This window comes from Amblyomma americanum, unplaced genomic scaffold (genome assembly GCF_052857255.1).
Source record: "Amblyomma americanum isolate KBUSLIRL-KWMA unplaced genomic scaffold, ASM5285725v1 scaffold_428, whole genome shotgun sequence".
NCBI classification, from domain to species: domain Eukaryota; kingdom Metazoa; phylum Arthropoda; class Arachnida; order Ixodida; family Ixodidae; genus Amblyomma; species Amblyomma americanum.
Genome location: NW_027526899.1, coordinates 203607 through 275695, shown reverse-complemented (window position 1 = coordinate 275695; position 72089 = coordinate 203607). Strand labels below are relative to the sequence as shown.

Here is a 72089-nt window from a genome sequence, read left to right as displayed (position 1 = left end):
TGTGTCCACGCTTACGCTATTACCCTGTCTAGTAGGCTGACTTTCATCTGTGAGTAACTCGCAGCCTATGTTTTCCGCTGCTGTGCAGATGCCGCGCCCCTTTTTATCTTCGATCCTGCTGCCCCATTGTGGGCTTTTCGCATTTAAGTCCCCTGCTATTATTAGGGTATTCTGCCCTGCAAGCTTCTTTGCTTCCGCAAAAAGCCTAATGAAGTCTCCTTTATTTTTAGGTGGGCTGTACAAATTTACTATAAAAGTGCTTTTGGCTTTTATTTTTCTCTTGGGAATCACTTCAGTTATTATGTGTTCTAGCTGTGTATCTTCAAACTCCTTATGAGCTATGCTTGTGATTTTGTTCCTAATGAGAGTTGCTGTTCTTCCGTTCTCCTGACATGAGTGTCCTTTTAGGGTTGGGGTGCAATTTGTCTCTTGTAGATGTATTAGACCTGGTGGGTTTCCTCTAGTGTTAATGAATTGCTGTAAGAGCCCTTGCTTACGCCTGTAGCTCCGGCAATTCCACTGGCATATCTTTAGTTGTTGTTGTCCTGCCATGTTATCGTATTGGTACTGTTGTTTGTTCCCTGGGATTCTGATCCAAACCTGCGCTCATTATAGAGGCGGTCCCTAGCGTCATTTACTGTCTTCCGTGTGTTTTGACTCTTTACATAGTTGCGGAAGCTCTGATCTTGCAGGGCTATCTTTTGATTTAGTTGCTGTATCTGCTGCTGCATCTGCTGCATTTGCTGCTGCATGAATGTCTTTAGATCGTCTATTGTTGAGTTTCCTCCTTCATTAGTTTGTAAACTTTCTACACTCTGTTGTGGGGGTGAGGGTGCCCTGACAGGCGAGCAGCCTGCCTTTCGCATCTCTTGTATTTCCGCTATTAATTCGCTTATTTGTTTCTTAAGCTGTCTGTTTTCCTCTCGGGTCTGCTCTTGTTCCTTCCTGATGTTATTAATTTCGGCAGTAAGCCTTTTTTCATTTTCTGTTCGTGTGTTTGTGTTGTTGTGCAGAGCAAAAAGCGCCTGGGGAGGGCCGGCTCCCCAGCTCACATTGACTCCTTGACTATGTGCACTTCGAATAAGCAACCAATTATGGCTTTTGCTCAAGAGCAGGTAAAACAGAACAGGTTAAAGTTCAACACTGAAAATCTGCTTGAACAGTAATAAAAGCTGTTGCTGTAGCTTTGGTAGAGATACTTCGTAATAAGGTCTCAGAAATGACTAAAGCAAAAACAAGAAACGGCAGAGAAAATAAACAAAATTATCAGAAATGTGTATGGTTCACCACACATACATCCATTCAATGGCTACTCACTGCACAGAATGTATTACTTTAACTGCACCTTATTAATTCAGCAAAAATCTTGAAATATTACGGAAAAAAATATTCTGCTTGCTCTATCAAATGACAACAAGGTGACCTGCATACTTATATCCTTATTTATGCTTAGGCCATCTTGCTCATGGTATCTTAAAACAATAACCGTTATTGATGTCTCAGCATCTGTGCTCTCAATAAACGTGTTATTATCTACCCCACTTTGTCCGTATAGACCACAGACTAAGGTCTGTAAACAAGCTATTTTACAGGCTATGAACATCAGGCAATTGAGTCTATGAGGGTTGGGAAGATTTGTAATTGCAGGTTTCTTCATCTGGTAGCATATATTCCTTGGCTCGTTGATATTACCCTGCAAAATTACTAGAGAAAAGCTGTGGAAGTAAAATAAAAACTGTAATGCCCAAAGCAGCTATGTTAATATGCTTCCTTTATAAATGACTGCACTTTGGAGAACACATAAAAAGAACTCGGGACCATTCATTACTTAAAGAAGCCAAAGAAATGAAAGAATCTGGACAAGAAAAATATGCAAACAGGCACTGTGCTTAACATACAACTACCTAGCTTATAGTATGGTTGGAAATCAGTGCCTAGAGCCGCCCTAGGCCGCAACTCACTTTTAAAGGTCAGTGGCTGCAAATTGGGATCTTGGAGCTGGGAAACAGTGAGGCTTCATTTCTGCCAAAACATGGTACCTATTAGTTTTGAATAATTTGTCACGTGCGGTTCTTTGATGTGCATTGACACCACACAAATAACTTCTTTGCATTCAACTTCTGTCGAAAAGCTGCCGTAGTAGCCAGGATTTTATTCCACAACATTGCACTCGGTAGCCAAACGCCACAGCCACTTAGCCATCGCGACAGTTTGCATGAATATGTACGTTTTATCGCATACCACACCATCTCTAATAAGGTACATACTAGCAGGAAGACAGGACACTATGAACAAACATGTACGGCATGAACAGAGCGAAACAAGTCAAATGTGTTTCTTTGTTGCATCCAGTCCTCTTCGCGCAAGTACGTACCTTATTAGAAATGAACCCGCTCACCCAAACAGAAGTATTAAAGGGGCTGTGAAGGGTGCTCTAATAAAGTTGTGGCATGCATGTGATATTGAAGCACGTCACTGCACGAATAGTGTTTAGCAAGGCATATTTAAATGCGCTTTGTAGAGGCTGAGTTATCTGTAGTTAAAATTCAAATTTCAGCACCTTAGCGCCTTTCCCTCTCCTCTCGTCACTTTTTGCACGCTGGAAGGTAGGCGCTCCTTCCCGACCCCCCTCTGGGAGCGAAGCTTCCCGAACCACAGAAGCAAAGCGGCTTATTGGCCGCCGCCACTGCCTGACGTCTGCAAGAATCTAGCCAATGGCCACCTCTCACCTTGTCTACGCAGATGCGGGGGACGCAGGAGGGTGCTAGGATGAAAAAGTCGCCGGGAAGGGCTCGCCAACTTTTAAGCGTGATTGTGGGTCGTCTGCTGCGTGTAGAAGAGTATTATTTGGCTCTTGTTTTCATGGCAACACAGTGGAGTGATTAAGCGAGTTAATGTGCTCTCCTCGGAAGACGTTTCAGAGCCCCTTTAATGCCACAGCAAAACCCGAAAAAAAGGACCAGATCTTCTATTTAGCTTAAAGAATAGTGTGAATAGCATATCTCGCCTCAAAAGATAACACAGTGTTAAGGTGATGACTAGAAGGATGTGAAGTGAATCATTTGAAAAATTGTAGGAAACTGGTCACAATGTACTCAGCATGTCAGGCAAGCATTGTCAGATTTTTTTTGTCCAGGGAATAAATTTTTCCACAGTAATTATTTGAAACTGAATGGGAAGCAATGCACAAAGTATTGAGGAATATTCGAAATATAGTTCAAATTTTGTCAAGCAGAAATGGGAGATGCTTAAACATAGAAAAATGGTGAAGCATAAAGTGCCACAATAATGATCTGGTATCTCTCCGTTTACTATTTTTTATCCCTGTCTGCTACAATGTGGAATAGCAACTCGCTCTAAAATACACTTTAACCTTCCGACACGTTAAGGGCACGATGTCGTATAAAGCAAACTCGTAGCTTTTGCAGAGAGTGGGCAGCATCTAACAGTGACTTCTTTGTTTCAGGTGAATTTCGAATCCTTCAAGTTACAAATAAGCTAGATTGTTAACGCCACATAGTGAATGCAGTAAATATTATTTCACAAAACAGTGAGTGTGGTAGGAAGCCATTTGCCATTTTTCTGAGTACATATTTTGCGGGCAGTTGTAAAACGATTTGTTTACTCTCAATGTTAAGCGTAATGCGCACTTTTGAAAAAGAAATTACTTCCTTGACAATTCGGATGTTTACTTTACAAATCGCAGCTTATCTACGTTGCTGTTTTCAATTACGACACTTTGTATACAATTTCTCACATTTCCGCAATAAACACCCAGTGCTTTGCGCACAAAAACTAACAAATTGTCTTCCTTAAGGCATAAAAATAATATTGAGGCTGAAAAATATTTGATTTTGATGAAAACAAGAAATAGTACACCAAAAGGAAACACAAGAGAATTTGAAGCCGACCCAAATAGATACATCACCACACTCTACCGACATGAACTATAGGTGTCACTGCTAGCAGCCGTCTTTGCAAGCAAACATGCAGTGCATCAAGAAAATTTTTTTCATGTGGATCGCTGAGGATACACTGCCATTCACTTATGAGCAGAAACGGCGGATCTGTTTTGATCCTGATATCTTGAGTTTGGATCAGGTGGAGGGAACATTTTTCATCCAATTTTCTTGGCAATAAATGCATTTCTTTCCTCGTGGAGAAACATCAGTACAGCAAGAAAGAGCCACATAACCATTTTTATTGCAAACAATACAGCGCAACTGTGAGCTAACCTTGCCCGATAAAAGAAAGACAATTATGCCAGATGAACCTTTATGACCAGCATACATGTCAAACAAGATTAGAGCTGCACTCTAGAAATGCCGCACTGCGTTTCTCCACAAGTGTTTCAGACAACAGTAATGCAACCACTTTGGGGAATAGTTTTTAAGTAGGCAGTTCTAATTGCTGCCCATCCAATTTTTACCAATCCTAACTCATGTAAACGACTCCTGATGCGACGAATGAAAGCATCTTTCTCCAAGCCAACCAACGAAACAATTGTTCACTGTTGTGTCAGTAGTGAGGGAATGCAACCACACAGAGTAGTAATCGTGCAGGCACAGAGCTGAATAATGCAGCTAGTGATGCCACAAATCATGGGGAGGGCTAAAACCTACACAGATGGGAAACCAAAGAGTACCAATGGTTTTCAGTTTTAAAGTACAGAGCATAAATAAAGGAAAAAAGCACTGCAAACAGCCAAAATGTTGAGACCACTTTTTGACACCAGGTGCAACAAAATATTCATACGAAGGAACAAAGAACACACAAGAAGAAATAAAACGCAATCTGAAGACACACCGATAGACTTCTCGCTGCCACGAAGTGATTGTTTCTACAAGCACATCGGCTGAACAGCCTAAGATGAATCAAAGAAATTACAGCAACACTGGCATCAGTGGTGACAAACCCAATAGCCTTCTTGTCATAAACACCTTGAGAAAATGCAACAAGGCTAGCTTCCGTAATATGTACGCCTTACGAAGAAGCTAACTCAAAGCACAATTCCAGCACTACTGCTACTCCGACAAAAAGGCTGAAAATCGGCCACGATATTCCACAAAATATGCCATTTGCATGCAGCACAGAAAGAGCAATCTGACAAGTGATACCAGTGCAGTGAACCTCTTTCAATGTTTTTGGTTAAAAAAAAGTAGTTCTTAAAGCCAAAAAACAAAGCTAGCCATGCAATCTTTTGTTCTCTTCCCTCATACATTCTGATAGAACTAGAATGCCGCACTGAAAAAATTACACAGCAGCATGTTTTCTTTTGACGTTATGCAAATAGAGCTGCTGCAATGGGAATCTGTAAAGTGATAAAACATTTATTTAACACAGGTGTCCTTAGGGCAATAAATCCCAATAAACAATAAGGCCAGATTTTCTTCTTCTGATCTGCATCAGAAAGCTGAGAACACGAGGTATAAATCCTGGACACATTATCACTGAAAACCTCTCTTTAATGGGAAGTGAAGTCATCCCTATGTGTCACAATTTCCTCTAGTCCACATAAGTCTGGAAGCATAGTAGGCTAGTGGTTCCAAAAGAAGATACGGAATAGCCCAGTGCCAGTGTAGTGTCAGCATTAAAAATTAATGCTTGAAATTTAACTACGGACATAGGGTATCATTTGGTTTATGGAGTTTAACATCCCAAAGCGCCTCACGCAATGAGCGACGCTGTAGTTAAGGGCTCTGGTAATTTCGACCACCTGGGGTCCTTTAAACATGCACCGACATCGCACAGTACACATGCCTTCAACATTTCGCCTCCACTGATATGTGGCTGTCGCAGCCGGGATCAAACCTGCATGTTTCGGGACAGTAGTCGAGTACCATGTTAGGATAAAACACTTCTCATAGGTCACTTAGCTAGCATGCTGTTATCTGCTTGCCAACAGGATAGCTACCAAAACGTGTTCCAAAGGGCACCATGAAACAATGCTATTCCTTTAGTGTCTTGTCTCTTTGTGGTGTTTTAAACTACACTTAGCTGAGAACGCCTTTGAGCACAAGTCACACTGGAATGGTTTTTCACCCTTGTGGAACCGCACGTGCGCCACAAGGGTTTCCTTTCGTGCAAATGCCATGGGGCACAGCTGGCACTGGAATGGCTTCTCACCAGTGTGGATGCGGACGTGCTTTACCAGGTGGCTCCTTTCTACAAATGCACTGCCACAGTGGTCACAACGGTACGGACGATCACCCGTATGCGTGCGCAGGTGTCTGACCAGGCTGTCCTTATAAGCGAATGTGCTATCACAGTCACTGCAATGATACGGGCGGTCGCCTGTGTGGGTGCGAATGTGCTTCACTAGGTATGATCTCTTCTTGAAAACGTTGCCGCAGTGGGTGCACTGGTAAATCTGCTTGCCTGTGGGCTTGTCCCGGTGAGTATTCACGCTTGTACTAGTGGATGGCACACTGTGGTTGAGAAGGCACTTTTCATCAGGTGGACTTTGTCCAGGAAACACGCCAAAGTTGTGGTCTGCCATGACTGATCCTGCATTTCAAAACCAGAGCATTTTCATTAAAACCTAGGGCCCAAGATGCCAGAGCTTGTTTATAACTAAGGAACAAATGCCAAGTTTAGTATTAACCAAATAAAATAATATTTATTTTTCAGAAAACATCTGGATGCCATGTTTATGTCCTTCGGTCGAGAAGAACTGTCCAGTGGAAGTAAATCTTGAAACTTTTTGGATTTATGCTAGAAACATGGCACCATGGCAAAGAAATAATTCCCACCAACCCAAATGCACAATTAGGAGTCTGCAAATATTGAATATGAATAAAAATTTTTTATGAAATATTAATAAACAAACATTAGACAGAGTTCTTTTTAAAAAAAAGTGTAAAGCCTTTGCAAACAAAATATAGAACACTATACTGACTCAGCATGATACAAAATAAAATGGTGTGCACAGAAATGTAGTGTTTGATTAGACAGCATTAACCTAGTTTTTTAACAATATCTGTGTGATTTACAGCTCTGAACTTTTTATATGTAAAAGAGGAGATGAAAGTTATGGACACAGTGAAAAAAAAATAAATTGAATTTTTTAAAATGAAAATTGCCGCTTTTTGACTCACATCTCCCCTTAGCAATCTGCAACAGGTGATTTGATCATGAAAAATATCAACAGAAAATCACATCAAAAATACCAACACACATCTATGTCCAACTACAATAAAACAGATTATAACGTGTACTTTGAATTAGCAACCAATTACGGCTTTCACTCAAGATCAGGTAAAACAGAACAGGTAAAAATTCAACACCGAATATCTGGCTGAGCACTAATAAAAGTTGTTACTGCAGCTTTGGTACAGATTCTATGCTCATAGAGCCTCAAACATGATTGAAGCAAAAAAATAAAACAAGAAACAACAGATTAAATAAACAAAATAATGAGAAATGCACTCACATGACATTGCAACAAGAAAGTCAAGACATTTCCAAAAACTGAAGGCCCTTTAGCACCAGAAGCGAGATCTCAAGGATGGTTGACCAAAGGCACATGCATTCAATGGCTACTCATTGCACAGAATTTATTAATTTTGCTGCACCTTATTCTTTCAGCAAATATCTTGAAAGATTATGGGAAAAAAAATGTTCTGCATGCACTGTACTCCATCAAATGATAACAAGGTGACCTGCATACGTATAGCCTTCATTATGCTTAGACCATGCTGCCCATGGTATCATAAACAATAACCATCATTGATGTCCCAGTATCTGTGCTCTCGATAGATGGGGCTTTATGCACCCCATTTTGTCCATATACACCATGCACAGGGGTCTGCAAACAAGCTATTTTACAGACTATGAACATTAGGCCATTGAGTCTATGAGGAAAGGTATTGAAGGTTTCTTTCTGTGGTAGCATATATCCCTTGGCTTATTGACATTAGCCTGCAAAATTAAGCAGAGAAAAGCAGTGTAAGTAAAATACAAACTGCAGTACTGCAAAAATGCTTGCTTTAGAAATGACTGCACAACAAACAACACGCAAAAACTACTCTGGATTCACCATTAGTTCTCGATGGAAAAAGATAGGAAAGATAACGGACAATAAAAAAAGTACTACAGGCGTCTTGCTTATGATATGCCTACGTAGCTTTGACCATGACAATTGCTGTATGCTTAAGTGCAATGCCACATATTGCATCTTCTACAATGCTCGTAATTTAGGCCTTAGTGATTGGGGACGTTGGATATGAAGACCGATTTGGTTTGCCTGCAGAGTTTCACCCCTTTGAATCACTGAATATACTATTCTACAGAATGTGAGCAATAAGCTATATGCATTTGCGTATAGGTTGACTGCAGTTGATTTGAAACATTCTTCCAGCATCTTGTCTTCTCAGCATTGGTTATAATGCCTGCAAAATAAAGAAGAGCAAATTAGCTCATGCAGAAGCAAAGCTTCAAAGCCATAGCAGCATTCTTTGTGTATTCCAATACTCAAGTTCATAGTGAACTTGGAAAAAGAAGGGATCTTTCTTTACTCAAGGTTCAAAAAAGACAAGGCCTGATGTACTGTGCTTTGCATGCCAACACAAGACAATGATTACCCAGGATGTATTTGAATGGCCAAGAACACTGAAACACTTAGAAATGTTAATGTTCACAAAAGTTGTTCGGAAAGGTGCTTTGCCGACAGCAGGTGCTTCTTGGCTTGTCTGCGCTGTCTTGTAAAATAGGCAGAGCAAAGCAGCATAAGCCTCACACATTGCCGCAAGCAGAGGTGCTTCCAGCATAAACAATCAATTTTTTAGTCATGTCCAAGAGATTCGGTACAAGCATATTCATTTGGTACAGAGGAAGTCTTCACTTTCAAAACCGCTCAGTGACAGACTGAAACCTGTGCCCGGTCTTAATGTTTTTCAGTGTCAACACCTGATTGGCGCTGTATTCTTCCAAGTAGAGACTGCTGACAATAAAGCATTACCAAAACAACACTTATGGTACTCATTGTATCAGACAGTTCTTCCTCGAAGTCAGACCACTCTATCGAATTCTGCCCTGCAGTCCCTATGCTTCCTGATCTAGTTTCAGTGCACGCACAGTAATCTAACTCAAGCAGGTATTTACAGGAAAAACGAAGTGTGGGTGGGATGCATGCATTTAGAAAAAAAAAATCTCCAGCTTTCCCACCAGCAGGGGAGAAGATAACAGTGATATTATAACCAGAGCCCAATTGCAGTCACTTAAATCACTGGACAGCTGCAGTTCATACATTCAACACGAGTGCTTATAGACTGCAGTGTTCGAATAGTGCCACTTCATGGTGCATAACTTGCTTGGTTTACCTAGAAAGAAGTCAAGTGCAATGCCAACTGCAACAATGCCAGTGAAGAGACTCATACTCTCATTCTGCTCATAAATAAGGAGCACTGGCAGCTACAAAGAAGGCCCTTAATTGAATCCCCTGCACGGTGGTTGTTCTGCCTTTCCAGTCATAACTGGTTCACCTTTATTTCTCCGTACATTAATCAGTGGTGAGGCCAATACGGTACTTTAGTTGAATGCAGTAAAACTGCTAAGGCCCCAGAATGAAAACAACATTACAGTAGCCCTCGCACTCTTACTCGAAACATGAAACAGCTCCACTGTCTTTAAGAAAAGAGTGGATACACCAGTGGAAAGGTACACATGTAGACAGGACACACTCACTGTCAGGCCAATGAGGCCACTTTGTTGCCTCCTCAACACTTTTCTTGGAAGAAACACCTTTGAGAGGCACCCATAGATTTAAAGCAAGGGGTTTCTTTGCTAGAGTGTTGGTACTTATTTCATGCCAGCAGCTAAGCTTGAAAAGAAGTCAGAACTAATTAGAGAAGTGGATGCACATTGTGACCAAATTAAAAGGTACAAAACACCGGTAGCAGACCAACAGAGCACCAGTGTGTGTGAGGTAAGGCCAAAAAAAAAGAGGAAATTTTTATGCAAGCCGTCTGCCACCTATACACTACCGTAGCGCATATGTTCATTCCTGAATTCACTCTGCAATGTCAACAGGACTGGTATTAAATCAATTCATGTAAGCAAAGCATCTGCTTCTGTGCACCACAGGGCGTCCCCCAAAACAATACCTTAAGCCAAAATTTTGGACTGCCTAGAGCAACAAGTTCTACCCGCAAAGCAAACAAGCAGGTCCGCAGGAGCACCAGAGAAAGCTTGAAAAGGGCACTTTCTTTAGGTGTCATCACATTAATACAAAAACACAGCCTGGCTTGAACTAGAATGACACATCGTGAGTGACAATTACATCACCTTTCAGTGTTTGACAAAACCAGTAAAAAAAAAGGGTAACACACTATTTGCATGGCAACTTAAATGTGTAATACAAAACACAAGGAAAAGAATTCCAACTACAGAGCATGGAACGACAGGCACTCTTAATAAGACCGACAACTAAATTTTAGGCATCAAATTTTTTTTCACCACAACAAAAAGCTTACTGTCTAAGCTGTTCGACTACGCAATGGTTTTGCAACAAATGCGATAAAAACTTTTTACCAAGAATTTTTCAAACAGTCGATGAGCGTGTTTCATGTGCCTCTATGCTAAAAACCATGATCAGCAAGCGTGAGAACTGCGCACCTGAAAAAAATTATGAACTAAAACTGACATAGTTACAGCCGTCAAACATTAATTAGGCAGTTTCAGTATAGCATAGCGACCATTTCAGTCTCCACACCCAGAGCGGTTATGGTACAGTGATGTGTACCTCGTTGTTGGAAATTTCAGTGGAACATGGTTACCATGTCAACCAAGAAATATAGAGCACTGTGGCACCATCTAGGAATAAAAGTTGAAAGCACAACATTAGTGATGCAAAAATTGAGAACTGAAAAATGGTTTCTGAGGAAACGAAATGCACAGTTATTGTCTCACTTATGTCATGGGCACCCAGACCACACCACAAGGGAAGGGAAAAATGTGAGAGTGAAAGAAGAAAGAGCTGCCATAGTCCTCTCCAGAATAATTTTGACCACTCGGCGATCTTTAATGTGCACTGACATCGCACAGTACACGGGCACTTCTGCCTTTCACTTCCATGGAAACGTGGCTGCTACAGCGAGGTTCGATCCCGGGAACGGCGGCTTAACCAGTTTTTTGACATCTTCAATACGCCAACACATTATTGAGGAGAGTTTGCTCACAACTGAAATGCCAAGCCTTCTTGAGTCAAGTGGTCTATTGTACAATGGTTCTGCTTCACAGAACTTCCTGACAACTATGCACGACTCTCAATCAGACACTCTATGGGCAAAATTTTCTATGAGCATGACATCTTCACTGATTCGGCAGCAGCCGTCATTAGGTCTCAAGCTCAAAGTGAAGGATTGAAACCTGATTCCTTTGTACTGTGGGAGTCTACAGCTTGAAGGGAGAGTTCCCACATCATCATTTTCGAGCAAGAATTCCCTTGGCCGCCTTTCAAAGTAACTTTGCTGTGCATTTGAGGCACGTTTTTCCTCTAAGCGATTATATATCTGATTCAATGCACGACCAGGTTTACGAAGAAGTTTTTTGATTGCCTGTATGTTCTTCTCAAAAGAAAATGCAGGAAAAGAGTCAAGCGTTCCATACAAACGAACGTCTGCTGCTAGATGCAACAAACAGTGAACGTTGTACGATACCTCCTCCTGTTCATTAAGTCTACCAAAGCATTTCACAAAATGCTGAAGAAGTGTTTCTGCAGAGTCTGCATACTGTTGGCAAAGTGATGGAGTGCTGAGAATTGTTGCATGCAAAGTCAGAAAATTCAAAAGCATGGGACTTGGCAGTGACTCCCTTAGCACTAGTGGGCCAGTGTAATGCAGAAAAAGCCTAAACTCTGTAGCCTTCCAGCGGTCTTTCTCATCCAGAATCCTAGGTTTCCTAGCGAACTCAAGTGGAACACAACCCTCAAGGGCGACACCTTTGGCTATTTCTTTACAATCTGTGGGACCAAGGTGGACTGTCAGTGGCCTCGCAAACCACAAGTTTATCAGCTTACGAACTACACCAAGGTACAGCAAATGCATGGGATCAAGTGGCATGTTGCTCACACAGTCAATAGGAAGTTCCGTCAACAATGACACACCGTGGTGGTGCTCAAAATCTTCCTGTTTCCGGAATGACTTATCAGTTCTTAGCGTCGATTCTGAGGTAGGAAAAAACATCTCATTGAAACTGCCTTCTGCAGTACATTTAGGGCACACTGCGTAGCCAGCATGTAATTTTGTCAAGAATATAAATGCGCGTGCCAGTGCTCTCGCAGATAAAGCTTCTCATTTCAACCTTAACCAGTTTGCCAGAGATCATTAGACCTACCCGAACTAAATTTTTTAGCTCGACAACAAAAGGATGAAGGAATTCATGGGCAGAGTTTGGCTTTGCAGGGCCCAGAAAAGCACCAACGATCACTGGCTATGATAATTTATGGGTGGCATTAAGTTGAATCTGGCATTGAATTGGCCAGAGCTGCAGACGGGAGCTCTTTGACAAAGGCATGCCATCTATGTTGAAAGAAAGGCCAAACAACTGTGGCGGGTGCTTAGCGGGACACAGAACATATCCTCCAAGCCTTTCTTAAGCCCGAAATGGCAGTAGTGTCCAGGAGGCAATTCAGTAACGCCAGCTATAACTGCAGTTCTACGAGGAGTTTTAAGCAATGTTCGTGCGTCTGTTGGCAAATCAGAAAAGCAGCTGTGACCTTTCAAAAGACGCAGCAAGTCCGTTAGAGAGCGATGGGATATGTTGTGTTCCAGTGGCGCCCAACCAACCAGCCGAGAACGAAACTCGTCAACCGTTCCAACGCTTTCAATTGTCGGGACGTCGTGTCCCAATACTTGGGAAGCAGCGACCAGTGCGCACTGAGAACTGCCACTCGCCACACTGCTCATTATGTCGGCATCGCTAGAGTCACTTGAGCCTGCAGTGTGCTCCGAAGGCAAGTCGAGGCGACCGTACGAAGAATCAGCAGCTTGCTCAAAACGCTGGCGCAAGGGTCGTCTGTCGAACCGCTGGCACCGCTTGCATTGTCGCAAGGGAGTGCAAATTAAGTAGTCGGCATCACTCGCTTCGCGCCAAGTTTAATTCGCCATCCGGTTCACCTGAATGACTCGGAATTGAGCTCGTAAAGCGAGTCCGCAAAGAGCTCGGCACTTCCGATGCTTGGAAAAGCGCCTGAACTTCTAACCGGGCTTTGTTCCGAACAGACCGCGTTTTGCTTAGTTTTGGCATCGCAACAAAACCGTGCTACTCAGCAGACACACCAATTATCCTTCGTGGGCATCTAAAATCAACCTACACCGCTACATAAAGACAAGGATAGTCTTAAATAGTGCAGCACAAATCGTCCGATGCTGCAACAAAGAAGCAAGGTCTAAGCCTTTTCAATCAAACGTTAGTCAACTGACAGCAAACGGCGGCACGGCATGCCGAACACATGGAAAGAAACCGCTATGCAAACGGGGCCATCACACATACTTTTGATGGATGTCGAGCCATATGTGGAGTGCAGAAACGGTAGAACACGCAAAAAATATTGTGTGGTAGGCCGCCAGAACCCAACAAACCGACAACTTCAGCGCTGCCGCTGGCAAAGCTAAAGCAGCTAAAGCTGAGCTACCACGCCGAGTCGAAGACCGCGCTACCACGCAACATGCGGAGCAGCGAGTACTACTGGTACTACTATGTACCGATAGGTGCCGTTATGTGAGGCTGGCATTTGGCTTTTTTTCGGAGCTCCAGCGACTACGTCTGAAGCTAAGTGCCTTTTGGTTTTTGCGCTGGTACATGCTCTCGGGGAGTAGTTTTAAACCGAGTTAAGGGTAGAAAGGCTAGCGGAAGTGTGTGTGCCGAAGGTTTTTGCGTAGAAATTTTGGAAGGCTTTTACCTTGCGTATTGCTGAAAGTTTTTGGTGTAGGATTTTTGGCGGGCGTTTACGTTGCGTAGTGCCGAAGGTTTTTGTGTAGGAATTTTGGTGGGCTTTTACGTTGTGTAGTGCCGAAGGTTTTTTTGTGTAGGAATTTTGCCGGGCTTTTACGTTGCGCAGTGCCGAAGGTTTTTGTGCAGGATTTTTAGCGGGCTCTTACGTTGACAAGTGCCGAAGGTTTCTTCTGTAGGAATTTTGGCGGGCTTTTACGTTGCGTAGTGCCGAAGTTTTGTGCAGGAGTTTTAGCGGGCTCTTACGTTGACTAGTGCCGAAGGTTTCTTCTCTAGGAATTTTGGCGGGCTTTTACGTTGCGTAGTGCCGAAGTTTTGTGTAATAATCTTGGCGGGTTTTTACGCATAGGAATTTTGGCGGGCTTTCACAAGGCGTAGTCGGCCGGACGATGGGTCGGCAAGCTAGGAAAGTTAAGGAGGACAAGGACGGGGAGTTAGTACAGTGCCAGGAGTGCGACCGTTGGTGTTACTTAGATGAGACAGGGTTCGGGAGCTTAGCCGAGGCGGGTGAGGCTAGCTTCGTGTGTAAGATGTGCAAGCGGTTTGGGGACGCCGTTCATGCGTTAAAAGGGGAATGGGAATCTGGGTTTAATGCACTTAATGCGGACCGGCAGGTCGAACGAGAGGATCGGATTAAGCTGGAAGCTCAGGTCGCCGATTTGATTAAAAAGGAGGAGAATAATGCCGCCCTGTTGAAGCGAATGGTGGGCGAGATTAAAGAAGAGCGGGAAAAGCGGACCCAGCTAGAAAAACAGGTTGAAGCGCTCAGGTCGCGGCCGGCTGGGCACCCCAGTTCGGAGAAGTGTCAGGTGGAGGACGAGGCTCGTCGATCGTACAGTGCTGTAGTGCAGCGAGCATTGAGTGAGAAAAATGCGAACGAAATGAAAAAGGTTAAAGCGGGCATGGAAACTCGCGACAATAGCGTACAGCGGCAGGAGAGTCAGCTAGAGCGATCCGGAGGCCAACAGATGGAATTAGGAAGCGAACGTTTGGGGCACAGGAGAGTTCTGGTGGTCGGGGACTCGAATGTAGCGAGGGTTGAGGGAGGCGTTCTGACGGCAGTGAAGGCAGACAGGCGGGTGCAGGTGGAGGCTCAGTCGGGAAAGTGCATGGTGGATGCAATGGCCAGAGCCCGGGAGGTGGTGGTGGGTAGCATGGATGGCGAACACCTTGTGGTCATCCATGCTGGTCTCAATGATGTACTGCAGGGGAGGAGCCAGAATCTTGAGACGCAGTTGGAGGTGGGGATGCGAAGGCTTAGAGAGGCCTCTGAGAGTGTGCATGTGACCATATGCACAATCCCAGAGGTCCAGAGACAGGCTCGCGAAACGGAAAGGAGGGTCGTGGAGACTAATCGGGTAATTAGGCTATTGAGTCGACGACTAAGATACGAGGTGATGGAGGTCAACAGGGAAGTGTACGAGGTTAGGCCCCACCCTTTTGCACAGGATGGCATCCACTACGGTGGTGCCACTGGCAAGAAGGTGGGTAGTAGGATAGGTCGCCAGGCAACAGCTTTTTTGGGGGGACCCAGAGCTCTGAAGGAACCAGTGTAGAGAAGGAAGAATTAAGATCAAACGGACAATGGAACCATAGGGGAAGAAAGAGACGCAAGCGCCAGGGCCAAGTTAATTCAGATATAGGTTTCATTAACATGCAAGGTGGCAGGAATAGACTGAAATGGGAGGAAATAGAAGAACAGTTAAGACAGGAGGAATTAATGGTATATGGTTTAGCGGAAACACATCTTAGAGACATGGAGCAACCACCCTGTAACCCAGACTACGCATGGGAATATTGCAATAGAACAGAGGGCAGCAGAAAGGGAGGTGGAATTGGGGCATTCATTCATAAAAGTATGAATTTTCAAAGGGTTAGACTGGGATGCAGGGAACATTTATGGCTAAAAGGAACAGTGGCAGGCAAGCAAACACTCCTTGGCTTTGTATACCTGTGGACAGGGGTTAATGCCAAAGAGGAAAACAGGAAAATGTTAGAATGTATTGCAAGCGACATTGATGAGCTAGGAGGACAGGGCGAGATAATTATATTAGGCGACATGAATGCACACATAGAAGACCTGGATGGGTACACGGATTCGACAGGAAGCATGCTGCAGGACATGTGTGACAGGCATGATTTAGTTGTATGCAACAGCACCGAGAAGTGTGAAGGGCTCATAACATGGGAGGCGGGGAGTCTGCACTCGACGATAGATTATGCACTAATGTCACAGAGGATGTATAACAGATTAGGGGTAATGAGAATAGATGAAGATGGTTCCAGAAGTCTAGGTAGTGACCACAAGCGTATCAAGTTGAGCTTCAGAAGAAAAAGCAATGTAGGACTGAATCAAGATAAACAATCAGGGGAAAATTTTTACTCAGAAAAGCAATTGGAAGTAGCAGCCAAACAAATCGAGAAAGTAATTTTTGAGGATAGTGAAACAGAATGGACTTATACCAAATTAACTCGATTACTGGAGCTAGAGCTAGCTAAGGTGGGAGTAAAGCTAAAAGGGAAAAGATGCAAACCCAAGAGTTGGTGGGATGAGGAGGTCAAGACGGCAATAGAAAAGCGCAAGGAAGCATCCAGGGAACACAGATATTCCAAGAAGAGGGGGGAACCAAAACCCGAAGTAGACAGAAAATGGGATACCTTCATAAAGTGTAGAAGGGACGCATCCTATTTGATTAATGAGAAAATTAGAAGAAAGGGTGCCCAATGGATGTCAAAAGTAAATAAAAAGGATAGAAAAGCAGCCCAAAAATTCTGGAAACATCTAAATGCAATGAGTAATAAAACTAGGCTAGAACAAAGGTTTATTGTTACAGATGAGGGTATTCGACTAGAAGGGGATGAAGCAATAAAACACATAGGAACAAGGATGACGGCAAAATTTTCAGCAAAGCACGTGGTACATAATTTATCGAAGGAGGATAGACCGGTTACAGCAATAGCTTCACTTGAGCAAGGAGAGTGGGAAAGGGCAGAGAAGAAGGTTCCTAGTGGCACATCAACAGGACCAGATGGTATCCCGATTATGTTGATAAAGAAGTTAGGACCAAAATCCAAGCAAACATTAATACAGGTAGTGAACAAAATGATAGTGGATGAGAAAGTCCCCGATGAATGGCGATTAAGTAGAATGAACATGATATATAAGGGAAAGGGGGACAAAGCAGACGTAAGTAACTATCGCCCCATAACAGTGACGTCTGTGGTTTACAGGGTGGTGATGCAAATTATAAAGGATAGACTGCAGGCTTGGGTGGAGAACGAGGGGGTGCTAGGGGAACTACAGAATGGGTTCCGGAAACAAAGGAGGTTGGAGGACAATCTATTTTCATTGACACAGTGTATAGAAATTGCGGAAAAGGAACATAGGCCCTTGTTGCTAGCATTTCTGGATATTAGGGGAGCCTATGACAACGTTACTCAGGAGCATTTGTGGGACATATTGGGCACATTGGATGTGGAAAATGGAGTAATTAATCTTTTAAAAGATATATATAGAGGTAACAGAGTGCTCATAAAATGGGAAAAAAATGTATCAGGGCCTGTAGAGATACAGCGGGGGCTTAGACAAGGATGTCCTCTGTCCCCTTTGTTGTTCATGTTGTACCTGCAAGGTTTGGAGGCCAAACTAGAGGGGAGCGGACTAGGTTTCAACCTATCTTTTTTCAAGCAAGGGGAATTGATTAAACAGACATTACCGGGACTAATATATGCGGACGATATAGTGATAATGGCTGACAACAAGGAAGACCTGCAGAAGTTGTTAGACATATGCAGTACAGAGGGAGATAGATTAGGCTTCAAGTATAGTAAGGAAAAATCTGCAGTCATGACATTTAATGAAGAGGGCGGCGAGCATAGAATACAGGAGTTCGTGCTAAAGGTAGTGAATGAGTACAAGTATCTTGGGGTGTGGATAAATAACAGTGTTGAGTATCTGACAGAGCATGAAAAATATGTAATGAATAAAGCTAGTAGGAATGCAGCTGTCATGAAAAATAGGGCACTGTGGAATTACAATAGGTATGAGGTGGTAAGAGGGATCTGGAAAGGGGTGATGGTCCCTAGCCTGACCTTCGGGAATGCGGTCCTGTGTATGAGGCCAGATGTTCAAGCAAGGCTGGAAATTAGGCAACGGGGAGTAGGGAGGTTAGCTTTGGGAGCACATGGCAATACACCAAATCAGGGGGTACAGGGTGATATGGGATGGGCGTCTTTCGAGAGCAGAGAGGCTAGCAGTAAGATAGCATTTGAGGAACGATTGAGAAGGATGGAGGAAAAGCGGTGGGCTAGGAAAGTTTTCAGATACCTGTATATAAAGAATGTTGACACGAAATGGAGAAAGCGAACTAGAAAATTGACAAGCAAATATCTGGACAGCAGTAAGGGGGCAAATCAGCAATTATCGGTTAAGAAAAAAGTTAAAGGAACAGAGAGAGCTTTGTGGAAAACAGGGATGCTGACGAAATCGGCACTAGAAACATACCGGACCTTTAAACAGGAAATTGTCAAAGAAAATTTCTATGATAATTGTAGGGGAAGTTCTTTGTTGTTTGAGGCCAGGACTGGAGTTTTGCGGACTAAGAAGTATAGAGTCAGGTACCAGGAGATAGACACTTTGTGCATTGCGTGCGGAGAGGAGGAGGAAACGGCTGAACACTTGATACTTTTCTGTAAAGGGCTTCACCCTACAGTGGAAGGCAGCGGGGCTGACTTACCCAAGGCATTGGGGTTTAGGGATAGTGAAGGGAAAGTGGATTTTAAGAGGTTAGAAGTAACCAAGCGAAGGTTATCTGATTGGTGGCTAAAAGCAAGACAGGAGTAAAATTTCACAAGACATGGCTAGGTGGCTTGAGCCACCGCCCGATGTAAAGGGTTCAGCCGTATCCATCCATCCATCCATCCATCCATGAGTTTTTCCTGTTGTGGCTTTTTGTGCTCATACATAACCTTTCAGGCCAGAAAATATGTTTGTGTTGTCTTTCTCATGCACCATTTATGCAAAAAAAGAGTGATTGAAGTTTTTTTTTTTCGTGTCTGTGTGGACAAGTGACAAACTCGCGCGCTCAAGGGTGCCGAATGGCCTGCGCATGTCGCGGCCAGGCCCGTCGTCTGCTACGGTATGCACTTCGCTCAACACGCCTTTCGATAACTGCCTTCACTGTAAAGCTGTTTCTCTAGATTGCCTATTTCGAACAACTCAGGTTGCAAGCAAATGCACCGCACGTATGCTTAAGAATTTTGGAATACGCAGGAATTAAGCTTCCGATTCGCAAGAAATGCACTGGTAACAGTATGCTTTACAACTTAATAGCAAAGCGGCGGAAGACCCGTTAATAACGCAGTAGCACTACTAGCCGCATTCCTGCATATTCAGCCTCATGACCGAGTGTATGTTTTGCCGAAAGCAATAATTAAGGAGGAAGTTTAGGAAAGGAAAAGTGTGCACGAGCGCCGCTCTAGAACACGTGCGGAGTAGCACGTGACTGTTTCTGTGTGCCTCTTGCACTTTCCTCAAGGTCACCAGGTGACAAAACCGCCACTGCCTCTTGGTTACATCACAAACGATGACAATGTTTCGCATTATCAATGTTCCATATTATCGCCAAAAAGCTCTTTAATTGCCAATGGAAAACTTTAATAAATTAATTCCATATGACATGCGTCTTAGGATTCAGGCTTTTCTTATCTTCGAATGCGGCACTAAAGCTGCCAGAGATATATGGGATATATTAATTGACAGTTTGCGCGTCCAATATCTGTGTTTGTTAGACATACATCAGAACATAACATGCGAATCGAGTGTTCCCGCTTGGTGGACATGTACTAGATTATATATTAGGCATCTAGTGTCCACGCTTTGCGGACATGCTCTAGATATAAAAACATTCATATTATTGACGTCCTATCAACGTGCAGCACGTCCAAATGATGATCCTTATGATGTACATCTAATAGACGCTCCTTTCATCACATGACGTTTAGATCTTTCCGGCACGTCGAATGGATGTTTGTGGTTTACTGGGTGGTGAGAACACACAGCTTTAATCGTAGCAAGCGCCAACAAGCCCAGCAACAAAGCACTGCATTATACATAACTTATATGAGAAACATACACTCACGTTAGTATACAAACTGTTACTATGAGCTCATGCTTATATATACTCCCTCATTAAGGGCATCCCACAATTGTTAGTGGGGAACAGTTAATAAACATAGTTTTCTCATTAAATTTCACCACTATTTTTGCAATTTACAGCAGAAAAACACAAACAAATTTAAGTGAAAAATTTTCTTAATTGAGAAATACCATTGGAACATAAACAACAGCAAAAAGTTGTCAATCGAACAACAAAAAGCTCTCTGTAGGAGCCTGTAGGTCCCACTTCAGAACCAGAAGCCCAGCAGGTACCAGATGAGGCTCCTTACAGGGACCATTTCAACCAGCAGCGCAAACCAGAAGGCTTCCTTCTGGGACCAGTAGACAGCACAAAGCCCGGAGGCTTCCTTCTGAAACCAGTAGACCCCAGCACAAAACCGAAAGGCATTCCTTCTGGAACCAGTAGATCAAAGCAAAAAACCAGTTGGTGCCCTACAGAGACCGTTTCAGCCAGCGGCAAACCGTAGAAAAAAAAAGCAGGTGCTCATAAAGCTTGCGTTCTGCACAGCTGCATACAGGACGGAGTCCTCGGGACAAAAGCGCTGGCATACGGTCTTTGCAGAAAAGGTGGCTCGAGCCACACACCTTCTTTATGATCGGCTGCTGAGAAAAATGTGTTCTATATAACAAGCAAAAAATGGCTTGAAATTTGCAAGAAATAGAAAACAAAAAGTTGTATCCGTAGTCCACAAGTTTAAAACATTGCAAACCTTGCAGGGAGCAACATATATGCAAAGGAAACTTAGAATCTATTCCAGTACTGGCGTAATTCTTTAAAAAGGTCTGGAACGTGGTAGAATATGTTCTCTCACTGCTTCAATATCGCCGCTTTCTCCTTTCTTTCACTCTGTCCCTCCGCCCCAACCCGAGTTTTTCCCCTTCAGTCTCCTTTTTTCCCTCTCTCTGATTTCTGATCGTTATGCTTTTTCCTTATGCCGGGCTGAAGCTCTTGCTGTCATTTCTCAGGAACCCTTGGCTTCAGCATTAATTCCCTCCCCCTTCCTCTCACAATTCATCTAATCTCGCCCCATTCTCTCTCTTATCCTCTAATTCCTTCTTTTTTTGTTCTCCCGCATTTCACTCCGCCATGCTGCTTCATTGTTTCATCATATTCTTTTCGTTTTTCAGGCCAACGAAGCCAGTCGTGCCACGGTGCACCTGTTGCAGCTGGACACAAAGCCTCCACGTTCGCCACATCTCTCCACCCCCGTATTCCTTTCTGTTGAGCCGGCCTTTTTATTTCAAGCCGCTGTAGCAGCCACCAAGCCTGGACAAGATTCACCCTCCCCATTCTATAACACCCTTCCCACCTTTTCCCCCTCACTGGGCCTTTTTCCTCGGAGGCAAGGCGATACTCCACGCCATTGACGAATGCTTTACCCACACGACGACAACTCCTCTAGTTGAAACGTTGGCAAGCACTCTGAGGCTTTCCCCTCCCTCGATGGAAGCCAAAAGTCACCGAAAACAAGGAGCGTATGTTTTTTGTTACATAGTGGTGTTCAGTAATAGGAGATTCATAGGGTAATTATTTAACGATAATTGTTTCGAAGCAGAAGGCCTTCTTCACTTTGTGAGTGCAAAGACACAATCTGCACACCCTCTCTCCACCATGTAAACATAAATGTTGCCGCATTACGTTCCACCTTCGCGTTGTTGTCGATCTAGTCAGCGACCTCACAGTTGCAGGTTAGCAGTGGACGTGGTTCCTCTAGGACTGCAGTCGACCACGTGGCCCTGCCTGCCATGCCCGACGGGTTAACCATCACGCAGGGACCTTCGGCTGCCCAGGGATCCAGGGAGAACCTGCGTGTGAGAGACGTACACCTGATGAAGACGATTAGAGCGAAGTCGGTGAGAAGAGGAGAACGGCGTCCGGCGGCCTGCCGTGTTGCCCCTAAGAGCGGCATTTACTTGACATCTGTTCCGCGCCGTGTTCCCTGCTCCATATAAAACGTGTCCACTTAACACTATATAAAAATGTTTTTTTCATGCAGTTTGGTATCAGCAGTGAAGTGGTGTAACATGTAAATTTAGTGCTCTCGTCACATATGTACAAAGAGCTACAATAACTCCCTCGCGGTTTTATTAACCTGTGTCTCTTAACCGTACTAGCCTTCCCCATGAGCCGGAATGCGATCGACCGAACAAACAGCTATGTCTTCGTGACCTCAATCACAGTCTGTTTACCGGGTACCTATAGTTGATTACGTGCTTATCTATATTTGCCAATGTATGAGAAAATGCGAAACACAAATTTTGTTCCTTCCCCCTTTAAATGTGCAGTTGTGGAGTTTTGGGGGCCCGCTCAAGCCGATTTAATATAGCCTTTTCCTTGCCTCCTATTGGAAATGAATATTATTTATGTACAACATTTTCGAGTTAAAAACAATGAAGAATATCTACTTTAGCTGATTTTTCTTTCATTTCTACTGCACACGTGTATACGCTCTCATTATAGCCTGATATGTGCGGAGATGGGTGCTATTATGTCTAAATTACTGCAATCTTTTTGTTCGTGCCGTTACGTGCAATGCGCCCATGCTTTTGAATAAAGCTATCCTTGTTGCATACGCTGCACTGAAGTTCAACAAGGCGGCTTGATTGTACTTCTGAGTTCACTCATACTTTTACATTGACTAGAACGAAGTGTGCCCACTTTGTCGATGAGCTAGCCGTCCATGCTTCGCAATCATTCAGCTCGCGCATCCATCGGCTGAGATGTATAACCGGTGGCTGTAGGATCCTTAACAATGCAACGTTCGCTGCATTGTGTGCAGGGAGCGGCCGCCAAGTCTGAGCTGATCTAGTTGTGCTTTATTTTCCCTCTTCCACAAGCTGAAACAAAACACTACAGTTGTCAGGGTGGAACCAGCGGAACACAGACGCAGGACAAGAAAAGGAGGTACACACACCACACCGCTGGACAACATTATGAACCAACTAGCCCAGCAATTTACGCTCCAAAACACTACAGTCACCTCGCAGACGAAAACTCCGTTCAGTGATCGACAGCGTACGTTTGCGTGACGCACACTGCAGCTGGCAGACGTCAAGCTGAACGAAACAATTCCCAGCACGGTTTGAAGGGTGTGTTTGTAGTACTCATCTGCCAAAAGCACCTATTGGGGTTGGGAGAGTAAAATCGTGGGTGTTCTAAACGCGCATTCAAAAGTGGCGCTGCGTGGCACGGAGAGTCAAAGTCCACGGCAGCAGCAAGACGGCGCGGCACAAACTTCAGTTTCGGTTTCGGTTATTTTTTTTTTAGCTAGCACGGCTTGTTCATGCACTGCCAAAAGCTGACATCCGGGACATGCTGCCCAACTTAAGGTGGCTTCACTTTCGGGCGCCCGATGCGGCATCCCAGTGGTTCTGCCGCCTCTAAAGAAGCACCTAGGCAAGGATAACGTGCGCAGCGCTCCAAACGAAAATTACTTTTTTTTTACCTCAATTTTGAAACACCGGCGGCATAGGCGTTTGACACTCTCTCTTCTAGTTCACTTTACCCGCGCACCATACTCGACACGACTACCGATGACCACACGACGACCACACGAAACCCTGTAAAGAACGCAACGGCGGCCACTCTGCTGCTAACACAAGAAGGCAAAAACAACATTCGATTATGCCGCTGCCGCCGCTGCTGAAGCGGCGCTATACGCGGTTTTGAGATTAATTAATTTTCTACAGGAAATATATCGAAAGAATAAAGTTGAAATACATGGGAAGGAATTAAGGGTACATCCACTGTCCAGGTACAAAAAAAATTAAGGCAAGGTTGTTCTCTATCACCGCTGCTGTTCATGCTTTATATGATAAGTATGGAGAGAAGGCTACAAGGAAGCAATCTAGGTTATGATCTGTGCCGGGTTCGAACCCGACCGCGGCGGCTGCGTTTTTATGGAGGAAAAACGCTAAGGCGCCCGTGTGCTGTGCGATGTCAGTGCACGTTAAAGATCCCCAGGTGGTCAAAATTATTCCGGAGCCCTCCACTACGGCACCTCTTCTTCCTTTCTTCTTTCACTCCCTCCTTTATCCCTTCCCTTACGGCGCGGTACAGGTGTCCAACGCTATATGAGACAGATACTGCGCCATTTCCTTCCCCCCAAAACCAATTATTATTATTAGGTTATGATCTGTCATACACATTAGGCGGAAAGGTTGTTGAGCAACGACTACCGGGTTTAATGTATGCGGACGATATTGTACTGTTAGCAAATAACCAGGAAGATTTGCAAACTTTGGTGAACTTCTGTGGAGACGAAGGAGACAGTCTAGGTTTCAGTTTTAGCGCAACTAGGTCAGGTGTGATGGTTTTCAACGGCACAACTGATCAGGAGCTTACAATACAGGGCCATGAAATACCCAGAGTGGCCAAATACAAATACCTCGGCGTATTGGCAAACAAAGGGCATATGTACATGGAAAAGCACGAACAATCTCTCATAGCAAAAGGGCGAAGAGATGCCGGGATAATGAAACATAGGGCCTTGTGGGGGTACAACAGGTATGAAGTCCTCAGAGGTATTTGGAAAAGAATAATGGTGCCGGGGCTTACTTTCGGGAATGCGGTTCTATGCTTAAGAGCTGAATTTCAGTTGCGATTAGAAGTAAATCAGAGAACTGTTGGAAGATTAGCACTATAGGTGCGCACGGGAAAACCACAAACGAGGCAGTACAGGGGGATATGGACTTGGCAACGTTCGAAGCAAGGGAAGCTCAGAGTAAAGTACTATACGAAGAACGCCTGGGGAAATTGGACGCTAACAGTTGGGCAGGTAATGTGTTTAAATACCTGTACAGAAAGAGCGATGACACACAGTGGCGGAAACGAACTAGAAAGCTGCCCAGTAAGTTTGCCAGGGACGAGGAAGGAGAAAGAAAGAGCATTAAACGGCAGGTTAAAAACGTCGAAGGTAAAAATTTGACAGATTCAATGGAAAAGAAGCATAGTGTAGAACTATATCGATGCTGGAAAAGGCAGATCAGGAAGGAAACGTTTTATGATAACTCAAGGGGCAGTGCCCTCCTCTTTGAAGTATAGGTCAGGGAGTCTTAGAACGTTCAGCTACAAAAAGAAATTTAACGAAGAAGATGACACATGTGCTGTGTGTGGTAAATCTGTAGAAACAACAGAACACCTCATTCTAAATTGTGATGGTATCCATCCAGTTCTCGATGCATGCACAGTCACTCTTCCTGAGGCCTTAGGGTTTAGAGATAAAAATAGTCATGTAAATAAATCAGCGGTGGAAATTAGCAAAAAGAGATTGGAGGATTGGTGGCACAAGAGCAGAGCCGTGACATAAGTTTAAAGAGAAGGAAAACGTATTTTATTGAAAATGGCGAATTTCATTAACAACTTACAGCAGAGTTAAACAAAAATAAAGGAAAAAAAACTGAGCACGGTGGCAACTACCACTGCCCAGTTTCAAAGGGGACGCTCCTACCTTCCATCCATCCATCCATCGCCCTTCGGCATCTTCCCGTGGCAGCCACCTTCCGTTTGTCCTTCCTTTTGCTTAAACGTAAAGATAGTAAAGCATAGTGGTCTGGTTTCTCTACATCTCTTTTTCTATCCTTGTCTGCTACAAAGTGGACTAGCAACTCACCCCAATATACACCCTCTGGCACTGTATGTATGTAGGTACACTATTCTGTACATAGAAAGTAAACTCGCAGCTTTTTCCGATAGTGGGCTACATCTAGTGGTGATTTCTTTGTATCACATTAATTTTATATCCTTCATCCCGCAAACAAGGTTGTTTTTTATGCTGTGCAGTCAACGTACGTAGCCGATGACATTTCACCATATTTGTGTGCACATATTTAGCTACCAGTTGCAGCATAATTTTCATCACAATTTCAAGTATAAAGTGCACATTCATAATAGAAATTATTTCTACAATCCTTTGGGTGTTTAGCTGCGGGTGTGATAAGTCCCAGCATTTGAAAATCAAAATTGGATTTGAGGAAAGGCAATGACTCAGTAATTGTCTCACTTATCTTGGCGGACACCACATAAGAGAAGGGATAAAGAAGGCAGTGGAAGAAGAAAAGAAGAGAGAGGTGCTGTTGTGGAGGGCTCGGACCACCTGGGCATCTTTAATCCACCAATATCACACAGCACACGGCGCCTTTTGTGTTTCGCCTCTGTTGAAACATGGCCGCCGCGGTAGGGTTCCAATCCTGGGATTTTCTGTACAACCTGCGAGTACACTAACACGTGCTGCTGGTGATTCTCATAATGGGACAAGCAATGCTTTTGTATTAAAAAAAATACTGAAATATACATGTCGCCACAACCAGCGGCTTTTGCAAGCAGTCTGCAGTGCATCAACACAGTTCTTTTCATGTGATCCCCGAGGCTACGCCGCCATTCACCTATAAACAGTCATTGCGGAGTTTTTCTTGATCTTGATGTCACGAGTAATTTATTCAGGCGCGGGACAAATTTTTATATTCCAATTTTCTTGGCAATAAATGCATTTTTTGCTGCTGAACAGACATCATCATAGCCAGAAAGAGCCACATAACAATTTTTATTGCGAACAATACAGTGTAACTTTGAGCTAACACTGCCCCGATAGAGTAAAAACATTGATGCTAGTTGAGCCTCTATGACCTGCAAACATGTCGAACAAGATTAGAGCTGCCATCAAGGAATGCTGCACTGTTTTTCTCCACAAACTTTTCACGCAGCCCTATAGACGGATGCAACCAGAACTTGGGGAATAATATTTAAGTGCCCAGTTCTGGTTGCCGCATGTTTATTTGTTAACAACCCTAACTTAAGTAAACATCCGTTGATGTGGAGAATGAAAAGTAACCAAATTCCACCAAACAAACCAACAAAACCTCTGTACAATGTTGTGTTAATAGGCAGGGAATGCAACCACACAGAGTAGTATAGTTGCAGGCATTGCGCTGAGCAAAACACTAGTGATGCCAAAAATTAGTTTCGAGGGGGAAACTAGAACTGCCTGCCAACATAAAAGCTCAGTTTAGGGAGAGGAGCAGCTTAGCTATTCACAGAAATGGGAAACCAACGAGTACCAATGCTTTTGAGTTTTAATGCACAGAATAGTAATAAAAGGAATTAGTACTGCAAACAGCCAACATGTTGAGACCACTTTTTGACACCAGGTGTAACGAAATATTCATACGAAGGAACCAAGAACACACAAGAAATAAAATAGAATTTGAAAATACACTGCAGGACTTCTTGCCTCAGTGGAGTGAATGTTTCTAAAACCACATCAGCTGAACAGCTTATAATGAATCGGAGCAATTAGAACAACACTGACATCAATGGTGCCAAACCCAACGGCCTTCTTGTCATTAACACCCAATGAAAATGTGACAAGGCTAGCTTCAGTAATACATACAGCTTACAAAGAAGCTAACTCGAAGCACAATTCCAGCACGACTGCTATTCTGACCAAAAAGGTTGAAATATTCCACCAAATTTGTCATTTGCATGCAGCACCGAAAGTGATCTGAGAAGTGGTACTGGTGCAGTTAAACTCTTTTAACGTTTATGATTAAAGAAAGTAGTTCTTAAAGAATAAAAAGAAAAGCAAGCCATGCAATCTTTTGTTCCATTCTCTCATACATTCTGCTAGTACTACTGGTACACCACACCGAAAAAACATCACAGCAGCATATTATCTTTTGATGTTATGCAAATAGAGCTGCTGCAATAGGAGTCCGTAAAGTGATAAAACATTTAAGTAACACAAGTGTGCTTAGGGCAATAAATCTCAATAAACAATAAGGCCAGAATTTCTTCTTCTGATCTTCATCAGAAAGCTGAGAACACGAGGTATAAATCCTGGACATATTATCCCTGAAAACCTCTCTTTAATGGGAAGTGAAGTCATCCCTATGTGTCACAATTTCCTCTAGTCCACATAAGTCTGGAAGCATAGTAGGCTAGTGGTTCCAAAAGAAGATACGGAATAGCCCAGTGCCAGTGTAGTGTCAGCATTAAAAATTAATGCTTGAAATTTAACTACAGACATAGGGTATCATTTGGTTTATGGAGTTTAACATCCCAAAGCGACTCACGCTATGAGCGACGCTGTAGTTAAGGGCTCTGGTAATTTCGACCACCTGGGGTCCTTTAAACATGCACCGACATCGCACAGTACACATGCCTTCAACATTTCGCCTCCACTGAAATGTGGCTGTCGCAGCCGGGATCAAACCTGCATGTTTCGGGACAGTAGTCGAGTACCATGTTAGGATAGAAGACTTCTCATAGGTCACTTAGCTAGCATGCTGTTATCTGGTTGCCAACAGGATAGCTACCAAAACGTGTTCCAAAGGGCACCATGGAACAATGCTATTCCTTTAGTGTCTTGTCTCTTTGTGGTGTTTTAACTTCCACTTAACTGAGAACGCCTTTGAGCACGAGTCACACTGGAATGGTTTTTCACCCTTGTGGGACCGCACGTGCGCCACAAGGGTTTCCTTTCATGCAAATGCCATGGGGCACAGCTGGCACTGGTATGGCTTCTCACCAGTGTGGATGCGGACGTGCTTTACCAGGTGGCTCCTTTCTACAAATGCACTGCCACAGTGGTCACAACGGTACGGACGATCACCCGTATGGGTCCGCAGGTGTCTGACCAGGCTGTTCTTATAAGCAAATGTGCTATCACAGTCACTGCAATGATACGGGCGGTCGCCTGTGTGGGTGCGAATATGCGCTACGAGGTCAGATCTCTTCTGGAAAATCTTGCCGCAGTGGATGCACTGGTGAATCTGCTTGCCTGTGGGCTTGTCCCGGTGAGTATTCACGCTTGTACTAGTGGATGGCACACTGTGGTTGAGAAGGCACTTTTCATCAGGTGGACTTTGTCCAGGAAACACGCCAAAGTTGTGGTCTGCCATGACTGATCCTGCATTTCAAAACCAGAGCATTTTCATTAAAACCTAGGGCCCAAGATGCCAGAGCTTGTTTATAACTAAGGAACAAATGCCAAGTTTAGTATTAACCAAATAAAATAATATTTATTTTTCAGAAAACATCTGGATGCCAAGTTTAGGTCCTTCGGTCGAGAAGAACTGTCCAGTGGAAGTAAATCTTTAAACTTTTTGGATTTATGCTAGAAACATGGCAACATGGCAAAGAAATAATTCCCACCAACCCAAATGCACAATTAGGAGTCTGCAAATATTGAATATGAATAAAAATTTTTTATGAAATATTAATAAACAAACATTAGACAGAGTTCTTTTTAAAAAAAAGTGTAAAGCCTTTGCAAACAAAATATAGAACACTATACTGACTCAGCATGATACAAAATAAAATGGTGTGCACAGAAATGTAGTGTTTGATTAGACAACATTAACCTAGTTTTTTAACAATTTCTGTGTGATTTACAGCTCTGAACTTTTTATATGTAAAAGAGGAGATGAAAGTTATGGACACAGTGAAAAAAAAATAAATTGAATTTTTTTTAAATGAAAATCGCCGCTTTTTGACTCACATCTCCCCTTAGCAATCTGCAACAGGTGATTTGATCATGAAAAATATCAACAGAAAGACACATCAAAAATACCAACACACATCTATGTCCGACTACAATAAAACAGATTATAACGTGTACTTTGAATTAGCAACCAATTACGGCTTTCACTCAAGATCAGGTAAAACAGAACAGGTTAAAATTCAACACCGAATATCTGGCTGAGCACTAATAAAAGCTGTTACTGCAGCTTTGGTACAGATTCTATGCTCATAATGCCTCAAACATGATTGAAGCAAAAAAAAACAAGAAACAACAGATTAAATGAACAAAATAATGAGAAATGCACTCGCATGACATTGTAACAAGAAAGACAAGAAAGTCAAGACATTTCCAAAAACTGAAGGCCCTTTAGCACCAGAAGCGAGATCTCAAGGATGGTTGACCAAAGGCACATGCATTCAATGGCTACTCATTGCACAGAATTTATTAATTTTGCTGCACCTTATTCTTTCAGCAAATATCTTGAAAGATTATGGGAAAAAAAATGTTCTGCATGCACTGTGCTCCATCAAATGATAACAAGGTGACCTGCATACGTATAGCCTTCTTTATGCTTAGACCATGCTGCCCATGGTATCATAAACAATAACCATCATTGATGTCCCAGTATCTGTGCTCTCGACAGATGGGGCTTTATGCACCCCATTTTGTCCATATACACCATGCACAGAGGTCTGCAAAAGCAGCTATTTTACAGACTATGAACATTAGGCCATTGAGTCTATGAGGAAAGGTATTGAAGATTTCTTCCTGTGGTAGCATATATCGCTTGGCTTATTGATATTAGCCTGCCAAATTAAGCAGAGAAAAGCAGTGTAAGTAAAATACAAACTGCAGTACCGCAAGAAGCAATGCAAAAATGCTTGCTTTAGAAATGACTGCACAACAAACAACACGCAAAAACTACTCTGGATTCACCATTATTTCTCGATGGAAAAAGATAGGAAAGATAACGGACAATAAAAAAAGTACTACAGGCGTCTTGCTTATGATATGCTTATGATATGCCTATGTAGCTTTGACCATGACAATTGCTGTATGCTTAAGTGCAATGCCACATATTGCATCTTCTACAATGCTCGTAATTTAGGCCTTAGTGATTGGGGACGTTGGATATGAAGACCGATTTGGTTTGCCTGCAGAGTTTCACCCCTTTGGATCACTGAATATACTATTCTACAGAATGTGAGCAATAAGCTATATGCATTTGCGTATAGGTTGACTGCAGTTGATCTGAAACATTCTTTCAGCATCTTGTCTTCTCATCATTGGTTATAATGCCTGCAAAATAAAGAAGAGCAAATTAGCTCATGCAGAAGCAAAGCTTCAAAGCCATAGCAGCATTCTTTGTGTATTCCAATACTCAAGTTCATAGTGAACTTGGAAGAAGAAGGGATCTTTCTTTACTCAAGGTTCAAAAAAGACAAGGCCTGAAGTATTGTGCTTTGCATGCCAACACAAGACAATGATTACCCAGGATGTATTTGAATGGCCAAGAACACTGAAACACTTAGAAATGTTAATGTTCACAAAAGTTGTTCGGAAAGGTGCTTTGCCGACAGCAGGTGCTTCTTGGCTTGTCTGCGCTGTCTTGTAAAATAGGCAGAGCAAAGCAGCATAATTAAGCCTCACACATTGCCGCAAGCAGAGGTGTTTCCAGCATAAACAATCAATTTTTTAGTCATGTCCAAGAGATTCGGTACAAGCATATTCATTTGGTACAGAGGAACTCTTCACTTTCAAAACCGCTCAGTGACAGACTGAAACCTGTGCCCGGTCTTAATGTTTTTCAGTGTCAACACCTGATTGGCGCTGTATTCTTCCAAGTAGAGACTGCTGGCAATAAAGCATTACCAAAACAACACTTATGCTACTCATTGTATCAGACAGTTCTTCCTCGAAGTCAGACCACTCTATCGAATTCTGCCCTGCAGTCCCTATGCTTCCTGATCTAGAGTTTCAGCGCACGCACAGTAACCTAACTCAAGATGGTATTTACAGGAAAGACGAAGTGTGGGTGGGATGCATGCATTTAGAAAAAAAAAGTCTCCAGCTTTCCCATCAGCAGGCGAGAAGATAACAGTGATATTATAACCAGAGCCCAATTGCAGCCACTAAAATTACTGGATGTCTGAGGTTCATACATCCAACACGAGTGCTTATAGACTGCAGTGTTCGAATAGTGCCACTTCACGGTGCACAACTTGCTTGGTTTACCTAGAAAGAAGTCAAGTGCAATGCCAACTGCAACAATGCCAGTGAAGAGACTCATACTCTCATTCTGCTCATAAATAAGGAGCACTGGCAGCTACAAAGAAGGCCCTTAATTGAATCCCCTGCACGGTGGTTGTTCTGCCTTTCCAGTCATAAGTGGTTCACCTTTCTTTTTGCGTACATTAATCAGTGGTGAGGCCAATACGGTACTTTAGTTGAATGCAGTAAAACTGCTAAGGCACCAGCATGAAAACAACATTACAGTAGCCCTCGCAGTCTTACTCGAAACATGAAACAGCTCCACTGTCTTTAAGGAAAGAGTGCATACACCAGTGGAAAGGTACACATGTAGACAGGACACACTCACTGTCAGGCCAATGAGGCCATTTTGTTGCCTCCTCAACACTTTTCTTGGAAGAAACGCCTTTGAGAGGCACCCATAGATTTAAAGCAAGGGGTTTCTTTGCTAGAGTGTTGGTACTTATTTCATGCCAGCAGCTAAGCTGGAAAAGAAGTCAGAACTAATTAGAGAAGTGGATGCACATTGTGACCAAATTAAAAGGTACAAAACACCGGTAGCAGACCAACAGAGCACCAGTGTGTGTGAGGTAAGGCCAAAAAAAAGAGGAAATTTTTATGCAAGCCGTCTGCCACCTATACACTACCGTAGCGCATATGTTCATTCCTGAATTCACTCTGCAATGTCAACAGGACTGGTATTAAATCAATTCATGTAAGCAAAGCATCTGCTTCTGTGCACCACAGGGCGTCCCCCAAAACAATACCTTAAGCCAAAATTTTGGACTGCCTAGAGCAACAAGTTCTACCCGCAAAGCAAACAAGCAGGTCCGCAGAAGCACCAGAGAAAGCTTGAAAAGGGCACTTTCTTTAGGTGTCATCACATTAATACAAAAAACACAGCCTGGCTTGAACTAGAATGACACATCGTGAGTGACAATTACATCACCTTTCAGTGTTTGACAAAACCAGTAAAAAAAAAGGGTAACACTTTATTTGCATGGCAACTTAAATGTGTAATACAAAACACAAGGAAAAGAATTCCAACTACAGAGCATGGAACGACAGGCACTCTTAATAAGACCGACAACTAAATTTTAGGCATCAAATTTTTTTTCACCACAACAAAAAGCTTACTGTCTAAGCTGTTCGACTACGCAATGGTTTTGCAACAAATGCGATAAAAACTTTTTACCAAGAATTTTTCAAATAAGTCGATGAGCGTGTTTCATGTGCCTCTATGCTAAAAACCGTGATCAGCAAGCGTGAGAACTGCGCACCTGAAAAAAAATTATGAACTGACATAGTTACAGCCGTCAAACATTAATTAGGCAGTTTCAGTATAGCATAGCGACCATTTCAGTCTCCGCACCCAGAGTGGTTATGGTACAGTGATGTGTACCTCGTTGTTGGAAATTTCAGTGGAACATGGTTACCATGTCAACCAAAAAATATAGAGCACTGTGGCACCATCTAGGAATAAATGTTGAAAGCACAACATTAGTGATGCAAAAATTGAAAACTGAAAAATGGTTTCTGAGGAAACGAAATGCACAGTTATTGTCTCACTTATGTCATGGGCACCCAGACCACACCATAAGGGAAGGGAAGAATGTGAGAGTGAAAGAAGAAAGAGCTGCCATAGTCCTCTCCAGAATAATTTTGACCACTCGGCGATCTTTAATGTGCACTGACATTGCACAGTACACGGGCACTTCTGCCTTTCACTTCCATGGAAACGTGGCTGCTGTAGCGAGGTTCGATCCCGGGAACGGCGGCTTAACCAGTTTTTTGACATCTTCAATACGCCAACACATTATTGAGGAGAGTTTGCTCACAACTGAAATGCCAAGCCTTGTTGAGTCAAGTGGTCTATTGCACAATGGTTCTGCTTCACAGAACTTCCTGACAACTATGCACGACTCTCAGTCAGACACTCTATGGGCAAAATTTTCTATGAGAATGACATCTTCACTGATTCGGCAGCAGCCGTCATTAGGTCTCAAGCTCAAAGTGAAGGATTGAAACCTGATTCCTTTGTACTGTGGGAGTCTACAGCTTGAAGGAGAGTTCCCACATCATCATTTTCAGGCAAAAATTCCCTTGGCCGCCTTTCAAAGTAACTTTGCTGTGCTTTTGAGGCACGTTTTTCCTCTAAGCGATTATATATCTGATTCAATGCACGACCAGGTTTACGAAGAAGTTTTTTGATTGCCTGTATGTTCTTCTCAAAAGAAAATGCAGGAAAAGAGTCAAGCGTTCCATACAAATGAACGTCTGCTGCTAGATGCAACAAACAGTGAACGTTGTACGATACCTCCTCCTGTTCATTAAGTCTACCAAAGCATTTCACAAAATGCTGAAGAAGTGTTTCTGCATAGTCTGCATACTGTTGGCAAAGTGATGGAGTGCTGAGAATTGTTGCAGCTGCATGCAAAGTCAGAAAATTCAAAAGCATGGGACTTGGCAGTGACTCCCTTAGCACTAGTGGGCCAGTGTAATGCAGAAAAAGCCTACACTCTGTAGCCTTCCAGTGGTCTTTCTCATCCAGAGTCCTAGGTTTCCTAGCGAACTCAAGTGGAACACAACCCTCAAGGGCGACACCTTTGGCTATTTCTTTACGATCTGTGGGACCAAGGTGGACTGTCAGTGGCCTTGCAAACCACAAGTTTATCAGCTCACGAACTACACCAAGGTACAGCAAATGCATGGGATCAAGTGGCACGTTGCTCACACAGTCAATAGGAAGTTCCGTCAACAATGACACACCGTGGTGGTGCTCAAAATCTTCCTGTTTCCGGAATGACTTATCAGTTCTTAGCGTCGATTCTGAGGTAGGAAAAAACATCTCATTGAAACTGCCTTCTGCAGTACATTTAGGGCACACTGCGTAGCCAGCATGTCCTTTTGTCAAGAATATAAATGCGCGCACAGGTGCGTCGCAGATAAAGCTTCTCATTTCAACTTTAACCAGTTTGCCAGAGATCATTAGACCTACCCGAGCTAAATTTTTTAGCTTGAGAAAAAAAGGGCGAAGGAATTCATTGGCAGAGTTTGGCTTTGCAGGGCCCAGAAAAGCACCAACGATCACCGGCTCTGGTAATTTATGGGTGGCACTAAGTTGAATCTGGCACTGAATTGGCCAGAGCTACAGACGGGAGCTCTTTGACAAAGGCATGCCATCTATGTTGAAAGAAAGGCCAACAACCTGTGGCGGGTGCTTAGCGGGACACAGAACATATCCTCCAAGCCTTTCTAAGCCCGAAATGGCAGTAGGGTCTAGGAGGCAATTCAGTAACGCCAGCTATAACTGCAGTTCTACGAGGAGTTTTAAGCAACGTTCGTGCGTCTGTTGGCAAATCAGAAAAGCAGCTGTGACCTTTCAAAAGACGCAGCAAGTACGTTAGAGAGCGATGGGATATGTTGTGTTCAAGTGGCGCCCAACCAACCAGCCGAGAACGAAACTCGTCAACCGTTCCAACGCTTTCAATTGTCGGGACGTCGTGTCCCAATTCTTGGGAAGCAGCGACCAGTGCACACTGAGAAGTGCCACTCGCCACGCTGCTCATTATGTCGGCATCGCTAGAGTCACTTGAGCCTGCAGTGTGCTCCGAAGGCAAGTCGAGGCGACCGTACGAAGAATCAGCAGCTTGCTCAAAACGCTGGCGCAAGGGTCGTCTGTCGAACCGCTGGCACCGCTTGCATTGTCGCAAGGGAGTGCAAATTAAGTAGTCGGCATCACTCGCTTCGCGCCGAGTTTAATTCGCCATCCGGTTCACCTGAATGACTCGGAATTGAGCTCGTAAAGCGAGTCCGCAAAGAGCTCGGCACTTCCGATGCTTAGAAAAGCGCCTGAACTTCTAACCGGGCTTTGTTCCGAACAGACCGCGTTTTGCTTAGTTTTGGCATCGCAACAAAACCGTGCTACTCAGCAGACACACCAATTATCCTTCGTGGGCATCTACAATCAACCTACACCGCTACCTAAAGACAAGGATAGTCTTAAATAGTGCAGCACAAATCGTCCGATGCTGCAACAAAGAAGCAAGGTCTAAGCCTTTTCAATCAAACGTTAGTCAACTGACAGCCAATGGCGGCACGGCATGCCGAACACATGGAAAGAAACCGCTATGCAAACGGGGCCATCACACATACTTTTGATGGATGTCGAGCCATATGTGGAGTGCACAAACGGTAGAACACGCAAAAATATTGTGTGGTAGGCCGCCAGAACCCAACAAACCAACAACTTCAGCGCTACCGCTGGCAAAGCTAAAGCAGCTAAAGCTGAGCTACCACGCCGAGTCGAAGACCGCGCCAACCGCGCTACCACGCAACATGCGGAGGAGCGAGTACTACTGGTACTACTATGTACCGATAGGTGCCGTTAGGTGAGGCTGGCATGAGTTTTTCCTGTTGTGGCTTTTTGTGCTCATACATAACCTTTCAGGCCAGAAAATATGCTTGTGTTGTCTTTCTCATGCACCATTTAGGCAAAAAAAGAGTGATTGAAGTTTTTTTTTTTTCGTGTCTGTGTGGACACGTGACAAAGTCGCGCACCCACAGGTGCCGAACAGCCTGCGCATGTCGCGGCCAGGCCCGTCGTCTGCTACAGTATGCACTTCGCTCAACACGCCTTTCGATAACTGCCTTCACTGTAAAGCTGTTTCTCTAGATTGCCTAGTTGGAACGACTCAGTTTGCAAGCAAATGCACCGCACCTATGCTTAAGAATTTTGGAATATGCCGGAATTAAGCTTCCGATTCGCAAAAAATGCACAGGTAACAGTATACTTTACAACCTAATAAAAAAGCGGCAGAAGACCCGTTAATAGCGATATAGCACTACTAGCCGCAATCCTGCATATTCAGCCTCATGACCGAGTGTATGTTTTGCCGAAAGCAATAATTAAGGAGGAAGTTTAGGAAAGGAAAAGTGTGCACGAGCGCCGCTCTAGAACACGTGCGGAGTAGCACGTGACTGTTTCTGTGTGCCTCTTGCACTTTCCTCAAGGTCACCAGGTGACAAAACCGCCACTACCTCTTGGATACATCAAAAACGATGACAATGTTTCGCATTATCAATGTTCCATATTATCGCCAAAAAGCTCTTTAATTGCCAATGGAAAACTTTAATAAATTAATTCCATATGACATGCGTCTTAGGATTCAGGCTTTTCTTACGTTCGAATGCGGCACTAAAGCTGCCAGAGATATATGGGATATATTAATTGACAGTTTGCGCGTCCAATATCTGTGTTTGTTAGACATACATCAGAACATAACATGCGAATCGAGTGTTCCCGCTTGGGGGACATGTACTAGATTATATATTAGGCATCTAGTGTCCACGCTTTGCGGACATGCTCTAGATATAAAAACATTCATATTATTGACGTCCTATCAACGTGTAGCACGTCCAAATGATGATCCTTATGATGTACATCTAATAGACGCTCCTTTCATCACATGACGTTTGGATCTTTCCGGCACGTCGAATGGATATTTGTGGTTTACTGGGTGGTGAGAACACACAGCTTTAATCGTAGCAAGCGCCAACAAGCCCAGCAACAAAGCACTGCATTATACATAACTAATATGAAAAACATACACTCACGTTAGTATACAAACTGTTACTATGAGCTCATACTTATATATACTCCCTCATTAAGGGCATCCCACAATTGTTAGTGGGGAACAGTTAATAAACATAGTTTTCTCATTAAATTTCACCAATATTTTTGCAATTTACAGCAGAAAAACACAAACAAATTTAAGTGAAAAATTTTCTTAATTGAGAAATAACATTGGAACATAAACAACAGCAAAAAGTTGTCAATCGAACAACAAAAAGCTCTCTGTAGGAGCCAGTAGGTCCCACTTCAGAACCAGAAGCCCAGCAGGTACCAGAAGAGGCTCCTTACAGGGACCATTTCAACCAGCAGCGCAAACCAGAAGGCTTCCTTCTGGGACCAGTAGACAGCACAAAGCCCGGAGGCTTCCTTCTGAAACCAGTAGACCCCAGCACAAAACCGAAAGGCATTCCTTCTGGGACCAGTAGATCAAAGCAAAAAAACCAGTTGGTGCGCGCCCTACAGAGACCGTTTCAGCCAGCGGCAAACCGTAGAAAAAAAAAGCAGGTGCTCATAAAGCTTGCGTTCTGCACAGCTGCATACAGGACGGAGTCCTCGGGACAAAAGCGCTGGCATACGGTCTTTGCAGAAAAGGTGGCTCGAGCCACACACCTTCTTTATGATCGGCTGCTGAGAAAAATGTGTTCTATATAACAAGCAAAAAATGGCTTGAAATTTGCAAGAAATAGAAAACAAAAAGTTGTATCCGTAGTCCACAAGTTTAAAACATTGCAAACCTTGCAGGGTGCAACATATATGCAAATGAAACTTAGAATTTATTCCAGTACTGGCGTAATTCTTTAAAAAGGTCTGGAACGTGGTAGAATATGTTCTCTCACTGCTTCAATATCGCCGCTTTCTCCTTTCTTTCACTCTGTGCCTCCGCCCCAACCCGAGTTTTTCCCCTTCAGTCTCCTTTTTTCCCTCTCTCTGATTTCTGATCGTTCTACTTTTTCCTTATGCCCTGAAGCTTTTGCTGTCATTTCTCAGGAACCCTTGGCTTCAGCATTAATTCCCTCCCCCTTCCTCTCACAATTCATCTAATCTCGCCCCCATTCTCTCTCTTTTCCTCTAATTCCTTCTTTTTTTGTTCTCCCGCATTTCACTCCGCCATGCTGCTTCATTGTTTCATCATATTCTTTTCGTTTTTCAGGCCAACGAAGCCAGTCGTGTCACGGTGCACCTTTTGCAGCTGGACACAAAGCCTCCACGTTCGCCACATCTCTCCACGCTCAATACCCCAGTATTCCTTTCTGTTGAGCCGGCCTTTTTATTTCAAGCCGCTGTAGCAGCCACCAAGCCTGGACAAGATTCACCCTCCCCATTCTATAACACCCTTCTCACCTTTTCCCCCTCACTGGGCCTTTTTCCTCGGAGGCAAGGCGATACTTCACGCCATTGACGAATGCTTTACCCACACGACGACAACTCCTCTAGTTGAAACGTTGGCAAGCACTCTGAGGCTTTCCCCTCCTTTGATGGAAGCCAACAGTCACCGGAAACAAGGAGCGTATGTTTTTTTTTACATTGTGGTGTTCAGTAATTGGAGATAATAGGGTAATTATTTAAAGATAATTGTTTCGAAGCAGAAGGCCTTCTTCACTTTGTGAGTGCCAAGACACGTCTGTACACCCTCTCTGTACCACGTAAACATAAATGTTGCCGCATTACGTTCCACCTTCGCGTTGTTGTCGATCTACTCAGCGACCTCACAGTTGCAGGTTAGCAGTGGACGTGGTTCCTCTAGGACTGCAGTCGACCACGTGGCCCTGCCTGCCATGCCCGACGGGTTAACCATCACGCAGGGACCTTCGGCTGCCCAGGGATCCAGGGAGAACCTGCGTGTGAGAGACGTACACCTGATGAAGACGATTAGAGCGAAGCCGGCGAGAAGAGGAGAACGGCGTCCGGCGGCCGGCCGTGTTGCCCCTAAGAGCGGCATTTACTTGACATCTGTTCCGCGCCGTGTTCCCTGCTCCATATAAAACCTGTCCACTTAACACTATATAAAAATGTTTCTTTCATGCAGTTTGGTATCAGCAGTGAAGTGGTGTAACATGTAAATTTAGTGCTCCCGTCACATATGTACAAAGAGCTACAATAACTCCCTCACGGTTTTATTAACCTGTGTCTCTTAACCGTACTAGCCTTCCCCATGAGCCGGAATGCGAGCGACCGAACAAACAGCTGTCTTCGTGACCTCAATCACAGTCTGTTTACCGGGTACCTATAGTTGATTACCACGTAGTTATCTATATTTGCCAATGTATGAGAAAATGCGAAACACAAATTTTGTTCCTTCCCCCTTTAAAGGTGCAGTTGTGGAGTTTTGGAGGCCCGCTCAAGCCGATTTAATATAGCCTTTTCCTTGCCTCCTATTGGAAATGAATATTATTTATGTACAACATTTTCGAGTTAAAAACAATGAAGAATATCTACTTTAGCTGATTTTTCTTTCATTTCTACTGCACACGTGTATACGCTCTCATTATAGCCTGATATGTGCGGAGATAGGTGCTATTATGTCTAAATTACTGCAATCTTTTTCATCGTGCAGTTAAGTGCAATGCGCCCAAGCTTTTGAATAACGCTATCCTCGTTGCATACGCTGCACTGAAGTTCAACAAGGCGGCTTGATTGTACTTCTGAGTTCACTCATACTTTTACATTGACTAGAACGAAGTGTGCCCACTTTGTCGATGAGCTAGCCGTCCATGGTTCGCAATCATGCAGCTCGCGCATCCATCGGCTGACATGTATAACCGGTGGCTGTAGGATCCTTAACAATGCAACGTTCGCTGCATTGTGTGCAGGGAGCCGCCGCCAAGTCTGAGCTGATCCAGTTGTGCTTTATTTTCCCTCTTCCACAAGCTGAAAGAAAACACTACAGTCACCTCGCAGACGAAAACTCCTTTCAGTGATCGACAGCGTGCGTTTGCGTGACGCACTCTGCAGCTGGAAGACGTCAAGCTGAACGAAACAATTCCCAGCACGGTTTGAAGGGCGTGTTTGTAGTACTCATCTGCCAAAAGCACCTATTGGGGTTGGGAGAGTAAAGTCGTGGGTGCTCTAAACGCGGATTCAAAAGTGGCGCTGCGTGGCACGGAGAGTCAAAGTCCACGGCAGCAGCAAGACGGCGCGGCACAAACTTCAGTTTCGGTTTCGGTTATTTTTTTTTTAGCTAGCACGGCTTGTTCATGCACTGCCAAAAGCTGACATCCGGGACATGCTGCCCAACTTAAGGTGGCTTCACTTTCGGGCGCCCGATGCGGCATCCCAGTGGTTCTGCCGCCTCTAAAAAGGCACCTAAGCAAGGAATACGTGCGCAGCGCTCCAAGCGGAAATTACCTTTTTTTTTTACCTAGATTTTGATACACAGGCGGCATAGGCGTTTGACACCCTCTCTTCTAGTTCACTTTACCCGCGCACCACACTCGACACGACCACCGACGACCACACGACGACCACACGAGACCCTCTAAAGAACGCAACGGCTGCCACGCCGCTGCTAACACAAGAAGGCAAAAACAACATTCGATCATGCCGCTGCCGCCGCTGCTGAAGCGGCGCTGTACGCGGTTTTGAGATTAATTAATTTTCTACAGGAAATATATCGAAAGAATAAAGTTGAAATACATGAGAAGGAATTAAGGGTACATCAACTGTCCAGGTACAAAAAAAATTAGGGCAAGGTTGTTCTCTATCACCGCTGCTGTTCATGCTTTATATGATAAGTATGGAGAGAAGGCTACAAGGAAGCAATCTAGGCTATGATCTGTGCCGGGTTCGAACCCGACCGCGGCGGCTGCGTTTTTATGGAGGAAAAACGCTAAGGCGCCCGTGTGCTGTGCGATGTCAGTGCACGTTAAAGATCCCCAGGTGGTCAAAATTATTCCGGAGCCCTCCACTACGGCACCTCTTCTTCCTTTCTTCTTTCACTCCCTCCTTTATCCCTTCCCTTACGGCGCGGTACAGGTGTCCAACGCTATACGAGACAGATACTGCGCCATTTCCTTCCCCCCAAAACAAATTATTATTATTAGGTTATGATCTGTCATACACATTAGGCGGAAAGGTTGTTGAGCAAGGACTACCGGGTTTAATGTATGCGGACGATATTGTACTGTTAGCAAATAACCAGGAAGATTTGCAAACTTTGGTGAACTTCTGTGGAGACGAAGGAGACAGTCTAGGTTTCAGTTTTAGCGCAACTAGGTCAGGTGTGATGGTTTTCAACGGCACAACTGATCAGGAGCTTACAATACAGGGCCATGAAATACCCAGAGTGGCCGAATACAAATACCTCGGGGTATGGGCAAACAAAGGGCATATGTACACGGAAAAGCACGAACAGTCTCTCATAGCAAAAGGGCGAAGAGATGCCGGGATAATGAAACATAGGGCCTTGTGGGGGTACAACAGGTATGAAGTCCTCAGAAGTATTTGGAAAAGAATAATGGTGCCGGGGCTTACTTTCGGGAATGCGGTTCTATGCTTAAGGGCTGAAGTTCAGTTGCGATTAGAAGTAAATCAGAGAACTGTTGGAAGATTAGCACTAGGTGCGCACGGGAAAACCACAAACGAGGCAGTACAGGGGGATATGGACTTGGCAACGTTCGAAGCACGGGAAGCTCAGAGTAAAGTACTATACGAAGAACGCCTGGGGAAATTGGACGCTAACAGTTGGGCAGGTAATGTATTTAAATACCTGTACAGAAAGAGCGATGACACACAGTGGCGGAAACGAACTAGAAAGCTGACCAGTAAGTTTGCCAGGGACGAGGAAGGAGAAAGAAAGAGCATTAAACGGCAGGTTAAAAACGTCGAAGGTAAAAATTTGACAGATTCAATGGAAAAGAAGCATAGTGTAGAACTATATCGATGCTGGAAAAGGCAGATCAGGAAGGAAACGTTTTATGATAACTCAAGGGGCAGTGCCCTCCTCTTTGAAGTATAGGTCAAGGAGTCTTAGAACGTTCAGCTACAAAAAGAAATTTAACGAAGAAGATGACACATGTGCTGTGTGTGGTAAATCTGTAGAAACAACAGAACACCTCATTCTAAATTGTGATGATATCCATCCAGTTGTCGATGCATGCACAGTCACTCTTCCTGAGGCCTTAGGGTTTAGAGATAAAAATAGTCATGTAAATAAATCAGCGGTGGAAATTAGCAAAAAGAGATTGGAGGATTGGTGGCACAAAAGCAGAGCCGTGACATAAGTTTTAAGGGGAAAGAAATCGTATTTTAAAGAAAATGGCGAATTTTATTAACAACTTACAGCAGAGTTAAACAAAAATAAAGGAAAAAAACTGAGCATGGTGGCAACTACCACTGTCCAGTTTCAAAGGGGACGCTCCTACCTTCCATCCATCCATCCATCGCCCTTCGGCATCTTCCCGTGGCAGCCACCTTCCGTTTGTCCTTCCTTTTGCTTAAACGTAAAGATAGTAAAGCATAAGACGGTAAAGCATAGTGGTCTGGTTTCTCTACATCTCCTTTTCTATCCTTGTCTGCTACAAAGTGGACTAGCAACTCACCCCAATATACACCCTCTGGCACTGTATGTATGTAGTTACACTATTGTTTACAAAGTAAGTAAACTCGCACCTTTTTCCGATAGTGGGCTACATCTAGTGGTGATTTTTTTGTATCACATTAAGTTTATATCCTTCATCCCGCAAACAAGGTTGTTTTTTATGCTGTGCAGTCAACATACGTAGCCGATGACATTTTGCAAAACAGTAAGCGGTGTAGCTCATCTTTCACCATATTTGTGTGCACATATTTAGCTACCAGTTGCAGCATTATTTTCATCACAATTTCAAGTATAAAGTGCACATTCATAATAGAAATTATTTCTACAATCCTTCGGGTGTTTAGCTGTGGGTGCGATAAGTCCCAGCATTTGAAAATCAAAATTGGATATGAGGAAAGGAAATGACTCAGTAATTGTCTCACTTATCTTGGCGGACACCACATAAGAGAAGGGATAAAGAAGGCAGCGGAAGAAGAAAAGAGAGAGGTGCTGTTGTGGAGGGCTCGGACCACCTGGGCATCTTTAATCCACCAATATCACACAGCACACGGCGCCTTTTGTGTTTCGCCTCTGTTGAAACATGGCCGCCGCGGTAGGGTTCCAACCCTGTGATTTTCTGTACCACCTGCGAGTACACTAGCACTTGCTGCTGGTGATTCTCATAATGGGACAAGCAATGCTTTTGTATTAAAAAAAATACTGAAATATACGTCGCCACAACCAGCGGCTTTTGCAAGCAGTCTGCAGTGCATAGAGACAGTTCTTTTCATGCGATCCCCGAGGCTACGCCGCCATTCACCTATAAACAGTCATTGTGGAGTTTTTCTTGATCTTGATGTCACGAGTATTGAATTCAGGCGCGGGACAAATTTTTATATTCCAATTTTCTTGGCAATAAATGCATTTTTTGCTGCTGAACAGACGTCATCATAGCCAGAAAGAGCCACATAACAATTTTTATTGCGAACAATACAGTGTAACTTTGAGCTAACACTGCCCCGATAGAGTAAAAACATTGATGCTAGTTGAGCTTCTATGACCTGCAAACATGTCGAACAAGATTAGAGCTGCCATCAAGGAATGCTGCACTGTTTTTCTCCACAAATTTTTCAGACAGCCCTATAGACGGACGCAACCAGAACTTGGGGAATAATTTATAAGTGCCCAGTTCTGGTTGCCGCATGTTTATTTGTTAACAACCCTAACTTAAGTAAACATCCGTTGATGTGGAGAATGAAAAGTAACCAAATTCCACCAAACAAACCAACAAAACCTCTGTACAATGTTGTGTTAATAGGCAGGGAATGCAACCACACAGAGTAGTATAGTTGCGGGCATTGCGCAGAGCAAAACACTAGTGATGCCAAAAATTAGTTTCGAGGGGGAAACTAGAACTGCCTGTCAACATAAAAGCTCAGTTTAGGGAGAGGAGCAGCTTAGCTGTTCACAGAAATGGGAAACCAACGAGTACCAATGCTTTTGAGTTTTAATGCATAGAATAGTAATAAAAGGAATTAGTACTGCAAACAGCCAACATGTTGAGACCACTTTTTGACACCAGGGGTAACAAAATATTCATACGAAGGAACCAAGAACACACAAGAAATAAAATAAAATCTGAAAATACACTGAAAGACTTTTTGCCTTAGTGGAGTGAATGTTTCCAAAAGCACATCAGCTGAACAGCTTATAATGAATCGGATCAATTAGAACAACACTGACATCAATGGTGACAAACCCAATAGCCTTCTTGCCATTAACACCCAATGAAAATGTGACAAAGATAGCTTCCGTAATACATACACCTTACAAAGAAGCTAACTCAAAGCACAATTCCAGCACAACTGCTATTCTGACCAAAGAGGCTGAAAAAAGGCTGAAATATTCCACCAAATTTAGCATTTGCATGCAGCACAGAAAGTGTTCTGAGAAGTGGTACTGGTGCAGTTAAACTCTTTTAACGTTTATGATTAAAGAAAGTTGTTCTTAAAGAATAAAAACAAAAGCAAGCCATGCAAGCAATCCATGCAATCTTTTATTCTCTTCTCTCATACATTCTGCTAGTACCACTGGTACACCACACCGAAAAAACATCACAGCAGCATATTATCTTTTGATGTTATGCAAATAGAGCTGCTGCAATAGGAATCCGTAAAGTGATAAAACATTTAAGTAACACAAGTGTGCTTAGGGCACTAAATCTCAATAAACAATAAGGCCAGATTTTCTTCTTCTGATCTTCATCAGAAAGCTGAGAACACGAGGTAAAAATCCTGGACATATTATCACTGAAAACCTCTCTTTAATGGGAAGTGATGTCATCCCTATGTGTCACAATTTCCTCTAGTCCACATAAGTCTGGAAGCATAGTAGGCTAGCGGTTCCGAAAGAAGATACGAGCCCAGTGACAGTGTAGTGTCAACATTAAAGAATGCTTGCAAATTAAACTAACTACGGACATACAGTTTCATTTGCTTTATGGAGCTTAACGACCCAAAGCGACGCCAAAGTGAAGAGCTCTGGTAATTTCGACCACCTAGGGTGGTCGACATCGCACAGTACACATGCCTTCAACATTTCGCCTCCACTGAAATACGGCCGTCGCAGCCAGGATCGAACTTGTGCGCTTCGAGACAACAGTCGAGCTCCATTTTAGGATAGAACACTTGTCACAAGACACCTAGCTAGCACGCCCTTATCTGGTTGCCAGCAAGATTGCTACCAAAACTTCCTCCAAAGGGCACCATGGAACACTATTATTCCTTTAGTGTCGTGTCTTTTTGTGGTGTTTTAAATTCCACTTAACTGAGAACGCCTTTGAGCACAAATCACACTGGAATTGTTTTTCACCCTTGTGGGAGTGCACATGTGCCACAAGGGTTGCCTTTCGTGCAAATGCCATGGGGCACAGCTGGCATTGGAATCGCTTCTCACCAGTGTGGATGCGGAAATGATCTACCAGGTGGCTCTTTTGTACAAATGCATTGCCACAGTGGTCACAACGGTATGGACGATCACCCGTATGGGTGCGCAGGTGATTGTCCAAATTGTTCTTTACTGAAAATTTTCTGTCACAGTGGTCACAATGATATGGACGCTCACCCGTATGAGTGCGCAGGTGTCTGTCCAAATTGCTCTTCACAGCAAATGTGCTGCCACAGTGGTCACAACAGTATGGACGATCACCGGTATGGGTGCGCAGGTGTCTGACCAGGCCGTTCTTATAAGCGAATGTGCTATCACAGTCACTGCAATGATACGGGCGGTCGCCTGCGTGGGTGCGAACGTGCGCAGCCAGGACAGATCTCTTCTTGAAAATGTTGCCGCAGTGGGTGCACTGGTGAATCTGCTTTCCTGTGGGCTTGTCCCGGTGAGTACTCGTGCTTGTACTAATGGATGGCACGCTGTGGTTGACTGGGCACTTTTGATCAGGTGAATTTTGTCCGAGAAACACGCCAGCCTTGCAGTCTGTGGTGGCCATTCCTGCATTACAAAACCAGACCACTTTTATTAAAACGTGGGGCCCAATACGCCACAGCTCACATACTGCTAGGGCTATCAGATTGTGACTGTAGACAAGAGTGCTGTGCAATAGCTGCGTTACTTGAGTAGAGTTACATTTCATATGTAGAGCTTAATCCCTTCAGTCAAGAACAACCATCCACTAGAGGTAAATTTTTAGTTTCTATATTTCTATAAGGAACATATCCAACAGCTCAGAAAAAATTCCCACCGTTCCAGTTACCCAATTATTAGGGGTGTGTGAATGCTTAAATTTCAAATGTGAATATTAAGAAAAAAATACCTTCCAATATCGAATCGAATGTACGTTTTGTATAAAAACAATTTAAAAATATAAACGTGCAAACGTAACTCCATGTTCTTTATCAAAATAGTATCTGGTCTTTGCAACCAAAATATACAAAACTATAGTGACTCTACCATACTAAAAAAATCATGGTGTCCATAGAAATGTAGATTTCTTGATTGGACAGCATTAACAGCATGCAATAGGTGATGCAGACACGCAGAATAAGTAACAATACGAAACCATGAATTCATATGATGCAACATTTAAAGCTAACAGGAAGAATAGTAAAACCTCATTAAATCGGACTTCAAGGGGCCGTAAGATATTCCCTAATTATTCAAAGGTTAAGCTATAAATAGCCCCCTGCCTCATTTCTTCTCAAAGCTGGTTCATAGTTCATACCACAGTCATGGATTGCATAACAAACACATACATCATGAGCAATGGACATAAACAAGGTTTCCATTTTTGGTCAGAAAATTATAAAGAATTACATGTAAATATAATAATATTATACTTCATTCAGCAAAAAGTCACCTTCTGTTACCGCAAACCTAAAAATAGAATAGACGTCATGGTGCGAGTTAAACCTATGTAGCAACAGATACTGTTCAGCGAACCTGTGTGAGCAGTGTTATACACATGAAAAATAATGCCAAGCTCCAATGCCCAGCCACAACAAGCCACGCTACACTGTGTACTTTGAATTAGCAACTGCAGTGAAATGCACATTAAATGTGGCTTTCATTTGAGAGCAGTTTAAATATAACGGATTAAAATGCCACCCTGAATGTCTGGCTGAACAGTAATAAAAGCTGTTGCTGCAGCTTTGGCAGACATGCTTCATCGTAATGTTCCAAATGTGACTAAAGCAAAAACAAAAAACAACAGAGAAAATAACCAAATAATAAGAAACGCACTCGCATGGCACTGTAACAACAATGACAAGTAAGGCTAGACATTTCTTAAAGTTCCTTTAGCACCAGAATAGAGATTACGGATGGCCACTAATGGCACATTCATCCAATGGCTACTTATTGCACAGAATGTATTTTTGTTTACAACACCTTGCTCAATGAAAATTTTGAAATAGTTGGGGAAAATGATAACAAGGTGTCCAGTAAACTCATACTTTTCTTTATGCTTATACCATGTTGCCCCATGGTATCTTCAATAATAACCCTCATCGATGCTTAAAGTATCTGTGCTTTTCATGGATGGGGCATTATGCACACCATTTCGTCCATGGACGACAGGCACTAAGGTCTATTAACAGGTTAATTCACAGGCTATGAACATCAGGCCAAAGCATCTGTGAAGGCGAGGATTTATATTCAAGGCTTCTTCCTGTGGTAGCATGTATTCCTTTGGCTTGTCAATATTAGCCTGCGAAATTAACAGAGAAAAGCAGGGTTAAGTGAATAAAAACTGCAATGCCATAAACAGCGATGCTGAAATTCTTTCTTTACAAATGACTGCACGTTGGACAACACACAAAAAGTACCCGGAACCATCCATCAGTTACAGAGAAAAAAAGATATGAAAGAATGTGGACAAGAAAGAAATACCAGCAGACATCATGCTTATGATACAACTATCTAGCTTATACTATGGCTGGAAATCAACGCCTAGTGCAGCCCTAGACTGCAGCTCACTTATGGAGGTCAGTGGCTGTAGCTCTGGACTTGGGAGATGGGAAGCAGTGGGGCTTGGCTTATGCCAAAACATGGTGATAGCTTCGAATAATTTCGATCACCTGAGGTTCTTTAATGCGCTCTGACACCACATACCACATGGGTGTGCTTGCATCTAAATTCCATCGAAATGTGGTGACCGTTGCCAGGATTTCATTCGACAACATTGCACTCAGCAGCCAAACAAAAAAGCCATTGAGCCAGTACAGCAGTTCGCATGAATATCCATGTTTCACATGTTGCCAGATTGCTGCTGCTATTTTTTCACTTGTGAGGAAAGCGTTTCTGGCCTTGCAATGAAATAGGTACCGGATGTTGCATACACATTTGAAGATTTGCATGCACTGGAATGTTTGGCTCAGGCATGTTCATGAAAGTCCACAGTTGTGCATAACATTGAAAGTAATTGCAATCAAACTCCTCTCGAGCACGGGAGCTGGCTACAAACAAGGACATTTTTTGTAGCTCTTGGCTGCGTCAAGCTACATGCTGATTGCAGTTATGGCTAAACATGGTTGACAGGGCACTGAAATAACCCGTTTCGTTACATCTGCAGAAAATTGCATTGTGTTGCATTTCAGGGGGTCTTATGTCTCCTAATTTCCTGGAGGCTGTTTCACCATATGGAAGTTGTTTCAATTGCTTGTTTTGGAATCTGTTTCACATTGTGGAATTCCTTGAAAGCACTCTCTAAAGCAAGGCCTGGTAGCATTACAAGCACACTCCGAATGCCTCCGATGCTCTATAGAAATATCTGTATATTTATGCAATGTTTTGGGTCTAGTAGTAAGCATATCTGCTTCCTCTAGTGCTGCATACAGCTCTGGGCAGACAAAGGAGTTGACAGGCACCGTTTACGTGATCTGTGTTTTGTACTTGTCATTACAGTGTGTGAAAGGCCCAACAATGGGAAGTTTCGCGGGGCGATAATTTTCAAGAGAAGTGAGTAGCGCTTTCCGCTCTACCTGGTCCTGTGGAAGCAATGCACTGGTGTTAACGTGACCAGCAATGATGACCAAACAGGGAATTATCATGTGCGTGTAACAGTACTATCCTCTCTCGCGCAAGTATCGCTAATGTCTCCCCTCAGTTTCCACCAATTGGCCCAACGTGTGAAACGAAAAGTCTTCCAGACACAAGTACAAGGCTGATGTGACATGCAAGTTTAATACACTTGGCATACCACGCCATCTCTAATCAGGTACGTACTTGTGCAAAGAAAATAGGTCAGAGTGAAACTCGTCCAAACAATAGTATTAATACCATACCAATAGCAGAGAAAAATGACGATATTTTCTTTCGGCATAAAAAATTTGTGTGAACAGCAGATCCCACCTCAAAAGACAACACATAGTTAAGGTGATGACAAGAAGGATATAAAGTGAATCATTTGAAAAGTTTCCGCAGAAAACTGAATATACCCAGTATGTCAGGCAAGCATTGCCAGATATATATTTTTTTTCAGGGGATAAATTTCTGCACAGTAATAATCTGCCACTGAAAGAGAAGAAATTCCCCAAGTATTTAGGAATTTCCGAAACATAATTCAAACTTTGTGAAGCAGAAATGGGAGACGCTTAAGCATACCACAATGGTAAAGTATAAAGCGCCTCAGTTGTGATCTGTATCTCTCTGTATCCTCTTTCTTATCCGTCTGCTACAGAATACAATAAAAGATCACCCCAAAACACACCTTAACCCTTCGACACGTTATGTGCACAACAGCACATAAAGCAAACTCACAGCTTTTTCCGAGAGTGGGCTGCATCTAGTAGCCTTTCTTTGTTTTGAGGTGAACTTCACATCCTTCATAATGCAAATACGCTAGATATTTTTTTATGCCATACAGTGAATGCAGTGAATATTTCGTGAAACAGTGAGCGGTGTAGTATATCATCAGCCATTCTTCTGCAAAAATATTTTGCCACAATTTAAGCACAACTTTTTGCCTCAATTTCAAATGTAATGCACACCTTCGAAATAGAAATTAATTTCATGGACCCTCGTGAGTTTACCTTCTAAGTCAAAGCATATTTATGTTGCTATTTTAGTCAATTACGACACTTTGTATAAAATTTTGCACCTTCATGCCATAATATGTCCTAGATTCTTGCGCTGGAAAACTGACAGGCTGTCTTCATAAAAACCTGAATATATTATTTAGGTTGAAAAATATTCCATTTCGATTAAACAAGAAATGGTGCATTCCATACATAACCATTTTTGTTGCAAACACTACAGTGTAACTTTGAGCTAACACTGCCCAACAAAGTGAAAACATCGATGCCAGTTAAAACTTTATCGTGTGCATACATATCGAGCTGCACTCTAGTAATACCACATTGCATTTGTCCACAAATTTTTCACACAGCAGTAATGCAACCAGATCTTGGGGAATAATTTTTAATTGTGTGGTTCTGGTTGCTGCTCATATAAATGTTAATTACCCTAACTTACGTAAACGACTACTGATATACAGAATGAACACTTGGCATATTTCTCCAAACCAACAAACAAAACATCTGCCCACTGTTGTGACACTAGTGAGGGAATGCAACCACACACAGTAGTACTCTTGAAGGCACAGCTCTGAGCAGTGCAACAAGCGATGCCAGAAACCATTTTCTGGGGGTTGGGGTGCTAAAAGTCACACAAATGGCAAACGAAAGAGTGCCAGTGCTGTGGAGTTTTAAAGTACAGGACACAAATAAAAGGCATTAGTACTACAACAAACAGTCAGTATGTCAAGACCTGTTTTTGGCAGCAGGTTTAACAAATTACTCATGGGAAGCAACCAACAACACACAGGAAGAAATAGAATGGAATCTGAAAACACACTGAAAGATTTCTCGCCACAGTGGTCTAAATGTTTCTAAAAGCACATCAGCTGAACAGCTTATAATGAATCAGAGCAGTTAGAACAACACTGACATCAGTGGTGACAAACCCAATAGCCTTCTTGTCATTAACACCCAATGAAAATATGACAAGACTAGCTTCAGTAACATGTGCAGCTTACAAAGAAGCTAACTCAAACCACAATTTCAGCACAAGTGCTATTCTGACAAAATGGCTGAATATAGTGAGGACACAATATTCCACAAAATATGCAATTTGCATGCAACACAGGTACGGTGATCTGTCAAGTGACACCAGTTCTTCAAATTTTTTGTTCAAAAAACGTAATTCTTAAAGCCTAAATACAAAAGCAAGCAACGTAATCTTGAGGCTCAACTTTTGTTCTCCCCTCTCATACGTTTTGATAGCAGTATTCCAATGCCAAATTGAAAACACAACACATCCGCAGTTTTCAATTTTGACACTAAGCAAACAAAGCTGTAGTGATATACGGCAGCACACCAAAACCATTTTTAAAAATTTCGGGGCAATCAATTGGACTGATGTGGAGGGCATGTGATAGCCTTTGCTTTCCATTCTCCAATGTATTCCATTAATAATAATAATAATTGGTTTTTTGAAGAAAGGAAATGGCACAGTATCTGTCTCATATATCCTAGAACACCTGAACTGCGCCCTAAGGGAAGGGATAACGGAGGGAGTGAAAGAAGAAAGGAGGAAAGATGTGCCGTAGTGGACGGCTCTGGAATAATTTCGACCAGCTGGGGATCTTTAACGTGCACTGACATCGCAAAGCACACAGGCGCCTTAGCGTTTTGCCACCATAAAAATGCAGCCGCCGTGGTCGGGTTCGAACCTGGGAACTCCAGATCAGTAGCCGAGCACCCCAACCACTGAGGCACCGCGGCGGGGCAATGTATTCCATTCCGACTCTATTTTTTCACTCACCAACACTCCAATTCTGAATAAATTCCAATTACACACAATCTGCCAATATTATATTGCAGCAATGCCATCTCTTTAAAAACACAAGTACACTTGGGACAATAAAATTCAACAGACAGTCAGGCCACCCTTTTTTTCCCCATCTTCATCATAAACCTGAGACCTAGTACCAGCAATAAATATATTAGACATACTGCTGTTGAATGCCTTTCTTCAATGGGAAGTGATGCCACCCCATATGTCAGATTATTTTTTTTTTCGTTCACGTAAGTCTGGAAGTCCAATATACTTGTGGCTCTGGAAGAAGAAATGAAATAGCCCAGCACCAGTGCAGTACAAGGGCATGTCGGCGTCCCATTCAGGCAAAGAGCGCGTCAACATTCAAGAATGGCCGCAAATCAAACTAGCTACCGACATAGCTTAATAAGGAACACTTGTCACAGGTCACCTAGCTAGCATGCTGCCAGCTGGTTGTCAACAGGACCGCTACCAAAATGCATTCCAAAGGGCACCAGGGAACTCAGCTGTTCTGTTAGTGTCCTGGCTCTTTATGGTGTTTTAAACTGCACTTAACTGAGAACGCCTTAGAGCACAAGTCACAATGGAATGGTTTTTCATGCCTGTGGGACCGCACGTGCACCATAAGGGTTAGCTTTTGTTCAAAGGCCATGGGGCACAGCTGGCAATAGAAAGGCTTCTCACCAGTGTGAATGCAGACATTTCTTACCAAAGTATTTTTTCTAGAAAAGGCACTGTCACGAAAACTGCAACGGTAGGGACGATCACTTGTATGGGTGCGCAGGTGTCTGACCATGCTGTTCCTTGTTGCGAACGCGCTATCACAGTTACTGCAATGATACGGGCGATCGCCTGTGTGGATGCGAATATGCGCTACGAGGTCAGATCTCTTCTGGAAAATCTTGCCGCAGTGGGTGCACTGGTGAATCTGCTTGCCTGTGGGCTTGTCCCAGTGAGTACTCAAGCTTGTACTAATGGATGGCACACTGTGGTTGGCAGGGTGCTTGTCATCAGGTGGACTTTGTCCAGGAAACACGCCAACGTTGTGGTCTGCCATGACTGATCCTGCATTTCAAAACCAGAGCACTTTCATCAAAACCTCAGGCCCAAGATACCACAGCTTGCTTGCAACTAGAGAACAAAAACCATATTTAGTATGCTCAGTCTAGGCCCTTTAGTCGAGAACTGTCCAGTGGAAGTAAATCTTCAAACTTTTTGGATTTACGTAAGGGACATGGCAACATAGCAAAGAAATAATTCCCAGCAACTTCGATGCACAATTATTAGGAGTCTGCGAATATTTAAATTGTAAATATGAATAAAAAATTTTAAGAAGATATAAATAAGCAATCATTGCACAGACTTCTTTTTTTAAAAAAAAGTGTATATCCTTTGCAACCAAAAGAAAAAACACTATACTGACTCAGCACTATACAATAAAAAATGGCGTGCACAGAATTGTGTATTGTATGATTAGACAGCATTAACCCAGGTTTTTAATAATTTCGTGATTTCCAGCTCTGATCCTTTTTATATGTAAAGGAGGAGAGATCAAGCTAACAGAAACAGTACTGTAAAGTATGCCACAGGTGATGTGATCACGCAACATGAGAAACAAAATGAAATCAATGAATTCAGATGAAGCAACAATTAAAGGTAACATTATGGGTAGAAAAACCTAGTTAAATTGAATTTCCAGGGACTGGAAGAAACTACCGATTTATCCAACGGTTGAGTTATAAAACGCCCCCTCCCACATTACTGATAAAAAAAATTGCGGTAAATCCTTGTGAGGAGGCTCAAAGTGCAAACAGTGATAAGCCCGTGACAAATGTGCAGTTTCTGCATACTGGAAGAACAACACAGACACAATGTTTCCCTAATTTCCTCACAAATCAGTTTTCCTTTTCCATATTAATATTATGTTAAGTTGCAGAAGTATTTCTCACATGTTGTGAGGCATATTTTGGGAATATTTTCTGGATGCAATAACTGCTAGGACCTGATTCATCCAATCTGTTGGTCCAGTTGGATCCAGTGAGGTTGAATTGGTCGGGTGGCTAAAAACACAGCTAGAACCAATTCGAAGATCCAAATGAAACCAGTTCGAATGTCCAATTGGATCAAAAGAAAATTCCCAACCTTTTTTTTCTGACTGTGGTTAGTGTAGCAGGGGGCAATAAAAAGTTAGATGGCCTGATGAGATTCAGAAGTTTGTGGGCATACAGTGGGCACAGCTGGCAAAGGACAGGGATAATTGGGGAGACATGAAAGAGGCCTTTGGCCTGTAGTGGGCGTTGTCAGACTGCTGCTGCTGATGATTAAAAGATGTGTTCTCATTCTGTGATGGTTTGAAGCAGGTGGTCACCCATCATGCTCTCAGCTCGTGTGATGTGACCAGCCCACCTGCAGAAATTTGCTAAACATCCAAGACAATCGGTGCCCGCGTGAAAACGGTTGACCCGATGAATGACAGAAACAAATGCCTTTGTACAGTTTACCAGGCACCTTAAACTTAATGTTTGGATAATTTGCCCATATATTTTGGTTCTGCCATGAATGGATTAATGAAAGTCAGCAAAATATTTGATTGCTGCTAACTAAATATTTCAAAACTTTCGAAAATAAAAAACTCAGATACTAAATTCTCGAACTGAGTACGAGCCGAATAACAAACATGTTCAATTCGATATAGGATTTTTTCGAACATTTACACTCCCACCCTTATTTTCAATATCGACATCCTCTCATAAGCCTGTATCTGACGCAACTTCAAGGCCTCAAACCGTTCAGACTCATTCCTGTCACTAGAGTACCATTTTAGAACTAAGGTATCAAAACAAGCAAATGAAAGCACGCATGAAGTACTCTTGCCAGAGCTATTATTAATATTATTAAAGAAGATCGTTAATGTATACGGGAGTTTAACGTCCCAAAGCAACTCAGGCTATCAGGGATGCTCTAGTGAAGGGCTTCGGAAATATCGACCACCTGGGGTTCTTTAACGTGCACTGACATCGTATAGTACACATATTAATAAAAAAGAGGCATACACCAAACACTTTTTCGTTAATTTTACAAGACTGGCTTGAGACGGTTCTCAAAGCCTGCTGCAAAGGGTTCCATATATGTAGGTAGCAGCCATTTTGAGCAAAAAAATTCACGGCAGTAGGTAAAACAGACACAAATTTAATGTGCGCACATGAACGAACTGTGACTGGAGGGATTAAAAAGTGCACAGTTGTGAAGTGAAATTTCCTTCTTTGAATTCTGGATACAGTTCGCATTTCAGCTGGCAAAAAGCTCATGTTACCGGCAGACCGTAAGAGTGCAAAACCCTATCTCAAAGCTGGTTCATACCTCGTCGCATACCAAACTAACATACACTTAGTAATAGACGTAAACATAGTTTCCATGCTGAGACACAAACGTCTTAAAAATTACACTTAAAGATAAGGACAATTTTTAAAATTACAGGTAAAGATGAGGACGCTACAGTTCATTCCGCAGACACGTGCTATTAACACAAACCGAAAAATGGAATTGACGTCAAGGTTTCAGACAAACTCATGTAGCAACAGATACTGTTTAGCCAGCTAGTGTCATCAGTGTTATACACATAAAAAATATCATCAGACTTCTATGTGCACTTTGAATTAGCAACCAATTAAGGCTTTCGCTCAAGAGCAGGTAAAACAGAACAGGTTAAAGTTCAACACCGAAAATCTGCTTGAACAGTAATAAAAGCTGTTGCTGTAGCTTTGGTAGAGATACTTCATCATAAAGCCTCAGACATGACTAAAGCAAAAACAAGAAACGGCAGAGAAAATAAACAAAATTATCAGAAATGTGCATGGTACTGTAACAACAAAGACAAGTAAGGCAAGACATTTCCAAAAACTAAAAGTCATTTATCACCAGAAGCCAGATCAAGGATGGTTCACCACACATACATCCATTCAATGGCTCATCATTGCACAGAATGTATTACTTTTACTGCACCTTATTAATTCAGCAAAAATCTTCTGGTAGCATATATTCCTTGGCTCGTTGATATTACCCTGCAAAATTAACAGAGAAAAGCAGCGGAAGTAAAATAAAAACTGTAATGCCCAAAGAAGCTATGTTAATATGCTTCCTTTATATATGACTGCACTTTGGACAACACATAAAAAGAACTCAAGACCATTCATTACATAAAGAAGCAAAAGATATGAAAGAATCTGGACAAGAAAGATATGCAAACAGGCACTGTTCTCAACATACTACTCAGCTTATACTATGGTCAGAAATCTGTGCCTAGAGCAGCCCTAGGCTGCAGCTAACATTTGGAGGTGTCTGGTTGTAACTCTAGACTTGGGAGATGGGGAGCAGTGAGGCTTCGTTTCTGCCAAAACATGGTACCTATTAGTTTCCAATAATTTGTTACGTTGGTTTTCTTTGATGTGCACCGACACCACACAGCACATAATTTCTTTGTATTCAACTTATGTCACAATGTAGCCACAGTAGCCAGGATTTAAATTCGCAACATTGCACTTGGCAGCCAAACGCCACAACCACTTAGCCATCGCGGCAGTTTGCATATGTGTTTTATCGCATACCACACCACCTCTAATAAGGTACATACTAGCAGGAAGACAGGACACTATGAACAAACATGTACGGCATGAACAGAGCAAAACAAGTCAAATGTGTTTCTTCGTTGCATCCAGTCCTCTTCGCGCAAGTACGTACCTTATTAGAAATGAACCCGCTCACCTAAACAGAAGTATTAAAGGGGCTGTGCAGGGTGCTCTAATTAAGTTGTGGTATGCATGTGATATTGAAGCACGTCACTTCACGAATAGTGTTTAGCAAAACATATTTAAATACGCTTTGTAGAAGCTGAGTTATCTGTAGTTAAAATTCGAATTTCAGCACCTTGGCGCCTTTCCCCCTCCTCTCGTCACTTTTTGCACGCTGGAAGGTAGGCGCTCCTTCGCCGACCCCCCTCTGAGAGCGAAGCTTCCCGACACACAGGAGCAAAGCGGCTTATTGGCCGTGGCCACTGTAGCTGCCTAATGTCTGCAAGAATCTAACCAATGGCCACCTCTCACCTTGTCTACGCAGATGCGGGGGACGCAGGAGGGTGCTAGGATGAAAAAGTCGCCGGGAAGGACTCGCCAACTTTTAGGCGTGATTGTGGGTCGTCTGCTGCGTGTAGAAGAGCAGTATTTGGGTCGTGTTTTCATGGCAACGCAGCGGAGTCATTAAGCGAGTTAATGTGCTCTCCTCGGAAGACGTTTCGGAGCCCCTTTAATACCACACCAATACCCGAAAAAAATGACCAGATCTTCTATTTAGCTTAAAGAATAGTGTGAATAGCATATCTCGCCTCAAAAGATGACACAGTGTTAAGGTGATGACTAGAAGGATGTGAAGTGAATCATTTGAAAAATTGTAGGAAACTGGTCACAATGTACTCAGCATGTCAGGCAAGCATTGCCAGATTTTTTTTGTCCAGGGAATAAATTTTTCCACAGTAATTATTTGAAACTGAATGGGAATCAATTCACAAAGTATTGAGGAATTTCCGAAACATTCTTCAAATTTTGTCAAGCAGAAATGGGAGATGCTTAAACATAGAAAAATGGTGAAGCATAAAGTGCCACAATAATGATCTGGTATCTCTCCGTTTCCTATTTTTTATCCCTGTCTGCTACAAAGTGGAATAGCAACTCGCTCTAAAATACACTTTAACCTTCCGACACGTTAAGGGCACGATGTCGTATAAAGCGAACTCGTAGCTTTTGCAGAGAGTGGGCAGCATCTAACAGTGACTTCTTTGTTTCAGGTGAATTTCGAATCCTTCAAGTTACAAATAAGCTAGATTGTTTGGGCCACATAGTGAATGCAGTAAATATTATTTCACAAAACAGTGAGTGTGGTAGGAAGCCATTTGCCATTTTTCTGAGTACATATTTTGCGGGCAGTTGTAAAACGATTTGTTTACTCTCAATGTCAAGCATAATGTGCACTTTTGAAAAAGAAATTACGTCCACGACCCTTCGGATGTTTACTTTACAAGTCGCAGCTTATCTATGATGCTGTTTTCAATTACGACACTTTGTATACAATTTCCCACATTTCCGCAATAAACACCCAGCGCTTTGCGCACAAAAACTAACAAATTGTCTTCCTTAAGGCATAAAAATAATATTGAGGCTGAAAAATATTTGATTTTGATGAAAACAAGAAATAGTACACCAAAAGGAAACACAAGAGAATTTGAAGCCGACCCAAATAGATATATCACCACACTCTACCGACATGAAAAATAGGTGTCACTACTAGCAGCCGTCTTCGCAAGCAAACATGCAGTGCATCAAGAAAATTTTTTTCATGTGGATCGCTGAGGATACACTGCCATTCACTTATGAAAAGAAACGGCGGATCTGTTTTGATCCTGATATCCCGAGATTGAATCAGGTGGAGGGAACATTTTTCATCCAATTTTCTTGGCAATAAATGCATTTTTTTCCTGGTGGAGAAACATCAGTACAGCAAGAAAAAGCCACATAACCATTTTTATTGCAAACAATACAGCGCAACTGTGAGCTAAACTTGCCCGATAAAAGAAAGACAATTATGCCAGATGAACCTTTATGACCAGCATACATGTCAAACAAGATTAGAGCTGCTCTCTAGAAATGCCGCACTGTGTTTCTCCACAAGTGTTTCAGACAACAGTAATGCAACCACTTTGGGGAATAGTTTTTAAGTAGGCAGTTCTAATTGCTGCCCATCCAATTGTTACCAATCCTAACTCATGTAAATGACTCCTGATGCAAAGAATGAAAGCATCTTTCTCCAAGCCAACCAACAAAACAATTGTTCACTGTTGTGTCAGTAGTGAAGGAATGCAACCACACAGAGTAGTAATCTTGCAGGCACAGAGCTGAATAATGCAGCTAGTGATGCCACAAATCATGGGGAGGGCTAAAACCTACACAGATGGGAAACCAAAGAGTATCAATGCTTTTGAGTTTTGATGCACAGAGCACAAATAAAGGAAATAAGCACTGCAAACAGCCAGAATGTCGCGACCACTTTTTGGCAGCAGGTGCAACAAAATACTCATACTCACAAGAAGAAATAAAATGTGAACTGAAAACAACTGAAAGACTTCTCGATGCTACGAAGTGATTGTTTCTACAAACGCATTGGCTGAACAGCCTATGATGAATCAAAGCAATTACAGCAACACTGGCATCAGTGGTGACAAACCCAAAAGCCTTCTTGTCATAAACACCTTGTGAAAATGCAACAAGGCTAGCTTCCGTAATATGTACGCCTTACGAAGAAGCTAACTCAAAGCACAATTCCAGCACTACTGCTACTCCAACAAAAAGGCTGAAAATAGGCCACGATATTCCACAAAATATGCCATTTGCACGCAGCACAGAAAGAGCAATCTGACAACTGATACCAGAGCAGTGAACCTCTTTCAATGTTTTTGGTTCAAAAAAAGTAATTCTTAAAACCAAAAAACAAAGCTAGCCATGCAATCTTTTGTTCTCTTCTCTCATACATTCTGCTAGAACTAGAATGCCGCACTGAAAAAATCACACAGCAGCATGTTTTCTTTTGACGTTATGCAAATAGAGCTGCTGCAATGGGAATCTGTAAAACGATAAAACATTTAAGTAACACAAGTGTGCTTAGGGCAACAAATCTCAATAAACAATAAGGCCAGATTTTCTTCTTCTGATCTTCATCAGAAAGCTGAGAACACGAGGTATAAATCCTGGATACATTATCACTGAAAACCTTTCTTTAATGGGAAGTGATGTCATCCCTATGTGTCACAATTTCCTCTAGTCCACATAAGTCTGGAAGCATAGTAGGCTAGCGGTTCCGAAAGAAGATACGGAATAGCCCAGTGCCAGTGTAGTGTCAGCATTAAAAATTAATGCTTGAAATTTAACTAACTACGGACATAGGGTATCATTTGGTTTATGGAGTTTAACATCCCAAAGCGACTCACGCAAAGAGCGACGCTGTAGTTAAGGGCTCTGGTGATGTCGACCACCTGGGGTCCTTTAAAGATGCACCGACATCGAACAGTACACATGCCTTCAACATTTCGCCTCCACTGAAATGTGGCTGTCGCAGCCGGGATTGAACCCGCACGTTTCAGGACAGTAGTCGAGTACCATGTTAGGATAGATCACTTCTCATAGGTCACTTAGCTAGCATGCTGTTATCTGGTTGCCAACAGGATAGCTACCAAAACGTGTTCCAAAGCGCACCATGGAACAATGCTATTCCTTTAGTGTCTTGTCTCTTTGTGGTGTTTTAACTTCCACTTAACTGAGAACGCCTTTGAGCACGAGTCACACTGGAATGGCTTTTCACCCTTGTGGGACCGCACGTGTGCCACAAGGGTTCCCTTTTGTGCAAATGCCATGGGGCACATTTGGCACTGGTATGGCTTCTCACCAGTGTGGATGCGGACGTGCTTTACCAGGTGGCTCCTTTCTACAAATGCACTGCCACAGTGGTCACAACAGTACGGACGATCACCCGTATGGGTGCGCAGGTGATTGTGCAAACTGCTCTTTACTGAAAATTTGCTGTCACAGTGGTCACAACGGTACGGTCGATCACCCGTATGCGTGCGCAGGTGTCTGACCAGGCTGTCCTTATAAGCGAATGTGCTATCACAGTCACTGCAATGATACGGGCGGTCGCCTGTGTGGGTGCGAATGTGCTTCACTAGGTATGATCTCTGCTTGAAAACGTTGCCGCAGTGGGTGCACTGGTGAATCTGCTTGCCTGTGGGCTTGTCCCAGTGAGTATTCACGCTTGTACTAGTGGATGGCACACTGTGGTTGAGAAGGCGCTGTTCATCAGGTGGACTTTGTCCAAGAAACACGCCAAAGTTGCGGTCTGCCATGACTGATCCTGCATTTCAAAACCAGAGCACTTTCATTAAAACCTAGGGCCCAAGATGCCAGAGCTTGTTTATAACTAAGGAACAAACGCCAAATTTAGTATTAACGAAATAAAATCATATTTATTTTTCAGAAAACATCTGGATGCCGAGTTTAGGCCCTTCGGTCGAGAAGAACTGACCAGTGGAAGTAAATCTTGAAACTTTTTGGATTTATGCTAGAAACATGGCAACATGGCAAAGAAATAATTCCCACCAACCCAAATGCGCAATTATTAGGAGTCTGCAAATATTGAATATGAATAAAAAGTTTTTATGAAATATTATTAAACAAACATTAGCCAGAGTTCTTTTTCAAAAAAGTGTAAGGCCTTTGCAAACAACATATAGAACACTATACTGACTCAGCATGATACAAAATAAAATGGTGTGCATAGAAATGTAGTGTTTGATTAGACAGCATTAACCTAGTTTTTTAATAATTTCTGTGTGATTTACAGCTCTGAACTTTTTATATGTAAAAGAGGAGATGAAAGTTATGGACACAGTGAAAAAAAAATAAATTGAATTTTTTTAATTGAAAATCGCCGCTTTTTGACTCACATCTCCCCTTAGCAATCTGCAACAGGTGATTTTATCATGAAAAATATCAAGAGAAAGACACATCAAAAATACCAACACACATCTATGTCCAACCACAATAAAACAGATTATAATGTGTACTTTCAATTATCAACCAATTATGGCTTTCACTCAATATCAGGTAAAACAGAACAGGTTAAAATTCAACACCGAATATCTGGCTGAGCACTAATAAAAGCTGTTTACTGCAGCTTTGGTACAGATTCTATGCTCATAAAGCCTCAAACATGATTGAAGCAAAAAAATAAAACAAGAAACAACAGATTAAATAAACAAAATAATGAGAAATGCACTCGCATGACATTGTAACAAGAAAGTCGAGACATTTCCAAAAACTGAAGGCCCTTTAGCACCAGAAGCGAGATCTCAAGGATGGTTGACCAAAGGCACATGCATTCAATGGCTACTCACTACTCAGAATGTATTACTTTTGCTGCACCTTATTCTTTCTGCACATATCTTGAAAGATTATGGAAAAAAAATGTTCTGCTTGAAAGATTATGGGAAAAAAAATGTTCTGCATGCACTGTGCTCCATCAAATGATAACAAGGTGGCCTGCATACATATACCCTTCTTTATGCTTAGACCATGCTGCTCATGGTATCATAAACAATAACCATCAATGATGTCCCAGTATCTGTGCTCTCGATAGATGGGGCAATATGCACCCCATTTTGTCCATATACACCATGCACAGAGGTGCATGCAACAAGCTATTTTACAGACTATGAACATTAGGCCATTGAGTCTATGAGGAAAGGTATTGAAGATTTCTTCCTGTGGTAGCATATATCCCTTGGCTTGTTGATATTAGCCTGCAAAATTAAGCAGAGAAAGGCAGTGTAAGTAAAATACAAACTGCAGTACCGCAAGAAGCAATGCAAAAATGCTTGCTTTAGAAATGACTGCACAACAAACAACACGCAAAAACTACTCTGGATTACCATTAGTTCTCGATGGAAAAAGATAGGAAACATAACGGACAATAAAAAAAAAAGTACTACAGGCGTCTTGCTTATGATATGCCTACGTAGCTTTGACCATGACAATTGCTGTATGCTTAAGTGCAATGCCACATATTGCATCTTCTACAATGCTCGTAATTTAGGCCTTAGTGATTGGGGACGTTGGATATGAAGACCGATTTGGTTTTCCTGCAGAGTTTCACCCCTTTGGATCACTGAATATACTATTCTACAGAATGTGAGCAATAAGCTATATGCATTTGCGTATAGGTTGACTGCAGTTGATCTGAAACATTCTTCCAGCATCTTGTCTTCTCAGCATTGGTTATAATGCCTGCAAAATAAAGAACAGCAAATTAGCTCATGCAGAAGCAAAGCTTCAAAGCCATAGCAGCATTCTTTGTGTATTCCAATACTCAAGTTCATAGTGAACTTGGAAGAAGAAGGGATCTTTCTGTACTCATGGTTCAAAAAAGACAAGGCCTGATGTATTGTGCTTTGCATGCCAACACAAGACAATGATTACCCAGGATGTATTTGAATGGCCAAGAACACTGAAACACTTAGAAATGTTAATGTTCACAAAAGTTGTTCGGAAAGGTGCTTTGCCGACAGCAGGTGCTTCTTGGCTTGTCTGCGCTGTCTTGTAAAATAGGCAGAGCAAAGCAGCATAAGCCTCACACATTGCCGCAAGCAGAGGTGCTTCCAGCATAAACAATCAATTTTTTAGTCATGTCCAAGAGATTCGGTACAAGCATATTCATTTGGTACAGAGGAACTCTTCACTTTCAAAACCGCTCAGTGACAGACTGAAACCTGTGCCCGGTCTTAATGTTTTTCAGTGTCAACACCTGATTGGCGCTGTATTCTTCCAAGTAGAGACTGCTGACAATAAAGCATTACCAAAACAACACTTATGGTACTCATTGTATCAGACAGTTCTTCCTCGAAGTCAGACCACTCTATCGAATTCTGCCCTGCAGTCCCTATGCTTCCTGATCTAGAGTTTCAGCGCACGCACAGTAACCTAACTCAAGAAGGTATTTACAGGAAAGACGAAGTGCGGGTGGGATGCATGCATTTAGAAAAAAAAAGTCTCCAGCTTTCCCATCAGCAGGGGAGAAGATAACAGTGATATTATAACCAGAGCCCAATTGCAGCCACTAAAATCACGGGATGTCTGAGGTTCATACATCCAACACGAGTGCTTATAGACTGCAGTGTTCGAATAGTGCCACTTCATGGTGCATAACTTGCTTGGTTTACCTAGAAAGAAGTCAAGTGCAATGCCAACTGCAACAATGCCAGTGAAGAGACTCATACTCTCATTCTGCTCATAAATAAGGAGCACTGGCAGCTACAAAGAAGGCCCTTAATTGAATCCCCTGCACGGTGGTTGTTCTGCCTTTCCAGTCATAAGTGGTTCACCTTTCTTTCTGTGTACATTAATCAGTGGTGAGGCCAATACGGTACTTTAGTTGAATGCAGTAAAACTGCTAAGGCACCAGCATGAAAACAACATTACAGTAGCCCTCGCAGTCTTACTCGAAACTTGAAACAGCTCCACTGTCTTTAAGGAAAGAGTGCATACACCAGTGGAAAGGTACACATGTAGACAGGACACACTCACTGTCAGGCCAATGAGGCCACTTTGTTGCCTCCTCAACACTTTTCTTGGAAGAAACGCCTTTGAGAGGCACCCATAAATTTAAAGCAAGGGGTTTCTTTGCTACTAGTGTTGGTACTTATTTCATGCCAGCAGCTAAGCTGGAAAAGAAGTCAGAACTAATTAGAGAAGTGGATGCACATTGTGACCAAATTAAAAGGTACAAAACACCAGTAGCAGACCAACAGAGCACCAGTGTGTGTGACGTAAGGCCAGAAAAAAAGAGGAAATTTTTATGCAAGCCGTCTGCCACCTATACACTATCGTAGCGCATATGTTCATTCCTGAATTCACTCTGCAATGTCAACAGGACTGGTATTAAATCAATTCATGTAAGCAAAGCATCTGCTTCTGTGCACCACAGGGCGTCCCCCAAAACAATAACTTAAGCCAAAATTTTGGACTGCCTAGAGCAACAAGTTCTACCCGCAAAGCAAGCAAGCAGGTCCGCAGAAGCACCAGAGAAAGCTTGAAAAGGGCACTTTCTTTAGGTGTCATCACATTAATACAAAAAACACAGCCTGGCTTGAACTAGAATGACACATCGTGAGTGACAATTACATCACCTTTCAGTGTTTGACAAAACCAGTAAAAAAAAAGGGTAACACTTTATTTGCATGGCAACTTAAATGTGTAATACAAAACACAAGGAAAAGAATTCCAACTACAGAGCATGGAACGACAGGCACTCTTAATAAGACCGACAACTAAATTTTAGGCATCAAATTTTTTTTCACCACAACAAAAAGCTTACTGTCTAAGCTGTTCGACTACGCAATGGTTTTGCAACAAATGCGATAAAAACTTTTTACCAAGAATTTTTCAAACAGTCGATGAGCGTGTTTCATGTGCAACTATGCTAAAAAACCATGATCAGCAAGCGTGAGAATTGCGCACCCGAAAAAAAATTATGAACTAAAGCTGACATAGTTACAGCCGAAAAAACATTAATTAGGCACTTTTAGTATAGCATAGCGACCATTTCAGTCTCCACACCCAGAGCTGTTATGGTACAGTGATGTGTACCTCGTTGTTGGAAATTTCAGTGGAACATGGTTACCATGTCAACCAAGAAATATAGAGCACTGTGGCACCATCTAGGAATAAAAGTTGAAAGCACAACATTGTGATGCAAAAATTGAAAACTGAAAAATGGTTTCTGAGGAAACGAAATGCACAGTTATTGTCTCACTTATGTCATGGGCACCCAGACCACACCACAAGGGAAGGGAAGAATGTGAGAGTGAAAGAAGAAAGAGCTGCCATAGTCCTCTCCAGAATAATTTTGACCACTCGGCGATCTTTAATGTGCACTGACATTGCACAGTACACGGGCACTTCTGCCATTCACTTCCATGGAAACGTTGCTGCTGCAGCGAGGTTCGATCCCGGGAACGGCGGTTTAACCAGTTTTTTGACATCTTCAATACGCCAACACATTATTGAGGAGAGTTTGCTCACAACTGAAATGCCAAGCCTTCTTGAGTCAAGTGGTCTATTGTACAATGGTTCTGCTTCACAGAACTTCCTGACAACTATGCACGACTCTCAGTCAGACACTCTATGGGCAAAATTTTCTATGAGAATGACATCTTCACTGATTCGGCAGCAGCCGTCATTAGGTCTCAAGCTCAAAGTGAAGGATTGAAACCTGATTCCTTTGTACTGTGGGAGTCTACAGATTGAAGGGAGAGTTCCCACATCATCATTTTCGAGCAAGAATTCCCTAGGCCGCCTTTCAAAGTAACTTTGCTGTGCTTTTGAGGCACGTTTTTCCTCTAAGCGATTATATATCTGATTCAATGCACGACCAGGTTTACGAAGAAGTTTTTTGATTGCCTGTATGTTCTTCTCAAAAGAAAATGCAGGAAAAGAGTCAAGCGTTCCATACAAACGAACGTCTGCTGCTAGATGCAACAAACAGTGAACGTTGTACCATACCTCCTCCTGTTCATTAAGTCTACCAAAGCATTTCACAAAATGCTGAAGAAGTGTTTCTGCAGAGTCTGCATACTGTTGGCAAAGTGATGGAGTGCTGAGAATTGTTGCAGCTGCATGCAAAGTCAGAAAATTCAAAAGCATGGGACTTGGCAGTGACTCCCTTAGCACTAGTGGGCCAGTGCAATGCAGAAAAAGCCTAAACTCTGTAGCCTTCCAGCGGTCTTTCTCATCCGGAGTCCTAGGTTTCCTAGCGAATTCAAGTGGAACACAACCCTCAAGGGCGAAACCTTTGGCTATTTCTTTACGATCTGTGGGACCAAGGTGGACTGTCAGTGGCCTCGCAAACCACAAGTTTATCAGCTTACGAACTACACCAAGGTACAGCAAATGCATGGGATCAAGTGGCACGTTGCTCACACAGTCAATAGGAAGTTCCGTCAACAATGACACACCGTGGTGGTGCTCAAAATCTTCCTGTTTCCGGAATGACTTATCAGTTCTTAGCGTCGATTCTGAGTTAGGAAAAAACATCTCATTGAAACTGCCTTCTGCAGTACATTTAGGGCACACTGCGTAGCCAGCATGTAATTTTGTCAAGAATATAAATGCGCGCGCCAGTTTTCTCGCAGATAAAGCTTCTCATTTCTACCTTAACCAGTTTGCCAGAGATCATTAGACCTACCCGAGCTAAATTTTTTAGCTTGAGAACAAAAGGGCGAAGGAATTCATTGGCAGAGTTTGGCTTTGCAGGGCCCAGAAAAGCACCAACGATCACCGGCTCTGGTAATTTATGGGTGGCACTAAGTTGAATCTGGCATTGAATTGGCCAGAGCTGCAGAAGGGAGCTCTTTGACAAAGGCATGCCATCTATGTTGAAAGGCCAACAACCTGTGGCGGGTGCTTAGCGGGACACAGAACATATCCTCCAAGCCTTTCTTATTAAGCCCGAAATGGCAGTAGTGTCCAGGAGGCAATTCAGTAACGCCAGCTATAACTGCAGTTCTACGAGGAGTTTTAAGCAACGTTCGTGCCTCTGTTGGCAAATCAGAAAAGCAGCTGTGACCTTTCAAAAGACGCAGCAAGTCCGTTAGAGAGCGATGGGATATGTTGTGTTCAAGTGGCGCCCAACCAACCAGCCGAGAACGAAACTTGTCAACCGTTCCAACGCTTTCAATTGTCGGGACGTCGTGTCCCAATTCTTGGGAAGCAGCGACCAGTGCACACTGAGAAGTGCCACTTGCCACGCTGCTCATTATGTCGGCATCGCTAGAGTCACTTGAGCCTGCAGTGTGCTCCGAAGGCAAGTCGAGGCGACCGTACGAAGAATCAGCAGCTTGCTCAAAACGCTGGCGCAAGGGTCGTCTGTCGAACCGCTGGCACCGCTTGCATTGTCGCAAGGGAGTGCAAATTAAGTAGTCGGCATCACTCGCTTCGCGCCGAGTTTAATTCGCCATCCGGTTCACCTGAATGACTCGGAATTGAGCTCGTAAAGCGAGTCCGCAAAGAGCTCGGCACTTCCGATGCTTAGAAAAGCGCCTGAACTTCTAACCGGGCTTTGTTCCGAACAGACCGCGTTTTGCTTAGTTTTGGCATCGCAACAAAACCGTGCTACTCAGCAGACACACCAATTATCCTTCGTGGGCATCTAAAATCAACCTACACCGCTACATAAAGACAAGGATAGTCTTAAATAGTGCAGCACAAATCGTCCGACGCTGCAACAAAGAAGCAAGGTCTAAGCCTTTTCAATCAAACATTAGTCAACTGACAGCAAACGGCGGCACGGCATGCCGAACACATGGAAAGAAACCGCTATGCAAACGAGGCCATCACACATACTTTTGATGGATGTCGAGCCATATGTGGAGTGCAGAAACGGTAGAACACGCAAAAATATTGTGTGGTAGGCCGCCAGAACCCAACAAACCGACAACTTCAGCGCTACCGCTGGCAAAGCTAAAGCAGCTAAAGCTGAGCTACCACGCCGAGTCGAAGACCGCGCTACCACGCAACATGCGGAGGAGCGAGTACTACTGGTACTACTATGTACCGATAGGTGCCGTTAGGTGAGGCTGGCATGAGTTTTTCCTGTTGTGGCTTTTTGTGCTCATACATAACCTTTCAGGCCAGAAAATATGTTTGTGTTGTCTTTCTCATGCACCATTTATGCAAAAAAGAGTGATTGAAGTTTGTTTTTTTTCGTGTCTGTGTGGACACGTGACAAACTCGCGCGCCCACGGGTGCCGAATGGCCTGCGCATGTTGCGGCCGGGCCCGTCGTCTGCTACGGTATGCACGTCGCTCAACACGCCTATCGATAACTGCCTTCACTGTAAAGCTGTTTCTCTAGATTGCCTATTTCGAACAACTCAGTTTGCAAGCAAATGCACCGCACGTATGCTTAAGAATTTTGGAATATACAGGAATTAAGCTTCCGATTCGCCAGAAATGCACAGGTAACAGTATACTTTACAACTTAATAGCAAAGCGGCGGAAGACCCGTTAATAGCGCAGTAGCACTACTAGCCGCATTCCTGCATATTCAGCCTCATGACCGAGTGTATGTTTTGCCGAAACCAATAATTAAGGAGGAAGTTTAGGAAAGGAAAAGTGTGCGCGAGCGCCGCTCTAGAACACTTGCGGCGTAACACGTGACTCTTTTTGCATGCCTCTCGCGCTTTCCTCTAGGTCACCCGGTCACAACACCGCCACTACCTCGTGGTTACATCACAAACGATCGGAATGTTTCGCATTATCAATGTTCCGCATTATCGCCAAAAAGCTCTTTAATTGCCCATGGAAAACCTTAATAAATTAATCCCATATGACATGCGTCTTAGGATTCAGGCTTTTCTTATGTTCGAATGCGGCACTAAAGCTGCCAGAGATATATGGGATATATTAATTGATAGTTTGTGCGTCCAATATCTGTGTTTGTTAGACATACATCAGAACATAACATGCGAATCGAGTGTTCCCGCTTGGTGGACATGTACTAGATTATATATTAGGCATCTAGTGTCCACGCTTTGCGGACATGCTCTAGATATAAAAACATTCATATTATTGACGTCCTATCAACGTGTAGCACGTCCAAATGATGATCCTTATGATGTACATCTAATAGACGCTCCTTTCATCACATGACGTTTGGATCTTTCCGGCACGTCGAATGGATATTTGTGGTTTACTGGGTGGTGAGAACACACAGCTTTAATCGTAGCAAGCGCCAACAAGCCCAGCAACAAAGCACTGCATTATACATAACTTATATGAGAAACATACACTCACGTTAATATACAAACTGTTACTATGAGCTCATGCTTATATATACTCCCTCATTAAGGGCATCCCACAATTGTTAGTGGGGAACAGTTAATAAACATAGTTTTCTCATTAAATTTCACCACTATTTTTGCAATTTACAGCAGAAAAACACAAACAAATTTAAGTGAAAAATTTTCTTAATTGAGAAATAACATTGGAACATAAACAACAGCAAAAAGTTGTCAATCGAACAACAAAAAGCTCTCTGTAGGAGCCAGTAGGTCCCACTTCAGAACCAGAAGCCCAGCAGGTACCAGAAGAGGCTCCCTACAGGGACCATTTCAACCAGCAGCGCAAACCAGAAGGCTTCCTTCTGGGACCAGTAGACAGCACAAAGCCCGGAGGCTTCCTTCTGAAACCAGTAGACCCCAGCACAAAACCGAAAGGCATTCCTTCTGGGACCAGTAGATCAAAGCAAAAAACCAGTTGGTGCGCGCCCTACAGAGACCGTTTCAGCCAGCGGCAAACCGTAGAAAAAAAGAAAGCAGGTGCTCATAAAGCTTGCGTTCTGCACAGCTGCATACAGGACGGAGTCCTCGGGACAAAAGCGCTGGCATACGGTCTTTGCAGAAAAGGTGGCTCGAGCCACACACCTTCTTTATGATCGGCTGCTGAGAAAAATGTGTTCTATATAACAAGCAAAAAATGGCATGAAATTTGCAAGAAATAGAAAACAAAAAGTTGTATCCGTAGTCCACAAGTTTAAAACATTGCAAACCTTGCAGGGAGCAACATATATGCAAATGAAACTTAGAATCTACTCCAGTACTGGCGTAATTCTTTAAAAAGGTCTGGAACGTGGTAGAATATGTTCTCTCACTGCTTCAATATCGCCGCTTTCTCCTTTCTTTCACTCTGTCCCTCCGCCCCAACCCGAGTTTTTCCCCTTCAGTCTCCTTTTTTCCCTCTCTCTGATTTCTGATCGTTCTACTTTTTCCTTATGCCCTGAAGCTCTTGCTGTCATTTCTCAGGAACCCTTGGCTTCAGCATTCATTCCCTCCCCCTTCCTCTCACAATTCATCTAATCTCGCCCCCATTCTCTCACTTTTCCCCTAATTCCTTCTTTTTTTGTTGTCCCGCATTTCACTCCGCCATGCTGCTTCATTGTTTCATCATATCCTTTTCGTTTTTCAGGCCAACGAAGCCAGTCGTGTCACGGTGCACCTGTTGCAGCTGGACACAAAGCCTCCACGTTCGCCACATCTCTCCACGCTCAATACCCCAGTATTCCTTTCTGATGAGCCGGCCTTTTTATTTTCTCTATTTTGCAGGTCCACCGGTCAAGCCACTTTAGCAGCCACCAAGCCTGGACAAGATTCACCCTCCCCATTCTAACACCCTTCCCACTTAAAACCTTTTCCCCCTCACTGGGCCTTTTTCCTCGGAGGCAAGGCGATACTCCCGCCATTGATGAATGCTTTACCCGCACGACGACAACTCCTCTAGTTGAAACGTTGGCAGACACTCTGAGGCTTTTCCGTCGCTTGATGGAAGCCAACAGTCACCGAAAACAAGGAGCGTATGTTTTTTGTTACATAGTGGTGTTCAGTAATAGGAGATTCATAGGGTAATTATTTAACGATAATTGTTTCGAAGCAGAAGGCCTTCTTCACTTTGTGAGTGCAAAGACACCATCTGCACACCCTCTCTCCACCATGTAAACATAAATGTTGCCGTATTACGTTCCACCTTCGCGTTGTTGTCGATCTAGTCAGCGACCTCACAGTTGCAGGTTAGCAGTGGACGTGGTTCCTCTAGGACTGCAGTCGACCACGTGGCCCTGCCTGCCATGCCCGAGGGGTTAACCATCACGCAGGGACCTTCGGCTGCCCAGGGATCCAGGGAGAACCTGCGTGTGAGAGACGTACCTGATGAAGACGATTAGAGCGAAGCCGGCGAGAAGAGGAGAACGGCGTCCGGCGGCCTGTCGTGTTGCCCCTACGAGCGGCATTTACTTGACATCTGTGCAGTGTTCCCTGCTGCATATAAAACCTGTCCACTTAACACTATATAAAAATGTTTCTTTCATGCAGTTTGGTATCAGCAGTGAAGCGTGAATGTAAATTTGAATGTAAATTTAGTGCTCTCGTGACATATGTAAAAAAAGCGCTACAATAACTCCCTCGCGGTTTTATTAACCTGTGCCTCTAAACCGTAGCCTTCCCTATGAGCCGGAGTGCGGGAGACCGAACAAACAGCTATGTCTTCGTGAC

General features: G+C 43.1%; 1 protein-coding gene across 1 annotated transcript; it reads right to left on the bottom strand.

The window, feature by feature from the left end:
• Nucleotides 1-39321: 39321 nt before the first annotated feature.
• LOC144112603 (uncharacterized) lies at nucleotides 39322-61340 on the bottom strand. Its single transcript, XM_077645400.1, has 2 exons — nucleotides 60814-61340; nucleotides 39322-39369 (listed from the first exon to the last, which is right to left on the bottom strand). Exons 1-2 carry the CDS (start codon nucleotides 61336-61338, stop codon nucleotides 39322-39324), a joined length of 573 nt encoding a protein of 190 aa, XP_077501526.1. The 5' UTR covers nucleotides 61339-61340.
• Between the last annotated feature and the right edge of the window lie 10749 nt (nucleotides 61341-72089).

Excerpts from the sequence above, each read along its gene's own strand:
- LOC144112603 (XM_077645400.1), bottom strand. The coding sequence starts at position 61,338 with ATGGCAGACCGCAACTTTGGCGTGTTTCTTGGACAAAGTCCACCTGAT. Across the intron at positions 39,370-60,813 it reads AGGGAACCCTTGTGGCACAC|GTTCTCCCTGGATCCCTGGG; the intron begins GTGCGGTCCCAC and ends TCTCACACGCAG.